Source organism: Prionailurus bengalensis, chromosome B4 (assembly GCF_016509475.1).
Source record: "Prionailurus bengalensis isolate Pbe53 chromosome B4, Fcat_Pben_1.1_paternal_pri, whole genome shotgun sequence".
Classification (NCBI taxonomy): domain Eukaryota; kingdom Metazoa; phylum Chordata; class Mammalia; order Carnivora; family Felidae; genus Prionailurus; species Prionailurus bengalensis.
The window spans coordinates 78,409,216-78,462,565 of NC_057358.1; the positions used below are offsets into that span (position 1 = coordinate 78,409,216).

The following is a 53,350-nucleotide window of genomic DNA, read 5'->3' on the forward strand; positions in this document are numbered from 1 at the left end:
GGAGCTGTGGCTCTGACTCTCCCACTCCACTCCTACTTCTGGTAGGAAGGGGATGGGCTAAGGAAAGAACTCCCCGGGATCATCTTGCTGCTGTGGGTGCAAGGCATCTGGGAGTGAGAGGGGCTGTGTAGGCCTGATGATTTGGGGGACGTGGGCCTGGCCGAGAGGGGTCATGGGGAGTCTTGGAATGCAGCATGAGGGCCTCAGGCTAGACCTGAGGGACAGATCGCAGCTGGCTGTAGCAGCTGCCGCTGCAGAGGCTCAAGGCTCGGAGGCGGCTCGGGGGACAGGCGGAGGAGGGTGCTGAGCTCGCTTGTTTATCCGAGTGGCAGGTCCTGGCTTGCCGGGAATGCAGCCTGGGCCCAGGGGAAGGAGGGGGTGCTGACACCAGCCAGCCCCGCTCCTCCTTCCGCAGATGGCACAGGACGGCCTTGAGCTCAGCCTGCTGGGCCTACGGTCCAGGGGCAGAGGCTGGGGGTGCTGGGAGAGGGGCTGTGGCACTTGGGGGGATGCTGGCACAAGTTCCAGGGGCTGGGTTTGACCCTCTTCCTTGAGGTGCTTGTACCCTGACCCCAACCTCCGTGGGGCAGGGGCGGTGCTGCAGCGGGTTTCTGACCCGGGTAGGCACTGGACTTCTCTCAGTTGCCCCCCAACCCCCTCACTGCCAGGAGGGGAGGAGGGCCAGGGTAGGCCCGGGGTCTGAGTGACCCCCCACAGAGGTCTTAGCACGGGGCCTCCAGGAGCCCCGGCTGCAGGAGCTGGTGCTGTTGGCAGAGGGTCTGATGCTCGTACCTGGGGGGAGGTCCTTCCATCTCGTCTCTCAGCCTGGCCGTGTGGGATCTGACCTGCTGCTCTGGGTCCCTGCCAGGCCTGACGCACGCAGGCAAACCTGATCTGGCAGAGGTCCCTGACTGTCAGATGGGCTGACGTGGCCATGCGCTGGGTGCATGTGGACAGCTGGGGTGGAAGTGGGTCTGTGGGGGGGGGGCTGAGGGTAGGGCTGGGGTGAGGGCAGAGGCCGGTGTGGGGTGCCGCTGGGATGTGGAAGAGGGGTTAGGATCAGGGAGGGCCTGGGAAGGCAGGGTTTGGAGAACTGTTGTGGGGTTAGGGCAGGGGCAGGGCTGATGCGGGAACCGTGGGCAGAAGTGTGGACTGACGGTGGGTGCCGATCAGATCGGGGGGTTGGGACGGGCTAGGGTTTGGGCATAGGGAAACACCGAGGTTGGGATTTAGGGGAGAGCTGGGGTATGGTTCTGATGTGGCGATAGGGTTGGGGTTAGCAAAACGTCAGATCTGGAGATGGGTTCAGGGGCGAGGTGGGGCAGACACAGGTTAGCATGAGGCGCAGTTTGGGGTCAGGTCAGGTTGGGTCAGGGTCAGAGTCAGGGTCAGGCTGACATGTGAAGGTTAGGTGCGCCTGGAACCTGTTGAGGGTCTTGGGGATCTGGTTGTCTGTCCTGTGGTGTCCCCGCCCTTTTTGGTGGGGTGCTCTCAGCCATGGCCTTGGCTGGAGACCAGGTGCTCTGGTCCTCATGGTGGCAGGACCCCCTCCGGCCTCTGAGCCCGGGCTGGGGCCGGAAGAAGCAGCATTCTGCAGCTGAGCCCTGAACTCACTCAGGAGCCTGAATATCAGCTGAAGCAGGGGCCCCATTTCACACGGAACAGAGCCTGGGTTTGGGGCTACACCCTGCCAGTGAATGCAGTCCCCCTGCCCCACCGGCTGGCTACCTGGCCTCCTGCCCGGGCCTCCTCTCATACCCAGGATGCTTGTCTTGGGACCTTGGCTTCTTTGAGCCACTGCTGGCTGAGGGTGGGGGGCTTCATAGGGCGAGTTCTAGCCCCTCTCCTAACAACCCTCACTCCCAGGCCCTGGTGGGGAAACCGGGCCTGCTCTCCACTTGGCCTTCACCACAGTGGTACCCGGAAGGCCTGGCTGTCTCACCTTGTCATGATCCCCCACACATTTCAGGGCCCAACTTGGGGGCCCAGGATTAAGGCTGTGCCCGCAGCATATGCCCCCAACCCAGACTGACCAGGGCCCATGGCCCTCATAGACGGCTTCTCCCCTGTCCTCCATGACCCTCCCTGAGTCTAGCCTCCTAAAGAGCCAGCCTCCTGAACCTCAAGCCTGGGCTTCCACAGGGGCTGTACTCTGCCACCTGGAATGAGCTGGAGTCTGGGGGCCCTAGCGGTGGGCTGGTGGTCCTGGTCTGGGCCAGAGAACTCCGGGCTTCCCTGGGCGTGGCTCCTGTCTCAGCCAGCTGCACCCAGGCGTGGGCCTGGTCGGCAGGGTGAGGGGCTGCCTCTGCTGCACCGCAGATCCCTTGGGGTGGGTCTGGCTCAGGAGGCAAGGGGTACCTGGCTGGGTGTGTCTGAGTGTGACTCAGGCTGGATGCCGGGGACTTGAGCTGGTGGCTTTGTTCTCCCACTAGCCGGGTAGGGTGCATGCTGCAGCCTTGAATCACCAGGGTGTGGCCCAGCCGGCCTGGCGGCACCCCAGACACACACACACACACATACAGCCACATGCACAGCCAGCGCTGAGGCCAGGACTCGGCAACCTGGGGCACAGTGGTGCTGTGAGCACTTTCCAAGGTGTTCCTCGGTGACCAACGGCTCTGTGACCTCCAATTAGAGCCTTAGAGGAGCTGGAACAGGGTTTGGGCCCCACAGACACAACCATACCCTGAGGGGGGCGCTGACCCTTCCCCCAGCTGCCCGATAAAGGCCACTATGCACTCCTCTCCAAAGTGTCAACCCACGGGACCCCGAAAACAACTCTGAGAGGAGGAAACTATCATTCCCACTACAGATGAAGGACCTGGGGCTTAGAGATGCTAGTGAGTGGCCAGCCTGCCTTCAAAGTCCTTGCCACGTGTGCGGGTACTGCAGTAGCGGCCTGCCCCCCCGGCCTCTGCTTCAGTGTAGCTCATCACTGAGACCCCCTCAACAGCCCCTCTCACTCAGAGTCAGGCAGGGGTCCCATAGGGTTAGGGCGAAGAAGCAGCCCCTCCCAGCCACTGGGCCTGGGTCCCAGGCCCTTCTAGACCTCTGAGGATGGAGACAGACACGGACCTGCTGGAGTCCTGGACCGTCCCCATCTGTCTTCTCTGGGGGAAGGGGTAGGAGGGCCAGCTCCCTCTTTGGGGAGCCAGGCTTCACTGTTCCCGGGGAAGGACAGGAAGTGTGGCTTCTACATGACCGCCAGCCTTCCCCACAAGTGTGTGTATGGTCCTGTGTGAATGTGAGGGGGCAGGAGAGCCCACGGGTCCTGTTTCCAGGCCAGACTTGGGGCTCAGAGACCACCTGTAGGTAAGTGGATGTTCTCCAACAGACCAGGGGCTGCCTGGGTAGCTGGTTACCGGGGTGCCATCGGGTAGGCAAACAGGGTGCAGTTCTAAGAGCTGGCCTCACCCCCCCTCCACCCACAACCCCACCTGGTTCTTTGTCAGAAGCTGTTCGAGGGAGAGGAGAAAGCACCTTATAAGGTAACAAATGCTGTCCGCCAGGTGAGAGGAGAGGTACCTCCCTGCCTCCAGGCCTCCCCGCCCTACCCAGGGCAGGACAGCAGCTTAAGCTGGGGTGGTATCCCAGTTCTGGCCCTGTGCCTTACAGTGTCCCCCTGCCTCACCTCTTTACCTCAGGGGGCACCTGCTACCAGCCCAGACTCAGGTGAGGGCCTCTGGCATGGGGAGGCCTAGCCCGCCCCCCGGGGAGGCAGAAGAGGCAGCTAGAGCTCAGAGAGGCTGCTGTATGACCTTTGGCTAAGTGACTGCTCCTTTCTGAGCCTGTTTTCTCTTCCGTGCAGTGAGGGGGTGAGCTAGGGGTGTGAAGTCACATGAGGATCTTAAGCCCTAAGGAGGGTCCCTTCACTTACAGACACTTGATAAGACCAGGCCATGCCAGCCACTTTCCCCAAGCCCAGGATCCTCCTTTCCTGCACTGTTTGGCTCCCTAGGCAAAGGCCTACCCTGTCTGTTCCAAGGAAGCTGGGGTTTCCGGGGCAGTTCTGGTCAGTTCTCCAGGTGACGTGGCCTACCTCAGTTTGCCTGTTTGCCAGCAATGGGGCCCAGTGGAGACAGCCCAAAGAAGCAGGCACTCTCTCTCTCTCTCTCTCCACAGACCTGCCTTCCTGCCTGTAATTCTTGTCTTAGAAGCTGACCTTCCCCAGGAGCCCCCACCCCGCCCCAGCCCTCGGGTGCAATGTGTTTTGTATCCTTCCATGGCGATGGTCATCCTGTGTGTGCCCCGTCTTGGAATTTCGCCCTGGAGATAAAAGCACTGACTCGAAATTTCTACATTTTACAAGCATTGTTGAATTTGACCCTGGTAACAGCCCTCTGCCAGGACACGTGGTGGTGAGTTTATCAGAGAGGTTTGACCTCATGGTAGGGACAGGGCCGGGCCTGGAGTCAGTCCATGCTCTAGCCATGGACCCCCTGCGGGCACAGTGAAGGAAGGGAGCGTGTCTTCCTGTTGGTCCTAGAAATTTCAGAGCTGGGAGTGTCCTTGGATGTTATCTAATCCAACCCCTCACCGTGGACCTTGGGCAACTGAGCCCCAGAGCTGGGACTAGAGCCCAGGGCTTCTGACCCCCAGTCCTGCCTGTTTCCTGGGGGAGCCTTCTCCCTCTTTGTCCGTCTAGCCCTGGGCCTTGTGGGGCGCTAGGTTCTGCTTGGTGAGTATACTGAGATGGCCCTGCTGGGAGAGGACGGGGTGGGGGCCAGGTACCAAGCCTGGCTTGAGGGAGGAGCCCTGCGCCCATCTCTTCCTTTCCTCCCTCTGTTCTGGTATAGGAGCTTCCCAGCACAGTGGTTGCACAGAGCTTTTTCAGGGAGCTGACGAAGCAACTTCTGTGTGAAGGAAACCAGGCCAAACATGTAAGAATGGTTGAGTTGTCCTCTCCCATTCCCAGCCTCCCTGTGTGGAGCAGTCCTTAGAGTCCTGCCCCAACCCCCTGCCATGGTGCAGAAAGGACCCCTCCTGAAGCCCCCAGGGTGGTACCTGTTCCTGAAGGCCCTGGGGGACAGGGAACCCCATAGTATCTTGTCAGTTTGGAATTCAGAGGTTTTCGCGGGAAGTTCTGCCTGTTGTCTGACTCGAGTCTCTCCTGCTGTGTGTTGAACCCCCTCTCTTCTTGCCATGTCCACTGGAGGATGCAGACTGCCCAGTGCTCAGGCCACCTTAATTTGGAGGTCAGGATTGCAAGTACCCTCATTCCCGCTTCCACTAGCAGGGTCTGGGGAAGCCTGAGGCTCCATTCTGAATTCCCACGGGGAATGCCTTTCGCCACGCCCCTTCCCCAGCCTGCTGGCCCTGTCCTGGCTTCCCACACCTTGCACACACGCCCCTCTCCAGGAAGTGCTGCCTCCTGCCCCAGATTTTTCTTTGACTCTGCACCTGAGCTGGTTTCCAGCATCTTCTCTGTGTTCTGAACTAGCCTGTATTCCCAGTGTCTTGGGCAGTTGCTGATGCTGGTTGGTGCTCAATAAATGTTTGTAACGGGCTTATTAAGGGCAGCTGAAACTGTGGTCAGTGGACTCTCCCAGACTTTCCAAATGGGAAGCTCTGGGGTAAGCCCTGTAGGTTCTGCCCACAGGGACCTTTGGTTCAGAGTGCTCTAATGGGGGCATCTGAACATGTGTGAACTTGGGCTATTTTTCTCTCCTGGCCTGTAGGCTGGTGCTAGGCCCTAGCACCTCCCCGTCACTGACTTTTCTGGGCCTGGACCTTGATCCATGAGGAGATTCTAGAAGCCAGGAGGGCCAGGGCATGGAAGGCAGAGAGTATAGCCCCTCCTAGTTCCCCTGGCTCAGAGTGGGGTTGAGAACAGGGTCACAGTCTGTGAACAGCTGTTAGTTCATGCATTTAGTGAGCACTTCCTGTGTACAAAGCACCGTGACCCCAGGAGAGGAAAGCACATTGTGAAGCAAACACCCCCAGGGCCACCCTGAATCCCAGATGGGCATCTCTAACATGGTTTTCGAAATGGCCTCTTCCAACCAGCTCAGAAACCCAGGGCTTAGAGAGACTCATGCATTGCCCTGGGCCACATAGCATCCACTGTGGCTGGGACTAGAGTCCACGTTCCTTCCCCAGCACCTGTTGCCCACAGTGCTGCCTGAGTAGTGGGCACCATGGCAGGGAAGGGGGCTCCGGCTGAGGGACAGACAGGCTGTGCAGTGTTCTGACACACTGTGGCCCCTGGCGGTGGCCCAGACACGAAATCCATGGAAGCCCAGACTCAGGCTTACTGACAGACCCAAGGAGAGAGAAGAGAGAGAGATTGAGAAGTATGGGCCATGCAGACTGTTCTGAGCAGATTTGCTACATGTGAGTACTTATAAAGCAGAAAGAACAGTGGTTGCTGTATAAGCATTTTGCTGTTGACACATTGAGGGGTCTTAGAGTGTCCAGGTAAGGACTGGGCAGACATTCCAGGTGGAGAAGGTGGCTGGTGTGGCCTCATCTTATTGTCTATAAGTGAAGGGATGCTCCACAGGGCTTAAGATCCTTATGTGAATCCACAGCCCCAAGCCCACCCCCTCAGAGCATGGAAGAGGAAACAGGCTCAGAAAGGAGCTGTCACTTAGCCAAGGCCACACAGCAGCCTGTCAGAACCCTGGCTGTCTCTTCTGCCTCCCAGGGGGCAGGCTAGGCAGGCGTCGGAGTGGGCATCGAGGGTAGCATGACAGGTGGGCTTTGGCAGATGTCCGAGCCGCTCAGAGTCAGGGAGAGAAGGAGTCTCCAGCTCTGTCCTCTTCGTAGGTAAGGGGAGTCTGGAAATTGGAGGTCACTTCTGGAGTCGGGCTGTGTGCAGAGTGTGTGGCTAGTGTGATCTCAGGGGTATTATTGGGTGTTGGGGGGGTGGCTCAGCCTAGCAGAGTCAAAGAGGGTAGAGGGCAAGACCTCCACAAGGCTCTGGCTTTGTCACTTTGAAGTGTTTGGTGAGTGATCGGTGGGGTGGTGGGACCATGGGAAGCGCCCCTGAGCTGCCCTCCGCCCCCCCCCCCCCCCCCCAGTGGAGGCCCCTTGTCACGTGTTCAAGGCCACCGGCTCCGGGACCTGCAGTAGCCCGCGGCGGCCGGCAGGAGGCGGTGCCCGACAGGCTTTGGGAAGCTCCTCCTTCCCCGCCCCCGGCGGGGCGCCCCGGAATGCGGCGGGGCTCAGATGTGGCGGCGCCGCCCGCGTCCCGTCCCGTCCGGTCCGGGCGGCCCGGAGCGGCCTCTCTGCCCGGGCACGCCGGCCCGCGGGCGGGCGGACACCAGGTGTCGGCGCTGCGGGAACAGAGGCTTCCGAGCCCCGCCCCGGGACCTGGCGCCACACCCGGCCCAGCCCCCGTCCCGGCGCCGAGGGGGTGGGCACTGGCGCTGGGGCGGCTGCCAGGGCCACGGGCCCGAGGTACTGAGTTTCAGGGTCCGGGGGACCCTCGTCGGACAGCGGCCTGACACACACACCTGCCCCGTTGGTGGGTGGCTCCGGGCCACCTAGGTCCCCGGCACCCTTTTGGCGGCCTTCTACCTGTCCTGCTGGAGGCAGCGGGAGCTGCGCTAGAGTCCTGGGCCTCGTTTTCCTGGTCTGTTAAAAGAGAGCGAGGGCACTATCTTGCAGGACCGTTGTGGGCAATGATGCCAGAAGTTCATGGACGGTGGTCCAGGACAGTGCCAAAGGGTGGTGGTCCCTCTTCACCTCCCCCAGCAGACTGGCAGGTTGGCCAGGCAGCTCCCCAGAATAGAGCCCTATGGTCCTCCCCATAGGGACACGGTACTCCCACCCTGTCCCATAACTGTGGTCCTCAGATTGGGTGTGGATGGTGGGGGTGGGGGGCGGGGGGGCGCAAAGTAGCTGAAAAGAGAAATGCCAGCTTTGGCCTGTTTTGGTTACAGCCTGGGTCTGGCTTCTCCTGTCTGGTGTCACTGAGTGGAAGCCAGACGCATGGAGCCCGGAGGGGACTGGACATTGGCTCAGTCCCTCAAGTCCTGCTGACTCTGCCCTTGGCCTGCAGGGCTGAAACAGAGGAGTGGGAAGGCACATTCCTGGCTTAGAGGGAGAGGCTTAGACCATGGAGGGCAGGCTGTGGCAGTGTTGGGTGGGGGTAGGGGTCAGGGAGAATACAAACCCCATTTCCATTTGACAGATGGGTATACTGAGGCTCTTTTCCCCTTTCCTTATCTTCACATTTTTTTTTTTTTTTTTGGTTGGTTTAAAATTGCACAGCCATAGTAGTGGAGAGGGTGTGGATCTCAAGAGTATCTTCAGAGTCTCCTTTCCCAAACTCAGGTCTGTCTGTGGTCACACCAGTGACCTGCTCATTCTGGCCATAGTCCAGGCCGCAGAAGTTCCAGAAGGGACGCTATGTGGGCAGTGTTAACGCTGTCAGCTCTAAGGCTGGGCCCTGGGAAGAAGCCTCCTGCAGCCTGTTCCTTCTCCCAGCACAATACCCACTGATTTTGGTGTGTGTGTCCCCCATGTACCTTTCTACCCCCCCCCCCCCCCCCAGCTGGACTGTTCCAGCACACAGAGCAAAGCTCAGAGTGAGAGATCCGCTGGAGCCCTGGCTGTCTCCAGAGAGTGTGGGGAGGGATCAGGAGGCCCAGCTCCCTGCCTAAAGTTCACCTCCGTTGTGCGATTCTAGCAAGGCCCCTGTTCTCTCTGGGCCTCTGTTTATCTATATATAAAATGGGGCAGTAGGCTGTATTTACATGCTGGGATATCACTCCTGGGATGCCTGTGCTACTCTCTATGCCCCCACATCTGAGGTGGCCCTGAGCTGTTTTGGAAGGACCCGGCAGGGGAAGGGCCTAAGTGCATTGCACTGCTTACCTTTGGGCCAGTTTAGTTTCCAGAGGACAAAAGAATGTGGCTCTCACTGTCCACTAAATATGGCGGCAGTTCCTGCTGGGTGCTCCCTGACCACCTGGGGGTAAGAATGGGCAAGGGGAAGGATCCTAGATCATTCTTTTGGGTCCTGATGGGCTGGGGGCTTGGGGACTGAATGGGACACTTTTAAGGGGCAGCCTGCCATGTGGCTGTCCCTGATCCCTTGGAAAGTTCTTCAAATTAGCTTGTCAGCCCAGGTTGTTCCCTGCTTGGGACCCAGGACGAGGAGCTCCTCTTCCTCTGGGCCCAGGCACTGGGGTGGCCATGGAGGGGTGGCCTGGTGGGACACAGTTTTGTGAGGGGATTTGGGTCCTAGGGAGAGGAGGTCACAGGGGTATCAGCTGGCTTCCTTTTTTCAGGAGGCCGTGGGGGCAGCTTGTGTGGGGGGCAGGGCACTATGGGCCTGCGGGCCTCCCACCTCCCACCTGCCTGAGGCATGGTCTCAGAAACCTCCTGCTTGTGGAAGTGACGGAGTTGGGGAGGGGGCTGGTAGGCAGACTGCAGAGTCCCCAGGAGGACCCTCAAGTTTTCCAGTCTCGGGGAAGGCCCCCTAAAGCACCCCCAACTTGCTGTGGGCAGGGCAAAGCCTATGGTGGCTTGGAGGACGAGTAGGTCCCGGAGTCTTCCATTTTGTACCCGTGTCTGTGGCCAGGAGGAGGGAAGGCAGCAGGAATGCAGGAATCCTGGCCAGGCCTTGTCCCAACAGGCCAGGGTGGGAGGGCCGGGCTCCGAGTGGGCCCATGTGCCCTTCGACTCGGCTGGTAGCTAAGCAGCCCGTGCAAACAGCGGAGACACACAGAGCAGCCCCTGTGTGCATGCGCATGTGTGTGCCTGTGCCGGGGGGCCTCCAGGCTCAGGGACCCATGGCCTCAAACTGCGGATGGGAGCCCTTCTTGTCGCTTTACAGTTGCAGTCACACGCAGGCCCGAGGCAGGGGTTCCGACTGCTGACACCCGCTGAGCGCTTACCGTGCACCGGCCCCATCCATTCATTAGCTCCTTTGATCCTTACAACCCACAGGTACCCCCACTTACCTGTCTGTAAGACAGGGAAACTGAGGCTCTGAAAGGTAACACACATGCAAGGCCACAGAGCAACTGAGTGGTAAAGGCAAAGCCAGGGTTCAGACTGCGGTCTGACTCCGGAGTGTAGTTCCCCCCCAGATGTGTGTGGACGCGTGTGCACAGGAGCATCAGCGCGTGTGGAGATGTGCGCTTGGATGGCGGCCCCGTACTGGCCTGCGTCTAAGGATGCTTGCTTAGGTGTAGACGCCCGTGCCCATCCGTGGAGGCGTGCCCACGATGCCCGTGCATGAGCGTGTGACACATATTCTATGCTCGCGTGCACAAGCACATATGTGCGCAGAGTGCACCTGCATCCCCGTGTGCACACTTGTGCATGGTGAGTGTGTGTGTGCACATCCACACCTAGCCATGTGCCTGCGCAGACGCGTTCCTCTCCAACTCACCCACCTTCCCTCCCCTTCTTGGCCTCCTGCCTTGGCACAGGTGTCAGTGCCCCAGCAGGACATCTGATGGCCTTGTGGGTAGCCCCGGGACTTGGGAGGATTTGAAAGAAGGTAATTTTGGGGAGAGACAGGATGGGCAGGCACAGAGTTGGATAAGAGGAGGGTGCATAGAATGAGAGGGGTTAAGGCTGGGGCTGGGGTGGCCTGGGTTTTCTTCAGCCCTCGAGCAGAGGACTGGCCCAGGGAACCCTGATCCTGCCTCCCTTCTTCTAGCCGCCTCTCTCAAGGCTCCCCAGGGAGACTGCAGGAGAGTCCTGGGGCCCTGGGGGACTTGGCTGTGTCCTGTCCCCCTTTCTGTTTGTATTAGGTAATCCTCCCTCATCCTCGGAGAGGATGGAGAGGTGAGAGGACCCAAGAAGGGATCCTTTGGGTGTGGGAGAGAAGGGCTAAAGCCAAATTGTAGCCCACCGCACTGCCCTTGGCACAGTTGCTCTCCCGCTCCTGCGGGGCAAGGAGGTGCAGGCGGAGCCGCGGTCAGCAGGGGGCGCTCGGGACCTGCGGATGGCGGGGAGAAGCGTTGCAGGCAGGCAGCGGGACCAGGATGGGCAGGGCAGGGCAGGGCAGGGCTGAACCACGGTAGAGACCCACCTGCAGGTGGGGTGGGGGTAGGAGTGGAAGCACAGACTTCCCACCACTTGGGGCAGACTCCCAGAGGGACAGATATACGCCCCTACCCCGGAGGGACAGACTTAATTCCTCCACCAACAGATTCTCAGACCTTCACAGGGACAGGCACAGGGACAGCCCCCTCCCCCTCTGGAGCATTCTGGGCTGGTGTTAGAGGGCCCTGGGTGAACAGGGTGGAGCTGGGAGTGACCTGGCAAGGGTGCTGGGCCTTTGTGACAGTGTGACAGCTTTGAGACAGCAACGGCCCTGGAGTCAGGCAGGCTTAGGTCAGATTCCAGCTCTGCCCCGGGGTGACCACAGGTCACTCAACCTCTCCTGAAATGGGGGTGATGTGTGCTCGCTCAGTGCCCCACACAGGCCTCGACCCACAACGTGGCCATGGGGGTCATGACAAGTTGCCTGAGCATGCTGTCCCGGGGATGTCCTCACTTTCCTTCAACAAATATTTAATGAGCACCTGCTAAGTGCCAGGCCCTTTAGTGAACCACTGAGGGTCCAGTGATAAGCAAATCACATAGCACCTGCCTCTGGGAGCTAACATTCTGATGGGAGGGGGTGTTCTAGGGCTTGTTGAACTGAAAACTAACCCCCTCGTTTTGATGCTTTAAAACGGAAATTGTGGATTAAAAGAAAGACTGGCAGAGAGGGCCCTTTTATTTCTTGTCAAGTGCAGGGCTGGGAAAATTCCAGATCGTACTGTTCTGCTCTGGCCCTCTACCTCTTGGCACAGAGACAGATCCAGCCACTCCCCACTGCAGATCCTCACGTCACGCAGTCCAAGCTGGAGTCCTGCTTCTGGCCAGTCTCCTCCCGCGCTCCCCTCTCCCTCCGCTGCAGCCACGCTGGCCTCCTTTGCAGGTCCTCAAACGTGCTAGGCGGGGTCCTGCCCCAGGGCTGTTGCCCTTCGCCAGTCCCCTCTGCTGGAATGCTCTTCCAGGGCGTCCACGTGGCTTGCTTCTTCCCCTCCTGGGTTTTGACGAAATGTCCTCTTCTCAGCGAGGCTTTCCCTGCCCTCCCTATTAAGCGATCCTACCTCCAACACTCCCCGTGCTCCTTTCTCCTGTATGTTTCCCCGCAGCGGTTCTCATTGCCATCTGGCCAACGATCTCTTCTCTTTTACAATACATTTCTTTCTTATCTGCCTCCCCCCCCCCCCCCCCCCCCCCGCGCAAGAATGCAAAGTCCGCGTGAGAGCAGACTTCGGGCAGATTTGTTCTCGCTGTATCATCAGAGCCTAACACGTGCCTGGCGCGTCGCAGGCATCAATAAATATTTGTCAAGGGAATGCTCAGTGCTGGTTCTGAGGCATGCGTTGCTCGGTGCTGGGAGCACCGTTCCTTGGAGGGAGGTGCCCGGCTTTGCAGCTGCAGCTGGGCCACCACTGGCACAAACCTGTCAGGGGCTGGAGGACTGGGGGATGGGGAGGAGAAGGCGGGAGCATTCTGGTTCTTTCTTGCTCTTTTGGGGACAGAAGTTGAGTGGCCATGGTAACCTCCCCCAAACTCACATGCCTTAGTTGGGACATAGTTGAGAGGCGGGTTTCTTCCTTTGAAAGAAATCAAAGATGTAAAAAATCTAGCGATCAAAGTAGGGTGGTAGGTGATCCTTCCACCCTCCCTCCCTTTTTCTTCCCTCCCCCAACCTCCTTCTTTATTCCCTCCCCTCTTTCTTTCTTTCTTTCTTTCTTTCTCTTTCTTTTTTTATTTTCCTTTCCTTTCCTTTCCTTCTCTCTCCCTCCTTTTTCTTTCCTTGTTTCTTTTCTTTCTTTTTTTCCTTTCCTTCTCTCTCCCTCCTTTTCTTTCCTTGTTTCCTTCCTTCCTTCCTTCCTTCCTTCTTTTTTTCCTTTCCTTTCCTTTCCTTTCCTTTTGTTTCGTTTCGTTTCGTTTCCTTCTCTCTCCCTCCTTTTCTTTCCTTGTTTCTTTTCTTTTCTTCTTCCTTCCTTTCCTTTTTCTCCTTTCTCATTCCCTCCTTCCCCCTTCCCCCCCCCCCCCTCTGACAACCACCATTCTGTTCTCTGCTTCTATGATTTTGTTTGTTTGGATTCCACATATAAGTGAGATCATACAGTATTTGTCTTTCTGTCTGACATTTCACTTAGCACAATGCTCTCAAGGTCCATCCATGTTCACCAATGGCAGGATTTCCTTCTTTTTATGGCCAAATAGTATTCCATTGTATATGTACAGTATAGCACAATTTCTTTAGCCATCCATCCATAGATGGACACTTAGGTTATTTCCATATCTTGGCTACTGTGAATAATGCTGTGGTGAAAATGAGGGTCCAGATATCTCTTTGAGGTAGTGATTTCATTTCCTTTGCATGTATTCCCAGAAGTGGAATTGCCAGGTCATATGAAAGTTCTAGTCTTGATTTTTGGAGGAACCTCCATACTTTCCATAGTGGCTGCACCAATTTATATTCCCACCAACAGTTCACGAGGGTTCCCTTTCTTCACACCCTCCCCAACACTTGTTATTTCTTCTTTCATATTAGACATTCTGACAGATGTGAGGTGATACCTCACTGTGGTTTTGATTTAAACTTCCCTGATGATCAGTGATATTGGGCACCTTTTCATGTTCCTGTTGACCATCTCTGCCCATTTAAAAAAATTTTTTTTTTCAACGTTTATTTATTTTTGGGACAGAGAGAGACAGAGCATGAACGGGGGAGGGGCAGAGAGAGAGGCAGATACAGAATCGGAAACAGGCTCCAGGCTCTGAGCCATCAGCCCAGAGCCTGACGCGGGGCTCGAACTCACGGACCGCGAGATCGTGACCTGGTTGAAGTCGGACGCTTAACCGACTGCGCCACCCAGGCGCCCCATGCCCATTTTAAAAATTGGCTGTGTGTGTGTGTGTGTGTGTGTGTGTGTGTGTTTTGCTACTGACTTGTATGAATTCTTTATATATTTTGGATTAGCCCCTTATCAGATACGTGATTTGCAAACATCTTCTCCCGTTTTGTGGGTTGCCTTTTCATTTTGTTGATCCTGTCGTGCAGAAACTTTTTAGTTTGATGTGGTCCCACTTGTTGATTTTGGGAGGATGTTGGTCGTTTCTGAACAGAGGGGTTGCAGTAGGGGATTTGCAGGTGTTACACTCTCTCCAGCTGGGGCACACGTGCAGGTTGCCTTCTGGAAGCCCAGGGAACCTTAGCCGTCTTGGTAGAACAGTGGCCCAGGCTTTAAGTCCCAGCCGTTCCCTCAGAAGGAAAACATTTTACTCTGTCCAAAGCCCCTGCCCTGGTGTCCAAGAAGGAGCTCCTTGGGGCCCTCACCTGAGCCCCTGGGTTTGGTTAAGGCGCCTCTTTCCGCCCTAGAAATGGGACTACCTCCTGTGCTTACCCTCCTAGAATTCCTCAGCACCCACCTCCCCTTTGTCCTTGCAGCTTTCAGGACCCACACTATCAGCTACTTGCATGGAATCCCTTCTGTGTGAAATGATGAGGTACCAACTGATAGACCAGAGAAGGAAAAATCAATAAAAGCAGGTTGTGCTAAGTGTTGTGAGAACACCAGATGGGGTGGGGGGGGGGCGCTAACCGAGCCAGAAAGAAAAAGTGGTTTGGAGGTAGTAGGGGCTAGTTCGGGTGGGCGGGTCTCTCTCGGAGGAGGCGACACCGGAAAGGACAAAAAGAGATCGACAAGTGACAGGAGCCAAGGCTGGGGGAAGGGAGCCACATCTCTGGTGGGCACAGGCTCACTGGGGCCCGCGGGCCGTGGCCGCCCTCCCAAAGCAGGGCGCTGCCCCTGCCCCTGACAGGTGGGCAGAGAGTTCGCTCAGCCCTGAGAGCCTCCAACCACTGAGGCCTGAGGTTTGAGCTAAGTGTGTGGGGACTGGAGATCCAGGTTGAACGTTGGGAAGCGCAGCCCCGCCTCCCTTCTTTAAATTTTTTTTTTTTTTTTTTTTTTTTTTTTTTTTAGAGAGAGACAGCGTGAATAGGGGAGGGGCACAGAGATAGGGGTACACAGAATCCGAAGCAGGCTGTAGGCTCCAGGCTCCGAGCTGTCAGCACACAGAGCCTGAGGCGGGGCTCAAACCCACAAACCTTGAGATCGCGACCGGAGCACAAGTCGGATGCTTAACCCGCTGAGCCACCAGGTGCCCCGCCCCGCCTCCTTTCTGCCCCGCCGCCTCCTCCTCCCTCGGTCTGGTCGGGAAGTCCAAGGAGGCCCGGCTCCCGGGAAGTGCTTGTCTCGCCGCGGCCGGCAGGGGGCAGTGGTTATCGGGTGCTCGCCGGCCGGCGCTGACCTTCCCCTAACGCAACGTGGGCTGACGCTCCCGCAGGCAGGCAACCGGAGGGACTGAGGCACGGGCCCCTTCCCTGCCCCCTCCAATCCTCAGCTGCTCCCAAACACAGCTCTGAGCCCTGGTCTCTCCTGGAGGGGGGATGGGGCGGGTGAGGCTGGGCAGATGGTGGGGACCTGGGCCAGGTAGGGGACCGGTTCCAACTCCCCTCGGGATAAGGGGGGAGATTTTCAGAATTCTCACGCTTGCTGTGTTACTGCTATTTTAATTTTTTTTTCAACATTTATTTATTTTTGGGACAGAGAGAGACAGAGCATGAATGGGGGAGGGGCAGAGAGAGAGGGAGACACAGAATCGGAAACAAGCTCCAGGCTCTGAGCTATCAGCCCAGAGCCTGATGCGGGGCTCGAACTCACGGACTGCGAAATCGTGACCTGGCTGAAGTCGGACGCTTAACCGACTGCGCCACCCAGGCGCCCCCATGTTACTGCTATTTTAAAGCACCGAGCATGTGCCAGGCACTGGGCTAAATGTCTTTTATTGTGCGTCCGTCATCTCTCTAAAGCTTCACAACAGACCCAGGGGGCAGGTGCTCTTATCTCCCGGAGGTTGTCCAAGACCACACAGCTAGAACCCGAGTTTTCTCTACAGGCCACGTCTCAGCCGCTCTGATTTCTGCCTCTGTAGGAGGGTGAGGTGCTCATGGAATCAAGGTGGGTAGGGAGGGGATGGGCGGGCGCTGAGGTGTTGACAGCCAAGGGACCTGAAGGAGCACCCAGCTTACTCCTTTATTTTGCAGACAGAGAAAAAATTCCAGAGAGGGGACATGACTTGCCCAAGGTCCCGCAGCGAGCACACGGCCAATCACGACAGAGGGGCCTTCGGCACAACCGGAGACCCTGAGCCCGATCCCGGCCGGCCGGACGCCAGAAGCCCCTTGAGGACAAGGACTCCATTTTACCCTTTATGCCCTCCTCCCTCCCTGCGGGGGCTAGCACTGGGTGCCGCACACAGTAGGGGCTCCGGAAGTCCTCGGGGGGGGGGGGGGGACATCTTCCGTCCTGCAGTAGCTGCAGTCACCTGCCATTCATGCCTCCATTCATTTATCCAGCATTTAGTAAGCACCGCTTGTATGCTTGGCGCCCTGCGAGACAGCGTGATGCACAGCTGAATGACACGGTTCACAGCTGGCTCACCTTCTGGTGGGGATTTCAGGGGTTCCCCCACCTCATGACATGCACTTCTGTGGTTTTCCTCATTCTCAGTGCGGGCTTCCTGTGCTCCTGTCTGGTGACTTTGCCCTTTTGCCCGGGCGGGAGGCTGAGCAAATCTGTTCCACTTCCCTCTTCCCGGCCACTTCTGCTCTTTATTCCTTACCTCCTTCCAAGCTGCTTCCTTCCCCTTCTCCAAGCCCTCTTTAACATCCCCCAGCTGCTCTGCAGACCTCAGTGTGGAGGTCTTGAGCTCTGCCCAGGCATCTCCGGTTCTCTGTTTCTTTGTGGGTACCCCCTACCCCCCATCAGCCTCTGGAGTTTTCCAAGTATAGGGATCACCTGCCTTCTGGCTGTTTTTTCTAAGGCCTAAATAGACCAGCAGAAGGGGCAGGAGGGGAGGTCATGCTGTCAATCCCTAGCACACAGGGCCTCTCTTGGGTTCTGCCCCCAGGACTCCCTTAGAGGAAGGGTGACCCCCTGTTGCCACCAGGGTGCTGATTTGCTAGTCCTGGCCCAAGACCTCTGAGCTCTGATCATCCACGCCGAGCCCCAGGGGCTTAGGCTGGGCACCAGCCATTGGGTAACTGCTCAACCTCACCACCCTTTGTGTTTGAAGGTGGGGGTCTTTAGTCTCCATTTCACCAACTCCTGGGGTTGGTCATTTTTCATGCCCTTATGGCACGCAGTCTGCAGGTAAAAAATGGTTGCATGAAACCACAATGCTTTTTTTTCACCTGCTGGACGACCAAAGTTATAGTGATTGGCCTCTCTGGACCTCAGCTAATGATACCTGTCCTGTCCGTCTCACAGGTAGTTAGGAGGACCAGAGATCAAGGAGAAGAAAGAGCCCAACCCAAGCAGGGGCTTGGTTTTGTTCTACTCAGAGCAGGGGTCCATCCTTGGCCAAGTGTTCAGTGAATCCCTCTAGAGGGTGGGAGTGGGAAGGAGGAGGAAGGAGGGAGCTTGGTCAGGGAGGGGGAGTGAGAAAGGTGCAGCAGATAAGATAATAATTTTCTTTCCTTCCTGCTTGCTTTCTTCCTTTTTCTTTCTTTCTTTCTTTCTTTCTTTCTTTCTTTCTTTCATCTTTCTTTCTTTCTTTCTTTCTCTTTCTTTCCTCCTTCCCTTCCTTCCTTTCTTTCTTTTTTCTTTCTTCTTTTCTTTCTTTCTTTCTTCCTTTCTTTCTTTCTTTCTTTCTTCCTTTCTCTTTCTTTTCTTTTCTTTTCTTTTCTTTTCTTTTCTTTTCTTTCTTCTTTCTTTCTTCTTTCTTTCTTTCTTTCTTTCTTTCTTTTCCTTTCCTTTCCTTTCCTTTCCTTTCCTTTCCTTTCCTTTCCTTTCCTTTTCTTCCTCTTCCCTCCTTGTAATGGCCCCTCAGAACAATGTGATGCTTCAAACATAATACTGGAGGAAAACATTAACTAGAACTATACAATACACAAGATAGCTCTAAGAAAAACATTTATTGAAATGTCTCTCCAGGGAGGCGGTTGATTTATGTTGCTGAAGCCGAGCAGCTGGGAACGCCTGGCCTGCTCAGGGTGGAACACCGCCTGTTTCTTCGTACTTCTCCACTTTCTCAGAGACCATGACCACCTGTTATGGGTCTAATCGGATTCTTTGTGCTTGCTCAACCATAGATTACTCCTGCTACAAGCTTCAACAAGTTCTGTTTTCCTCCCGAGAACACTCTTTAAACAATATAATGAATAGTGATGTCTATTGGTGATTTATATGATTTTCCCAATAAATATGAGAATGAGGAGTTGCTCGCGGTGACCGTCCTTCCAAACTGTCGTCCTCTGCTCCCTTTCTCTTGCAGCTGACTTGTTTGTGTCTCATTCTTCTCCCATGCACCTTTAGGAAAGCGGCACTTAATTCTTTCTTTCTTTCTTTCTTTCTTTCTTTCTTTCTTTCTTCCTCTTCCTTCCTTCCCTCTCTTTCTTTCTTTCTTCCTTTCTTTCTTTTTCTTCCTTTCTTATTTTGTTCTCTTCTTTCCTTTTCTTTCTTTCTTTCTTTCTTTCTTTCTTTCTCTTCTTTCTTTCTTTCCTTCTTTCTCTTCCTTTCTTATTTTGTTCTCTTTCTTCTTTCCTTTTCTTTCTTTCTTTCTTTCTTTCTTTCTTTCTTTCTTTCTTTCTCCCCCCTCCCTCCCTTCCTTCCCTCCCTCCTTCTTTTCCTTCCCTCCCTCCTTCTTTTTCTTCCCTCCCTCCCTGCACTAACTGTGCTCCTTCAATGTGCCAAGCATTGCTTTAGCACTGGAGATACAAAGGTCAAGGAGCCGCACCCTCACTTGCATGGCTCATTTAGGCCAGGAGGCCTCAGTTGGGAAGGTACACTGTTCATTCATTCTGTCATCAGTTTCACTTTTTAGTGAAAACCTCCCATGCCAGGCACCATGCAAGGCCCTGGGGATGTGATAAGATGCCATCCCCACCCCCAAGGAGTTGAGAGTCTTCTGGAGATAAAAGGCACCAAAGCAGGCAAGTGAAACATGGCTAAAGCAGACAGTTAGGGATAAGTGTTGGGTGAATCTAATGTCTCCCTCAGCATCCATGTAGGTCTAGGCACAGACTAAGTATGCACTCAATAAATGTCTGGAGATGAGTGACCCAGGTGTGGGGACATTTCTAGATAACTTATGAGTTAAAGAGTAAAGTTCTTTTAATGAAATGCTGATAAAAATGCTACATGGGAAAATAGGAAGCAGTCAAAATGGTTCTTAAAAGCAAACTTATGGTCTTCAAAGAGTCTTATATTGAAAAAGAAGAAAGGTGGAAAACTAAAGCATTCAACTCAAGAAGTTGAAAATGGTAAAAATAATAAATTCAGGGGCACCTGGCTGGCTCAGTTGGTAGAGCATACGACTCTTGATCTCAGGGTCATGAATTCGAGACCCAAGTTGGGCACAGAGATGGCTTAAAAAAAAAATAAATTCAAAGAAAGCAGAAGGAAGGAAATAACAAGTGTGTGCATAATTTTTGGCTCTGAAATTCATATTCAGATCCAGAAATTCAAATTAGTATTTAGAAATTCATAATCCAGAAAGTAATAGAATAGAGTAAGGAGCAAGTTAGTCTCAGTTCTAGACCTCTCCTAGATGGGAATGTGGATTATCCAGCAGTTTCTGCTGAATTTCGAGAGCAGAGCCCACACCTCAGGGGCCTCAGAAGAATGGATCAACCCTGAGTAGAAGTCTCAGAACTTCCAGTCCGGGGGACTGGCTGTACTGTGCCCCATGAGGGCCAGCCCGAGGCCCATTTTTTGCCTGTTATTTGGTATTCAAACTAGTGGGTTTAATCCACAACACGTGCTATAATAATAGTGACATTTCTCACAATCCTCTTATAGTTCAGAGTGCTGGAAATGAAGGATGTGGTATTCCTGATAGGAAAGAACACAGCTATCTTGCCAGATCCTCAAACACCCTATCTGGTGAGTAGGGGAGGTCTATGCTCCATTTCACAGATGAGGAAAATGAAGCTCTGCTTGTCTGGGGTCTCAGTGAGTGGGTGAGCCAGGACACGAACGCTTCAAAGTCCCTTCTTTGCTCTCAAGCTTCCTGTCATTGAGACACCTGCTCTTCCTTCTATCTAGCTAGCTCCTTAGTGCTCACTTAAAGCCCCTCTTCCTCCAAGAAGCCTGTGCTGATTCTCTGATTCCTTGGACTTCTCACTTGGTTAGGAAGTTCGGGCTGGCTATCTTAGGTAGATAGCTTATCTTTCGACTTGACTGTGAGCTTCCTGAGATGGAGGGGTGGGGAACAATTGTGGGTGCCTTAGTGCAGGGCTGGGCTTGGAGAAGGTCCTTAAATCCTTGTTTGTTGATCTAAAATTTGATTTGACAGGATTAGGCCTGTACCCATCAGAATATATTCTGGGCTGTGCCAACCCCCACAGTCGCGGTGAAGAGCTCGGGGGGAATCCCCCATTGTCTGTGCTTGCTGAGGCGGCCATGTGGTGCCTAGACACCTCAGGAGGTGTCAGGAACGTAGGTCGACACTGGGCAAGTCTCATTATAGGGTGGTGGGGCAGGAGACCTTTTTGTGTCCAAGTTTGCATTGGTCTGAAGGTATAATTAAGTCCCTGGACCCCTTTCCCCATAATTGGAGAATCCCCAAAGTCCTGTGGTCAACCTATGTGATCAGTGAGTGACTGGCCAATCCAGAGAGGACAGATCAAAACAGACACACAGCTTTTTCCACGGACAAATCTCAGCATTTTATTCATCCCCTGGAGGGAGAAGGGGGCACTGCCCCGAGATAGTCTGCCAGCCAGTGGGGTGGCTGGGATATGTGTTGTTTATCCAGATAGTAAATATAGCACTGACTATGCAGAAACAGGAAGGGAAGCAATAAGTTAAAAGCCACATAAGTTATGAAAAATAATATATATACTTTATATACCTTGCATCCCCACTGAAGACTTGCTCCCTTGGAAACCAATAAATAGGCAGAGAAAGAGCAGCAATCGGCACCCTTTGGGGACTTCAGGGATGAGTCTATGTCTGAGTTTCCTCCAGCCTGAGAGTCAGTGGCCCTTCAGCGCCCCCCCACAGGCTGGAGGACCTTGAGGCCTCGCAGGGGCCTTGGGGGACCATGTCCTGGAAATTGAGATGAAGGAAAGGAAGACTGAGGCTAGCAGTGGAGAGAGGCAAGGGCAGGTAGGGAGAAGGGAGGGAAGGACAGAGGGTGGCTCGTGGACCCGGGGGGCTGGAGCTGCCAGGATCCCCCTGTGAGCCCCAGAGGTGAGAGCCAAGATGAGGAAAGAGAAGGCTCCTCCCAGCCCTGGTCTTCTCTTTGGATGCGGAATTCCTTTTGGTTGTCGCTGGGGCTCCCCTCCCCAATATGAAGGGCTCAGAAGCTCCCAGACCTGCCTGGACTGTGCCTTCTTCATGGCCCCACTGTAGGCAGGGGAGTGGGCGTGGTGGGAGGAGGGGGCTCTCACCCCACAGGTGCGGGGGTGTTCCTGGGCCCCACAGTGATACAAAGGAGGGAAGGGTCAATCTGATCGGCCTGATGGAGAGAACAGAGACCCTGAGAGGTGGGACTCATGGGAAATGGCCCAGGGTTACATGATAGGGGTGGGCCTAGGGGTCTCCAGGGCCTGGCACACCAGGGCCAAGTTCCAGGCTTGGAAACACCTAGGCAGGAGATGGGGGTGCAGAGAGCTTGGATCCTGGGCAGGATGGTGAACCGCAGGATGTCAGGGAGGAGAGGGGAGGGCCACATTCTCCTGCTTGGTCCCAGGCTGCCATCGGGCTTCCCTCTCATGGGGGTTTATCATGGCAAGAATAGCTTCTGGAGAAGGAGCCGGGAGCAGGCTGGGCAGCCTGTCCAGTTCTGACTGGACCCATAGGAGGAGGGAAGAGGCACAGGTGTCTGGGCTGACCCCCGGGCGCAGGGCCCACACACCTGGGGAACTTCCTCCTTTCACTCCCTAATACTGTCAGGTTTCTGGGGGGCCCGGGGGTGCTCAGCACCCAGGAACGCCAGATGTGGGGAGGGTGCCCAAACAGTCCTCACCAGCCCCTGATTCATGGCTGGCTGGGGCTGGGTGAGCGAGGGCACCCGCCTCAGTCCTGGGGCAGAGGCAAGGCAAGGCTTGAGATGTGAGTTTAGGGCAAGGGTTGGGCGAAAGGGCCAAAGATTCCTCGGTCAGAGCCCTCTGTTTGGGGAGGAGCCTCAGAAGAGCAAGGAGATGGTGATAAAACTGACCCCTGATTCCAGTTTACCCAGTTGGGAAAACCTCCGGCCAGGAGGTTGGAAGGGTAGGACTGCAATACCGAGATGGAGTGGAGTGATTCCCAAGAGCCGGCGACAGTCCTGTGCCACCCCAGGCAGCCCACAAAAAATCAGGCCCTGCTGTGAACCCTTCTCCATTCCGTTCAGAGTCAGGTTTGCCTCCCCTCCCAACCTAGAGGCTCCAAGCTGCTTTCTTGAGCCTAGCTTAAGTCCCTCCTGCTGCAGGGGGGTGACTTGGGCTCCTGGGGTCCAGCTGCCTTACTCTGAGGCCTCTGACTCCTGCGAGAGGAACTTCTCAGACATTTCAGTGATTTGGATCACAGGGCCTTTTCTGTTCTTCTTTATCCAGGAGGGGGCTCTTGAAAGGCCAGACTTGGAGGCAGCTACAGGGAACATAAGGGGTGGGGCAGGGAAGGGGCTGGAGGTTTGGGAGCCACTTAAAATGATGCCTTTAGGGTCGTGACTCTCCCCCACGTGTCCCCTTCCCCACCAGGGGTTCCTAGGGCAAGTGGACTCACCAGTTCTGGATCTGGACTGCACAACGCTGACCATGGCGGTAGAAGGCAAGTCCATCCTGGGGGAGGAGGGAAATGGTAGGATGTGAAGGGGGCCTGTGGCTTAAGCCCCCCTGGGCCTGGGGCCCTGGGGAGTGGCAGGTGGAGGGCAATTCTTGGGCTGTTATTCGCAGTCCTGGGCTGGCCTGCTGTGTGGCCCTGGCTAGCCAGTTTGTCCTCTCTGGGCCTCTGTTTCCTCTCCCCTGCCTAAGTACCTAACATTTACTGAGCACTTAATTACGACAGACATTTGCATGCAGAATCGTATCAATCCTCCCCACCGCAGGCCGTGTTACGGTCAGTTCCTTTTCCAGATAAGGAAACAGGATTTAACGAACGGGCCAAGGTCCCAGTTTGTAAGTGGCTGAGCCAGGACACGACCCCAGGTCTTCCCGGCTCACGTATCCTGCTGGAAGGGGAGGCTGGCTTTGCGTGGGACCCGTGTCCAGTCCGTCCTGCAGCCCCACCCCGCCAGCCCCAGCCCTCACCTGCACTCCTCGCCCTCCACCAGCTTGCGGTAGGTGGCGATCTCGATGTCCAGGGCCAGCTTGGTGTTCATGAGCTCCTGGTACTCCCGCAGCTGCCGGGCCATGTCCTTCTTGGCCTGGTGCAGGGCGGCCTCCAGCTCGGCCAGTTTGGCTTTGGCGTCCTGGAAGGCCAGCTCCCCCTGCTCCTCGGCCACCTTGATGTTCTCCTCCAGTTTCAGGCACTGCAGCCAGGACGACAGAGGGAAGGGGTTAGCGAGCACTGGGCGGGAGGAGAGAGTGGGCCGGGAGCCCACCTCTGTCCAAGGGGGAGGTATGCAGGGCAGGGAGTGCTATGTGGCGGTTTATTCTTGGGTGTGGGGCCGGGTTGCCTTGAGGCAAGAGGGAGTCCAGTTAGACCTAAGGAGACCCTTTCCGGAGGCCACGAGAGAGGGAAGTTCTGCAGCCTCCCCCCGCCCCCACCCCGGGAGCCGGTCTCAGCTGTCTTGAGAGGGCAGCACTTGCTCTAAGGCTTGTCCTGGCTGGACGCTGGGCTCAGGTGTCCGCTCTCTTCTCTGTATCATTGGCCAGAGGCCTGGGAGGGAGGAGGTGGGTTCTGGGTATTTGTGCTGGTGCTCTGCACCGTTCCCACGGCGCTGGCCAGTTTACAGAGCACCTTTACATGCAATGCTCACGTGATCCTCACAGCCATCTTAGGACAGGTGAGGAAACTGAGGCACAGAGTTGCTAAGTGACCTGCCCAGGGCTTTGCATGCTCTCAGCGTGTGAGTGTGGTCTGCGTGTGTCCGTGCGTGAGGGTGAGAGAGTGTGTGCCCCTGCACTCCTCCCTGCCTCACCCCCAGGAGGGGCCTCAAGATACTCACATGGCTCTTGATGGAGAGGATCTGGGATCGAAGCTTCTGGATGCGCACGTTGAGGTCAGCGATCTCGCTGCGGCTGCTCTGGAGGCTGTTCCCAAACTCAGCTGAGCAGGCGGCTCGCTCCTCCAGCTGGAGGGCGCGGAGGAGGTGGCAGTGAGGGGCAGCTCACTGCATCCCTCCCTGTGCCCTTGCCCTTGCCCCTTGCTGCTCCCTTTCTCTCTTACCAGCGCCCCCCTCCCCAGCTCCACTTCCTCTGCAGCCACCACTCCCAGGCCAGCCTTGCCCTCCTACCCCCTCCATGCCTGACTCTGGCTGGACCCACCCCTGGCCTGGTGTTACTGGGTGGCTTCTGGAGGGCGTCGACCGTGACCTGTCCCCCAGCGCATCGGCTCTCGGCCGGCAGTGCTGGAGTGCTGGGCTCTCACATTGTCCACACCTGCCCGTGAACCGGCTGTGCCGCCCCTGTGCTCCCCACGTCTCTCTCACAGACTGTCAGTGCACAGAGCTGATGGTGACTTCAGCCCCTCCCCGCCCAGCTCAGTCAGCCCCACACCTGTCTCCGGGAGTACGCCTCGGCTTCCTCCAGGCTGCGGGCCGCGATGGCATCATACTGGACCTTCACCTCCTCCACGATGCCGCTCAGGTCAATGTGGCAGCGGCTGTCCATGCCCACGGTCACCGACACGTCCTTCACTTGGGCTGTCAGGTCCTTCAGCTCCTGGCCGGGCACAGACGCAGGGGCTCAGGGCTGGTGGAGGTGGACCACACCCGCAGCCAGCCATAGTCCCCCGTGGTCCCTGCTTCCCCAGGGTGAGTGGAGAGTGATACTCTGTGCCTCCCGGAGGGATGACCCAGTGATGGGCGCCTCTCGGCCACTTGCCCCCAGCTCCAACTCTTGGGAAGCAGCTCGCTGCCCCTGCTCACCCAGTGTCACCTCCCTCTCTGGGTAGAGGGGACAGGGCAGTGAGGGACTCCTGGCTCCAGAGGCTCATCTTGAAAGCCTATTTCTCTTCAGTGTCCCCACCTCTCCCAGGGTGGGACACTTTGCTCCTGGCTGATGGGGCAAAGGCCCGGGATGCCTGGTGGGGGGCTGTGGCCCCTCTACTCTGTCATGGCTCAGTGGTAATGCAGCCTGGCCTCCCCCTCTGGATGGGAGTTCCCCGAGGGCCTGGGGAGCCACTGGCCTCTCTGTTCCCTGCCCCCCACATCTGGAAGTGAACACTGTTTGTTGAATAAGTATTGGAATGGGAGCCCGTGAATGATGAGAGGCGGGAATAGGGCTGGAGGCTGACAAAACTGTCCTCCTTGCTCCCCTGCCAGGGGCAGAGGCTGAGGTGACTTCAGAGTCACCCCAGAGACTTGCCACAACCTGCCCCCCTCCCCCCCCAATCTGGCTGAGGAGCTTGCCCACGACAACACAATTTAGCCTCGATATTTTCATTTTCTCCCCATCTTTTAGGGTCCTTCTTTCCTCCTCCTCTCTGTCCTTTCCTCTGCTTCGAAAACGCCAGCCCAGCGCGGTTGGTTGAGCGTTGGACTCTTGATTTCGGCTCAGGTCAGGTCATGATCTCACGGTTCATGGGACTGAGCCCCACCGTCGGGCTCCACGCTGAACGTGGAGACTGCTTGGGATTCTCTCTCTCCCTCTGCCCTTGCTCCCTCACTTTGTCAGAGAAGAAAAAAAAAAAAAAGGAAACGCCAGCCCACATCTTCAGAGACCCCTGGAAATGGTAACACCTCTCAGGGGGCTTATTACGGGCCAGGCTGTGCGCTAAGTGCTTTCCAGACCTCACATTTCATCCTCGCCAGGCTGGCAGGACCCAGATCACAGACAGGAAAGAGAATGCGGCACAGAGAGGTTATGGAGACAGCTGTGGGTGCAGACCGCCTTCCAAGAGCCCTTGCTGCTCTAGCTAAGCTCCCCTAGAGAGGCAGGGACAGGGGCGGAAGCCAGTCTATCTTTCTAGCCCCAGGCTGCAGCCTGACAGCTTCCGGCCTGAATGCTCAGGGGTACGTAGAGAGAGGCAGGTGGGGACAGGGGTCCTCAGAAGGGGCTGCAAGGTGTCACCTTTCAGGCCCTGGGCCACCTCCCCTGGAGGTGCGGAACAACCCAGGCCTGGGCAGGGCTGGTGCGGGAAGGAGGAGCGAGGGTCCGTGGCCAGCATTGTACAGACAGAGTGAGTCAGGTGGCAGGGAGGGGGGCGGGCCCCCTGGGAGGCAGGGGTGGGGCTCACTTGGGGGGAGGGAGGGCGTGGGGCACAGACGGCACAATTACTCCTACTGGCATTCACAGTTCACCCTTGACCTCTGCCTCAGTCAGCAAATTTTGGTCCCTGTTCCCATTTTTCTGAGATATATATATTCCCTCTCTCTGTCTTGCTTGCTTGTTTGAATCAGGATCCAAAGAAGGTCCCTCTAGCGCAATTGGGCCATATGTCTCTAAGTCTCTCTTATTCTATAGATACCATTCCAACTTTCGCTCTTCCTCTCTCTCTCTCTCTCTCTTTTGCTATTTTTCTTATTTAAATAAAAATTTTTAAGTTTATTTATTTACTTTTATTGAGAGAGAGAGAGAGAGAGAGAGCAAGTGGGGGAGGGGCAGAGAAAGAGAGAATCCCGAGCAGGCTCCGCACTATCAGCATGGAACCTGGTGTGGGGCCCGAACTCACGAACCATGAGATCATGAGCTGAAACCTAGAGTCGGACACTTGGCCGACTGAGCCATCCAGTCGCCTCGCTATTCTTATTGAAAACACTGGGTTGCTTGCCTTGTAGCGAGCCCCGAAGTCTGGATTTTATGGATTGCTCCATGTGCTGGTGTTAAACCCGCCCCCGTGCCCCCTGCATTTCCTGAAAACTGGCAGTTGGTGAGGCCTGCTTGGATCCACGTTCAATTTTTGTCTCGTGACCATATTCTGACCTTCGTTGCTGACTTCGGGCCCCCTCCTGAGCCTCGGTCTGTCTTTATGCACAGAGAGGTTGGAGACCAGAGGAGGAAGGCACCCCCCTGCCCTGTCTGCTGGCTGCCCAACCTCACCCGCCGGCCTCCCAGGGTACAAGGAACGTGCAGAAGGAAGCTTAAGGCAGTGGTGGGTGTACAGAAGGCCCGCTGGGGGCAACCTGTCCCCATCCCGGAGCTGGCAGGACCCTGAGCCTGGTGGCCAGCTGCCCCTTGAAGTCTCCTGATGAAGGATTTTCATTGCTCTTCAAATGCACTTAACAAAGATCTCTGGGCAAAAGCAGGGGGAAGCCCCACCCCTTTGTCAGAATAAGCTTGATGGTCCCTACAGACCCATGTCCCACCTCTGCTGTTCCCAGGTCACCACTGGAGGCTGACATTGCCCACCTGGAACCAGTATCCCAGCCAGGGCTTGGCTGTGGATGGTTTCGGGAATGCAGCTTTGGGGCTTCCTTGGTCAACACGTTGCGGGGGTGGGGGGCGGTCAGCGGGCATAGGAAGTTTCACGTAAAGCCCTCTAGTCCAGGCATGAGCTGGCCCTTGTCACGGGCCAGGAAAAGGCCAGGGCATTGTCAGAACGCACTGTCGGGAGGGAGGGAGAAGGGATCGGCAAAACAGAGCCGATGGCGCAGACTCAGTCCCTTTCTGGAAAGAGGCAGAGTAAGCATGAGCTCGGTAAACAGAAGTAGGAAACAGAGGGTGCAGAACATCTGTAGACCTGTTCCGACACGCTGGGCCCCGCTGGGCTGCAGAGGACCTAACAATGCAGGCTGTGTGCAGGCAGCCGCCACGGGATGGGCCCTACAGAGCATGTGCACCTCCAAGTTGGCAACAAATGAGCCAATGTGCAGTTTAGAGCTTCTCTAAAGACGACCCTCTTTGTGGTTCCCGCGTCAGGGGAGGCGGTGACTCTGCGGGGGTAATTGACTGCCGCTCAGTAAAATAGAGTGCTTAATGGCACTGGGCTCTGAACGCTGCCACCTCTTGCTAGCTGTGCGATCCTGGCCAGGTTTTTTAAAACCTCTCTGAGCCTCCATGTTCTCATCTGTAAAATGGGTGTAATTGTAGAACCGAAACCAGCTAACATTTAATATTTACCATATACCAGATACTGTTCTGACTGCTTTAGCATATATATATATATATATGTGTGTATATATATATATATGCGAGTTTTAAATGTTCATTTATTTTTGATAGAGAGAGAGAGAAAGAGAGAGAGTGTGAGCAGGGGAGGGGCAGAGAGAGAGGGAGACACAGAATCCAAAGTAGGCTCCAGACTCGGAGCTGTCAGCATAGAGCCCGACGCGGGGCTCGAACTCACAAACTGCGAGATCACTACCTGAGCTGAAGTCGGCGCTTAACCGACTGAGACACCCAGGCGCCCCTGCTTTAGCATATAGTAACAAAATAGATCCTCACAACAGTCCAGTAAGCTAGGCTCTATTATTTTCCCATTTTATAGATAGGGAAATTGGGGTCTAGAGAGAGATAAAAGAACATGCTGGAGCTCACATAATTACTGAGCCAGGATTCAAATCCAAGCTGCTCTAAAGTTTGTGCTCTCTTAATCATCATGCCTACCTTTATAGGGTTGCTGTGAGGAGTGAATGAGATTACACCTGGAAAGCACTTAGCACAGTGCCTGGGATATAGTAGGTACTCAATAAACAGTAGCTAACCATACTGTTGTTGTCATAGGTGATGAAACCGGGGTGAAATGTCTGGAGGCAAAGCAGCCTATATTCCTGGAGCAGCCTCCCTGGCACTATGAAGGCAGGCAGGCAGGCAGGCACCAAATCAACTTAGACCCATCAGGTTCTCTTTGTCGGCATTTTAGGAGGGGCGCCTGCCTGTAGGGGGTTGTCAGTAGATCCCCTAGCTAATCTCCCCGGAGGTGAGGGGCAGAGGGCTGCCCAGGCAGCTGCAGTGTATAGATGAGGCCCAGAGCAGCCCCTGGTCATCTGCTTTTGAGGCTTCCTGGCCTGTGTGTGTGTGTGTGTGTGCGTGTGTGTGTGTGTGTGTGTGTGTGTGTGTTGGGAGAGGGAAGGCCTGTTTTCTGAAATGCAGAGGTGGGCTACATAGCCACGCTTTTTTTTTTTTTTTTTTGCATTTATTTATTTTTGAGAGACAGAGAGAGACAGCGTGAGCAGGGGAGGGGCAGAGAGAGAGGGAGACACAGAATCAGAAGCAAGCTCCAGGCTCTGGGCTGTCAGCACAAAGCCCGATGCGGGGCTCGAACCCACGAACCGTGAGATCATGACCTGGGCCGAAGTCAGACCCTTAACCGGCTGAACCACCCAGGCGCCCCTGTAGCCGTGCTTTTCTGATCTGGTGTCTGCTCAAAGTCAAAACTCTCTGGCCCCTGAGCCAGCTGTGGCTGGCACCTCCCTTTGCTTAGACCTGCCTGGCCCCTTGGGGTAGCCACTAGCCACGTGTGGTAGCCCGCCCTTGAAATGTGGCTAGTCAGAACGGAGATGAGCTGTTGCATGAGAAAGAGAATGTAAAACAGCCTCTTACTTTTTTGTATCGATTACATGCTGAATAATCACATTGTGGATATACAGGGCCGAATGAATCGTATTATTAAAATTAATTTTTTCCGCTTCTTTTTTTTTTTTAAATGTGGCTACTGGAAAAACAATCACATACGTGGCTCGCGTTCTATTTCTGTGAGTGCCAGCTTAGAGGCCCACGGGCGTGGGGAGAGTTTGGAGCGCAGGGTCAGTGTTGCCTTCTTAGCCTGCGGCAGTCCGTGGACACGCGGACGTTACGACCCGACGCCCACTAGGCACCTCGCGCTAACAATTGCCGTGCGCACTGAGCACCCCCGCGTGCACAGCGGTCTCGTGACGGCACAGGCCAGACCCCTCCCCTCTCTGTACCACCCCTCCCAGTGCCCCCCCCCCCCGCCCCCCCGGGAGCCGCCCGGCGCTCTTAGAATGAGCTCCAAACTCCGACTCGGGGGCCGAGCCCCCGTGTGAGCCGACCCCTCGTGTCTTCGGTGCTTTACACAGATCTTCTGCACGAAACCCACTGAGCTCTCCCCTGGGCCGGACCTCCCCAGCGGGGGCCTTCACTCACTCACACCTCCGCTGAGACCCCGCTCCCCCCTTCCCATCCTTGACCTTCCCCTCCCTCTCCAGCACTACCACAACTGGCTTTCTGCAACCTGGCACTTTTCACCCTCCCAAACGATCTCGCTCACATGTTCGTTCACTGGCGCGTTACCTGTCCCCTCTTAGCTCTCAGGTAGCCCCTGAGAGCGTGGACTTTGCCCATCGTGCCCACTGCTGTGATATCGGTGCTAGGGGCCCGGCAGGCTTGCCATCGCCATTTGTTACCTGGATGACTGCATTGAATAATCAGCACAACCTTATGGGCCCCGTGTTATGACTCAGCCCATTTTACAGATGAAAAAACTGAGGCAGAGGGAGGAGAAATAATTTGCCCAAAGGCACAGGAATGGGGGGAAAAATGAAGAGTCAGGATTTGGGGTCCAAGAGCTGCTAAATCCAAATGGAGCACCAAGAAGGTGGGTGGGTGTGCCTCTGGCAACACCCAGGTGTATTCCTGGTCATGGGCCAGGCTCATGGGCCGGGCAGGTGGGGAGGAGAACATCTGTCCCAGAGGACGCCCTGGAGGCAGAGTGGCGTGGACGGGCCGGCGTCCCCGGCCAGCAGCAGGGCCCATCTGCTGACCGCACTGGCCGTGCCCTCGGCCTTGGGCCATTTACCCCCCAGGCTCAGCTGAGGACTTCGGGACAAATCAGAAGGGATCTGGAGGCTCCCCTGTCTGCATTTCCTGGGTCATTTTTGTTCCGGCAGAAGCTAGCGTTGTCTGGGAACCAAAGAACCTGACTATAGGTCTTCTCTGCCTCAGCCCAAAACAGGGGAGGGGGAAGTGCGTGCCTCTCAGACCTGGGCCTGGTGGTGCCCGCCATTTAGGCTGCAGCGATGGGAAGAGATCAGTTCCATAAGGACAGCTGGTCAAGGCCCCCTGGTTCTCTGCCCCTAAGGCCACTTCCCAACCCTTGCCTGGATGCACCGGTCCCCCACATGCCCTCCGCACACCAGCACACTCCAAGGAACAGGGTCTCCTTGAGAGAGAGGCCTCTTGGGAACCTGCCTGTGCTCCACGAAATGAGTGATGTGGGGATACGTGGGATTATTGACCGCGGTGCAGGAAGGGGTTGAGGAAATTGTTGCTGGCCGCCCTTCCCTCCCCTGAGCTCTTGGCTCGGTGGGACACCGGCCCCCTTTCCTCACCTGCTCGTAGATGTTTCTCATCAGCTCCACGAAGCTCTGCAAGCTTTTTAATTTGGTCTCCAGTTCGGTCCGCCTGAGACACTCCGCATCCAGGTCCTGAGGGTGGGAGCAGCGGTGAGTGATGCGGGAGGGCGGCGTCCCAGGGCGGGAGAGGGGTGCCCATCCTGAGGGAGCTGGGGGTGGTTCCCAGGGGGGCCCTGGCTCAGTGCCGGGGAGAAGCAGCAGGGTGAGGACAGATATCAGTGTCTGTCTATGGTCCCGGGACTCAAGCCTCTGAGGGCTTTGCTGGGGGATCCTCAGGGGACAAGGGCGGAGGGTCCACGGGGAAGGAGCCCCTGGGACATGCAGCGTAGGCTACCTTCTTCAGCTGGACGAAGGTGAACTCCATGTCTGTGCGCTTGGAGATCTCGTCCTCATACCTGGGATGGGGTTGGGGTGGGGGTGCGAGGCAGCGGCAGAGAGAGAAAGAGAGAGAGAGAGGCCGTTCAGCCGCATGTGGCAGGAACTCGGGGGACGATGAACTCTCCTCAGTGGGGCTCAGGGCCTCTGCTGTCCCATTCGGTGCCTTGTGCCAATTGGAAAAAAAAGCGGCCCTTGCCTCAGGTGGATGTAGCCCCTCATCTTCTGTGACACATCCCTTCTAGGCCCATGACACGTGGTGCGGGCTCCGGGGAGGCAGGCACATCTGCTCCCCATTCTCACGCTCCTTCCAGATGATCAGCCACTCCTCTCCTGGGGGCATCTGTCCCCCTTCCCGGCTCTTCCTCATATCCGCCTCCTTCAGGAAGCCTCTCTGGATTGCACAGCACCCTTTCATCCTTACTTTGTTCTCTCCTCTTTTCCCTATCTCCTCCCCCCAAGAACCACCATTTCCAGCAAGCTGTGCCTTCGGTCAAGTCTGCTCCAAGATGCCCGCTCCCCGCTCACCCTCTCCCTCCACCTCGTCTGCTTTGCTCGCTGGTAGGACACCATTCCATCGTGGTCCCTCTGGAGGGGAGAGTGTGGACATTGCAGCCAGAGGGACCCACAGTGTGCTCTTGGGCAGGTGAAGCCCTCCTTCCTCGGCTCGCCTGTCTATCAGGGGTGGGGTTGCATGTGTGTGCACGTGTGGGGGTTGGACCAAGCCCACCCCTGATGCATGACAGATATTGCAGAGTCAGAACTCAACGCAGGTGGGTTCTCTCTCTTCTTAGATTTGTCTCCTCCTTACTCAGGCCCACCTTGTGTTTGGAATAAGAACGTTGCTGGATGGGAGACGGGATCTCTGGGTCACTGATCTTAACCCCTGCCTCTAATCTTGGCCCCGGGGGCTGAGGGTGATGGGTGGATGTGGGGATTCTGCGCTTCCTGTTTTCATCCCTCCTCCCCAGGGAATGCCTGAATCACTGGCGGCTCTAATTACAGCCGCCCGCCTTCCCAGGTCCCTGACCTCACGGAGGCAGCGTCGCCCATTGCCCACAGCAGCTGGCTGGAAGGGCCCCCTCTTTTCCACCAGCCTCCCTGAGACACCCAGGGGAGTGGACCCAAGCCGACAAGAGCCCGCTGGACACAGGGTCTCTAAAACTCCGTGTGCTGAGCACACACCGGCTCCCCAGACACTGCCCTGGCTTCCGAGAGTCTGTCTGCAGGGCAGGAGGGCTCTTAGGATGCAGGTCGTGGGGGTGGGGAGGAGGGTGGGCCAGGGGGACTGGCCTGCAGTCTGGGGCCCAGCAGAGCCCGGGAAGCCCGGGAAGTTTACTTGTACTCTTTCCTGTGCAAGCGGGCTCCAGAGCCACACTGCTGGGGCTCAGATCCTGGCTCCTCGCTCCCTAGCCACATGACCTTGAAGAAGCTGCTTGCGCGCCTCGGTCATGATAATTGTGATGTCACGAGGGTTATATAAGTTAATACATGGAGTGTTTACAAAGTGCACGGTACCTGCTAAAGCTATTATTATTACCGGAGCTCTGCTCTATCTAACGCCAGGCCCCGGCCTCCAACCCTTCTGCCTTGGCCTCTAGCATTTCTGGAGAGAAACCGTGGGAGGCCTCTTTGCAGAGGGAGTGTGGGTGGTTCTCTGCACTTCCTTCCCAGACTTCCCACTGGAAATTTGGTGACCGCTGAGGAAGTCCCAAGCTGAGAAGCCCCTCATTGACTGGCCCTCTCCACATAAGCCCAGTGCTCAAGGCTCTCTCTCTCTCTCCTCCCATCTGGATAGCAGAGTTCTGCCTGCCTGGGGGGCAGGACCGTGGGGAGAGCTGTCCAGTGGGGGTTCTCTGAGGTGTGAAACCTCCTCCTTACTCCTCACTGCCCTTTCCATCCTTTCGTGTAGGCTTCCCTCCTCCCTCTTCACCAACTCCATTGGATTTCAGCCCTAGTTCACCTCCTCAACCAGATGCTTTTGTGCAGTGGACCTCTTGCACAATTGTACATGGTACCCCTGAGTCACTTGCTGTGTGGCCTTGGGCAAGTGGTTTCCCAAGAGGCTTTGCCCGGCCCCTGCTTCATCCTTAATAAATAAAAGAGTTAGCTAGCTGATCCTTGGGGTCCTGGCTACATAAAGCTTTTGGAAGTCTCCATCCTCATGGAGACTTGGGTAAATGCCATGTCCCCCGCTGCACTCCCAATCCCCTACCAGTCTGCCAGCCACCAATTCCCAAACCCCTTCTCAGCCCTTTTCAGCTTGTCACACCCACCCCGGCACCCGCCCCCCCCCCCCCCCAACTTGTTTATTTCCAGAAGTGAAGCTGATCTCATCGGCCTTATAGAGGCAGGGCACACCCCTCCTTGTTAGGGCTTGGCCTGGCATCTCCTGGCTCCTGGGGGCCCCCGGGCTCTGCACAGCCAAGCTGGAGCTTCCCTGGCTCTGGCCTGTGGATCCGGAGAAGCCCTCCAAACTCATCTTCCTCAACCCTGGTGGGTTCCCTACCCAGAGAGGGGAAGAGAGGCCCTGAGCCCAAACAGCAAGCTCAGGTAGCAGATGGAAGGCAGGCAGCGGGCCAAACGAGGAGGCTGAGCCAGATTAAAACAACAAGTAGTGTTTGTACAGAACTTCCACTTACAAAGCGCCTCCATGGATGTGATCTGGCTGGGCTCACAGGAGCAGGCCCTGTACCGCGGATGGCTGGGGTTAGACATGGGACTTAGCATGCATGGCTGTGTGACTGAGGACAACTCCCTGCCCTCTCTGGGCCTGTGTTTCCTCCCCCATGAAGGGAAGATCCAAGGCCCCCATCCGGCCATTCTCTGATTCTCTGGGGGCCAAAGACTGGCTAGATATCAGTGAATAGAGTCTTGGGTTCTGGTATGCTGACCCTGTTCTCCTCATCATGGTCAGACATTGAAGCCAGGCAGCCCAGAATGGGCAGTGAGGGTTTCTATGGGTTTCCATAGGAACTGGTAGGGCAGGGCTGGGGATAGGTGGCCCCTAGGCCACAAAGGGGCTCAACCATGAGGATGAGCCCTGGCCAGGCCTGCAGATCATGCCCGTTGGCCAGAAAGTTCCATCTAGATTGATAGATGAGGAAATTGAGGCCTCTAGAATGGGGAGAGCTTCCCATGTGAGCATCTCCTCTGAATATGGCTTGAGCAGGGGAGGTCACATGGAGAGGTGGTGGGAGAGCTGAGCCACAGTCCAGACCCCTGGACTCCCGATAGGGCGCTCTATGCTCCAGCCCCACCTGGCTGGCTTCTCCCAAGACTGCAGGCCTCGCCTTGGGTTGGCAAGGCTTTGGGGCTGGGCCAAGTGCTGGAGGAGGTGAGGGGAAGGGTTCAGGAGCCTCCCGCCCCACCCCCCCTCCTCCAGAGGAGACCAGACCACAGGAAGGGGCGCCTCTCTGCTCTGTCTCAGCCTCCCTCGTCCTGGAATCCCTGCCCACTATCTGGTCAAAGATGTCACCTCCCCTCTGAGTTACCCAAGCGCCTGGTCTGCCTTTCCAGACTGCCCAGTTCGGTTCAGCAAACCTGTGTCAAGGTCACTACTGTGTGACGGCCACTTCAGCCTTCTAGGGGACAGAAGACTTGGCATGTCTGGCTGCCGGGCACCATGATGAGCCCCCTGCCTTCTCACACCAGGCTCAGGCTGGTTCAGCATCATCATCACCCCTCCAGACAGGGGGAAATGAGGTGTGGATGTTAAGCAACTTGCCCGCGGTCGCGGACCTAGTGAGGGGATGGAGGCAAAGACGGAGCCCCTTTCGGTCCATAAGCGGCTCGCAGGCTGGGGCTGGGGCTCCCTCGTCTCTTGAGATCGCAAGGTGACCACTGAGGTCAGGCACGTGTCACCTACAGGGGATTGTTTCTTTTTTTTTTTTAATTTTTTTTAACGTTTTATTTATTTTTGAGACAGGGAGAGACAGAGCATGAACAGGGGAGGGTCAGAGAGAGGGAGACACAGAATCCGAAACAGGCTCCAGGCTCTGAGCTGTCAGCACAGAGCCCGCCGCGGGGCTCGAACTCACGGACCGTGAGATCATGACCTGAGCTGAAGTTGGCTGCTTAACCGTGAGATCATGACCTGAGCTGAAGTCGGCTGCTTAACCGACTGAGCCACCCAGGCGCCCCGGGGATTGTTTCTTTATTCCACCAAACCCCGCCGTGTCTGCCTCCTGCCTGCACCTGCTTCCCTTTCCAGTCCCCACCGAGATCGAATTTCCAAACTGTATCCCAGGCAGGAGCCCATCTGTCGCTCTAGCTGGTGACCACTTCCCATTGCCAGTGGGATGTGTGGGCGAGAGCGAGCGTGTTTATGGGCAGAAGAGGAGGGGATAGGGGACGGGGGCTGCGATGGTGCCCGGGTGCTTAGCTGTCAGCCAGTGCAAGACTGACTCTGTTGCATGGCCACCGTTTGGAAAGGTTGCTGTAGGTTTACTGTCATATCCTCCCAATATTTAGAATGCTGGCTGCCATATAGTACGTCCTCAGTCAGTCAGTCTTAGGAAGGGAATGTTCTTCAAGGAAGTCTTCTCTTTTCGTGGCTTGGTGCCCTGGCCTTTGCGTCTGAGTGCAGGTTGCCCCCCACCCCCCCACCCCATCAGTCCCTGCCCCCGGCCCCTGTAAGGCGCGCCCTACCTGATTCGAAACTCCTCGACTTTCTCCAGCACCTGCAGCAGGTTGGCCTCCAGCTGGGCCCGCTCCTGGCTCACTTTGCGCACTTCGTCTTGCAGCCGGCCCTGGTACTCCTCGTAGAGGTGCCCGAAGTCGAAGGTGGCAGAGTCCTGGCCCTGCAGGAAGTGCCAGCGGGTCTCCAGCAGCTGGTTGCGCCGCTCCAGGGCCTGCACCTGGAAGAACAGGGGAGCAGCAGTGTGAGGGTCGGGTGCAGACAGGCTGTGCGCGGGCGCCCAGGGCCAGCTCGCCTGCCCGCATGGGGGCCTCCCTGCACAGTGGTGGCTCATCTGCTCTGTGCTCGCCCCAGTCGGCACATTCAGATCACATCTCCACTTACTGATGGTTCCAACAGAAGATGGAGAGATAAGGTGAGGCATCAGAGAGAGGCGGGGCCAATTAGCAAAGATTTCCTAGGGGAGGAGCGGGGTCGGAGAGAGGAGGGAAGGGGCTGAATGTGCCAATGATGTGAGAGGCCCTCCACGCCCGCCTGGGGCTTGGGTGGGAGACCCAGGGAACGTAGGGTGTCAGAGGCCCGTCTGCCGTCCCCCTCCACCCCCCACCTGACAAGCCTAGTCTCATCTTGCCTTGGAAACTCAGCAGGGGAGGGCCTGGTTAGTACTGAAATGCTAATCCTCTCGACAACTTTGGACTTGTAGCCTCTCCAAGCCTCAGTTTCCCCAGCTAGAAGTTGGGGATGCGATGGCCTGCCCTGGCCGTCTCTCAGGGCTATTTGGGAGAGGAAGCCGGGGAGGCGCTTTGGAACAGTCTTACTAGCTAATGTTTCTGTGGCCCCTACTGTGTGCTGGAACCTTGTTCTATGTGCTTGGCATCTTTGCTTCATTAGCAACCTGAAGCGCTGGGTACGGTTATCTTCTGCCACACTTCACAGAGAGGTTAAGGTCACAAAATTGGCAAGCGGCAGAGCCGGGTGTGGAATCCAGGCGGTTGGGGTTTAGGATCTTTTACCCCCTACAACATGCGGCCCCCTGTCTGCTGCTGGAGTCGCCGCGGGCCCTGGGACCCACCTGCCTTTCCCGGACTGGTTTCTGCCTCTAGTTGGGGCCAGTTTTGCCAAGAGGGTGACGACTGGGCAGGCTCTGGGCACAGCAGCCTCTCTCAAACCGCCTCCATCCCGCCTCCTTCATACACTGATGCAGGGCTTCCCGCGGCTCCCACCCCAGCCACCACGCCCTGTTGGGATCCCTCTTGACTCCTGTCCTTCCCTCCACCCAGTCCAGCCCAGCGCAGCCTGAGGGGGCCCCCGGCTTTCCCCCAGGCTGCCTGTCCTCTCGGGGCTCCAGCTTTTCTCTGCCCCTCCTCTTCCGCCATCCCTGCCCCTCCTGTATGCGCTCCCGGCACCCCTCCTGCAGGAAGCCTCACAGCTCAAAAGACGCCCCCCTTCCTTTCCTTACGGGGTTCTCAGGTCATCTGCTCCTTACTTGTCCAGACCTACCACCCTCCCCGTCAGACTGGGAGCCGCCTGGTCCCTTCGTGGGATCCCTACCACTTGGTGCCCGCGACAGGGGCAGCAGGGAGAGATGGCAGGGGCCTGGCTCCTGGACAGGCAGGCTGTTGTCACGGGGATGCTGTGATAGATAACCAGCCCGGTGACGTTCCCTCTAGCTGCAAGCAGGTAGCTGGCCGCTCCCCTGACCACTGCTGGCACCAGCTCTCAGAATCATAGCTGAAAGAGCCAGAATCATAGCCAGGAGCCTTTTGATCAGCTGGTTTGTGCTCGTCACCTATAAAGAAGGAGGTGAGGGCCCAGGGTGGTCAAGCGACTTGTCCAGGATCACGTGGCGACTTGGTGGTCAAGCTTCCCAGACGGGCCCGTCTGATGCCCCCACCCCTCTGGACCTTCATGGACTCCCTGTTTCTTTTGAATTTGGGTGCTGGGTGGGTCCTCCTCTTTCTTTCTGCCCTGCCCACCTTCTTGGGTTTCCTGAGAGACCGTAATACCCTTGAGAAGTCCCCTGTGACATTTGTGTTAGATAACACCAGCTGGGCTACTGGGCCATGGGGCCCGGTAGGCCGTGCTGCCATTTTCTTTCTTAGCTCCCATTTGTTCTGGCAAGTTCTGCCTACAGCCAACCTGAGCCTGCCGTCCGCTGTTGTCACAGCCAAACAGGTGCAGGAGGGACAGAGGCGCAGAAGGTTTCGGTCCTACTCGTGTGTGTGTGTGTGTGTGTGTGTGTGTGTGTAAGGGATCTCTGGTGGGGGCGCTATTTGCTCACTCCACCTTCCGTCTGTTTTGACAAGCCAGAGCCCTGTGTTTACACTGAGGGTGAGGTGAGAGCAGAGATGTGAGGCTCCTTCCTCCACCCATAAGCAGCAAACCCCCTTTACACCAGGAAGTCCTTCCCTTAGCCTAACCTCCATTTCCTATGCTTCGCTATGAGCCTGCTGGGAGACGCTTGCTGTACATGTGACCAGGCAGGCCAGCCAGAGGCCACTTTTGGTTGTGACAAATGGAGCAGGCTGCCTCCGGAGGGGGGTGGTTTCTCATTGTCTCAGTGGGAGGGGATGGAAACTCATCCCCCATCCAGAATCTCCCCTGCCCAAAGGCTCCTCCCTTTCTGCCACAAAGACCTAGGGAGGGCCAGGTAGCCAGTTAATTACCCCTAACCTGTCAAGGCTGCTGAACAGTCACCTCTTACTCCCCTTCCTCCCTTTCTGGATGACCCCCCCCCCCCCCCCGCCCTTAGATCGCAGGTGACAGCTCTAGGAGAGGCCTCGGAGAGCAAAGCCCTGGTCTGCCTGCGTCCCATTTTACAGATGAAGACACTGAAGCCCGGCAGCACAGAACTCATTGTGACCCAACTCCACTGCCCGGCTGAGCAGTAGGCCCAGCCAGGGTGGGGAGACACGTCCTGTTGGTAGAGGAACCTGAACAGGCCAGGCTGGAGCTCCCGGCTAGGGGCCTCTGGGGAGGGAGGATTCGGATCCCCAGCTCATGGCTCCAGTGGGTGAGCTTACAGAGGTGACTCTGGGGCTGGCAGGTCCTTCTCCCCACATGGGTGGTGGTGGTGGAGAGGTGGGGCTGTCACATCCCCTGCCTTCCAGGCAGCACTGGCTCGTGCCCTTCTGTGTGCAGGCAGGTTGATGGCTCCAGGGGCTTCCAGAGGCCCCACAGGTCTGGGGAAGACATTGTGCCCATGGCTCTGTCTCCAGGCACTTCACCACCCCTCTTAGGTTCCCTCAGGGGTACTACTGGCTGTCCTTTCTCTTGTCCTGTCTCCATCCCCTCTGCTGCCTGCATGTGAGGGTGAGAGTGCCTGGCCGGCTGCCTCTGCTGACGGTCAGCATGCCTCTCCCTGCCTGCCTCAGCCTCCTCTCCCCCCTGCTGCCTCTGCTCACTCCCCCTCCTCTCTGGGCTGTATCTGTCCCCGTCCTGCTGGGCACAGCTCAGGACACAGAGCACAGAGCAGGAGCAGACACAGAGCAGGAGCAGAGCAGGCAGGGGAATCTGAAGCTCAGAGAGGGCGAGTAGCTTGCTCAAGGAAACAGAGCCTGCAAATGGGAGAAATAACACTGCTCCAGGGACCCCCGGCCGACTCCTGGAGGTCACCCTCCCATCCTCTTCCTCCTTCTCTTCCTTGGTGCTCTCTGATTTCTCTTGGTGCCTCAGAGGGCCCAGAGGGGATGTAAAGCTGGAGGGTCTCTGCCCGTTCCTGCTCCTTGCCTAGAGCCCCCATCCCTGCATTGGTTATTGGCATCTCGCCGCTGGGCCCATACGTTTCCTTCTAGCCCTGTGCTGTGCTGCTACCCACGAAGCTCTCCTCGCTCCCTCCCTCAGGCTCCTGCCTAGAAGGCACCACCTGGGTTCAAGAGCTCCCTGGGCTGGGCCCATTTATGTGATTTTTTCATTTAACGCACAGAACCCACCTGGCACATGGTAAGTGCTTTATAAATGCTCTTCAAAAATTATCCCAGTTGATCCTGACAAGACGACCGCACAGATGTGTACTGAGAAACAGAGAGGTTAAATAATTTGCCTGAGATTGAACAGCTGGTCAGAGGTGGAACCAGGACTCAAATCCAGAAATGGAGCTTTCCCTTGGGCCCCGGAGGCCTTTACAAGGAGATGGGAGGGGACACGAGCTAACCGACTGAGCTCACAGACCTTCTCTGGGGAGCCGGTGGACCAGCTGGGGCTTTTTGGCCCCAATGATCAGGGCCCCCAAGAAGCTAGCACCCATGGCTCCTTGCGTCCTACCCTGAAGAACATCCATCTCAAGGCCAAGGCTCTCGGGTTGGGAGGTTCCAGTTCTGCTGAAGACCTTAGGGGGTGTCGCCCTGGCCCCGGGCACAGGACCCCAACCCTTTGGGCCCCTTCCCTGTGCCTATGTACCTTTCCTGTCCCCATGGCAGAGGCATAAGGTGATATCAGCCCTGGCGTTCAGAGAGAAGAGCCACCCATCTGAGCCAAATTACATAGCTCGTGAAGCATTCCTTTTAAGGGATTAGAGCGGGTTTCGAGAGGAGGTGGCTGTGCAGGGACCTGCCTCCCCAGGGTAGCAGGCTGTTTTCCTAGGGCACACGGCCCAGCAGCACGGGACTCTGCACAACCGGCCGGGCGGGGGCTGGGGGAGGGAATGTGCCACCTCAGTGGATGGTTGTCCTTCTCCAGCTGTCGTTTCCCTCCTCATCCCCCCCCCCCCCCCCACCACCACAGCCACCCCGGCTGTGGGCACGGGAATGCTGGTCTGGGCACATGAGTTGTTGGGGGAGGGGCGGGGGGCGGGAAACAAACCCGAGTCCAGACTGTACACTAGGTGGTCATGTGACCTTGGGCACAGGGCTTAACCTCTGGGCGGCTGTCTCCTCATCTTTACAGCAGGGGACATAGCTGCGGGGGGAGTGTGGCTGTGTGGGCTAAAGGACACATATTTGCAAAGGTCCTGCAGAGAGCTGGGCACAAGCAGGCGTTCCATGCCCCTTACTTTCTTCCCTCTGCCCCTCTCCGCGAACGCCCACCTGATGGGGTACAGTAGCCACGTGCAGAGGAGCACCGAAGCAGGGAGGCCAAGTGCAGAGAAAGATGGAGGCAGGGGCAGAAGGATGGGGCTCTGGTTTACTGAGCAGGAGGGAGACGTTGAGTTTTCCTCATCTGTAAAATGGGCCTAAAATTAAGACTGCGTTCATAAGGTTGTCGAGGGAAGTTGAGATAAATCTGTGAAGCCTCCAGCACAGCGGCTGGCTTGTAGTAAGCGGTGAATGCAGCTGTTACTTTTGTGATCATCGTTTCTGGGCATGGCAGGGGGTGCAGAGCCCAGGGAGGGCTGATCGGGAGAGGTCTCCTGGAGGAGGTGAATGAGGAGTGGGCTTGGGAGGTGGACGGGACTTTCTCAGAGCTCTTGAAGCCCTTGCCCTGGGGCAGAGATGGACAGGAGTGCCCCCGGACCAGCACACCAGCCGTGGCAGTGGGGTCTAGGAAGTCTGGGTGCTGGGGACTCACTCCCTCTCTCACGTGGGTGCTCGGGAGGCTTGGCTGCCTGTCTGCTTCTGACTCGCAACACCCAATCTCTGCATTCTTATCTCCTGACATGGTACCTCGGCATCCCTACCCTGCAGCCTCCTTCTGGAGGCCGCACATGCCCCTTTGGCCCTGCTGGCACGTCTCCAGGAGCTGAGCAGGGCCAAGGCCCGGTGTGAAGCATGGACTTGGGGACTTATCTCCTCTGTCCACCTGCCTTGGTGTAGGACGGCCAAGCATGCCTCCATCAGCTGTTCCTATGAGAGGGTATCCTTCTGACCGCACTTAGAGCTCCTCCCTGGTGTCAGTGACCCCAGGCCATGAAGCACATCATTATCCAGACATCCCTTAGAGCCATCCTGGGGCCTCTTTTTCCCCCAGTGCTAGGATAGCTCAGGGACTTCCCTCACCATCTCTCTGCTCAGACCTAGCTTGCTGGCTCCTCATTGGCTGGGGTCAGGGGTGGGGCAGGATGCTCCAGAAATACAGAGCTCAGCCACCTGCCGAGGTCTGAAGGTCCTTAGTTTTTGGGACCCCCCCCTCCACATCTGCTCACCTTGCCAATCAGGGAGGCAAATTTATCGTTGAGGACCTTCATCTCCTCCTTCTCCTGGTTCTTCTGCTGCTGGATGGCTGGGTCCACTTTGAGGTCCAGGGGCACCAGCAGGTTGGAGTTCACGGTTACCTTGGGGATGGTGCCGGCCGGCCCACAGCCCGTGAGGCTGCGGGAGCTGAAGGCTGGCCCGGGGGTTCCGCAGCTGCCCCATCCCGAGGTCCCAGGCCGGGGGCCGCCCGCAGGGGTCACCTCACAGCTGCTAAGGCTGCTGAAGCCAACGACGCAGGAGCGGCAGGCCATCGCGGCCCCCGGGCCCGGGACTCGGGAGGGCACGGGGGTGTGAGTGAGCCTTTGAGGGGTGGCGGGCAGCTGGCTCTGGTCGCAGGCAGGGCAGGCTGGGGACTGAGGAGCAAACACCTGTCCTACAGTGCTCATTAGCTCCGGGAGGGCGGGACGCCTCCCAGCCCGACCAACCTGTTAGATGATGCGATGCTTCCGCCCCTCCCCCGGCACCACGCACCCAGCTCGTCCCAGGGCCTGAGACCTGCCTGCCTGAGGGGGCTGTTCACAGCCGCCCACCTCCCCTCCATGGAGCTGGGGCTGGCTGGGCTGGCTGGCGGGCTGGGTGGGATGGGGTGGCTGCAGGGGAAGGGCAGATTTGAGGAGGAAGGAGAGCGAGGAGAGAGAGAGAGAGAGAGCGCGCCTCTCGCCACAGACCTCACTGCATACCTGAAGGCTGACGTATCTGGGCTCACATACTTCTGGAAAAGATGAGGCAAGCGCAGGCCCTGCGCTCCCTGAGTGTAGGGCAGCCGTTCCGGGCAGCGTGCCATCCTGACACTGGGAAACAGCTCCTTCTTATTTGTTTTCTAGCTGCCTGAGAGTCGACCTGGCTTATTGCCTCTTCCTGTCATCCTCTCTCTCTCCCTCCTTCCCTCCTTTGATCTATCATTTATTGAGCACCTACTGGGACAACTTACTCTTCAGGGGCTGGGGAGGAAACAGATGGCCAAGGCCAAGTGAGGCCTGGGCTCCAGACTCAGCTTGGCTGCCCGCCGCCCCTGTGAGCTCAGGCAGGTCATTTGACTTCTGTGTCGAGGATGAAAATACCACCACCACGGGAGTCGGTGTATGCACGGAACTCAGCGGAGGGCAGGGCACGAAGCCCTCAGTAAATGGTGGCTAAGACCCAGGGCCTGCCTTCGGGGGGTTGCGTCTAATGGAGGAGATGGCAGGGGTCACATGCAGCTCTTCCTCAAGGGCTGTGGGAATGTGGCCCTGCCTCCCGCCCTTTCTCTCCTCTCCTTTCCTCCGTCCTCCCTTCTTCTTCCCCTGTTTCATCTTCAGAATGAAGTATCTGTAGAAAAGATGCCCCATGGTTCCCAGAGAACCTCTGGTGGGGCGGCAGAAAGTTCAGTCAGCCCAGAGTGCTCCCTCCGTGCCACCCTGCTGCAGTTCTAGAGCCCCTGCTCTTTCCCTTCCCGGGTTGCTGGCTCTCTGGGGCCTGCTTTTCCTTCCTGCCTGGCCTGATGGTCCTGGGCACTCTTGCCCTGGCTGGCTGGTCCTGTGTGCCCTCCCTGGCTGGGCCTGGTGTACCACTCTGGGGCCGTGGGACCCCAGCAGAGAGAGTGTCTAGGAGAGGCTCAGGGGGTCAGGGGTAGGAGAGCTCTTGGCCCCTCCGGGACTGAAGGAAGAGACGGGCTGGAGATGAGAGCCAGTGCCCGGATGACACGGCCCCGTCCAGGCCTCCTGCCTCCCAGGCCAGACCTCTTTCCCACAGAGTGGGCATTTCTGGCTCACTATCCCGAGGCTGAGTTCCCAGCTCTGATGTTGGGGGTGGGCCGACAAGGTACTTCTGGGTGACCAGGTCACTGTGATGGTGTCTGTGTCCCCACTTCTGACACGTGCTGTCCATTCCCCACTTGGCACCCACTGCCTGGCCCACCCCGGCCTCCCCGACCTCGTATCCATATGGCATGTGGTCCACCTCAGCAGCCTGCCCTCCCCCACGCTGGCCACCCCTGTGTGCTCTGTGGGGACGGGGGACGCAGGTAGTGGCATGGGGGCTCTGCCAAAATGACAGCCGACACGCCAGGTATGTCCCGAATGCTTCACGCGGATTAGCTCCCTGAATCCTCGTGACATTTGAGGTAGAGGAGTTCGTTCTCATCAGCCCCAATTTACAGAGGACGAAACTGAGGCTCAGAGGGGTTCAGCGCCTGTCTAAGGTCACACAACTTGGCAGGGATGGATTTGGGCCCAGACAGGTGGAGTTATGAGCCCTCCCTCTTCTCTTGGCCTCTGGGCCTGGTGACCCCCGGAAAGGGCAGCGTGATAATGAGAGGAAGGGCCTTCTTACTGTGCCTCCTAATTTTCTTTGAGCTGGGTGCTCCAATTCTCAAAAATGCCTCTGCCTGACTTAAGTCTGCTGTTTCTTGCTGACTTGTGCTGACCTCTGTCAGCCTCAGAGCTTTAACAAGGCACAGTTAATGGCCTAGTCCCCGGCTTCCAGGCTGGCCTGGCCGGCCCGTCTCTGGGGCCTGAGCGTTGCATGGCTTTCCTTGGGGGCGGCTGGGCCTCTTGGAGGCATGGAGGGCATGTTGGCCTGGGGCCCTGGCCGGAGGTGGGTGTGGGTCCCGGTGGCCATTGGCCGTCACAGCTCTGGCTGCCAAACAGGAAGAGCAGCGGAAAAAGCTCCAAACAAAACTCCTCCAAACACCCAGCCCCTCCTCCTCCCCTGCCCCTCCCACTTCCAGCTCTAAGCTCCACCCACATCATCCTCTACCTCCACGATGGCATCCTTGGGGTCAACTACACAGTCCCCTGCTTCTCCACCCTTACAGAGGACCTAATGTGACCCTCTCCCGGCCTCCATTCAGAGCCAAACCACCTAGGGGCTCAGGCCTCCCAGGAATCAGGACGCCTGGCAGGGGTTGGGAGAGGGAGGACGGAAGGTGGGCGGAATTTTCATTCTCTCTGGGGATGTTCGGGTACCTGGGCAGTCTCCAAACCCCTCCTGGAGGTACTGACAACAAACTCGCTTCGGGTTTCAGGTGGGGCGCGAGCGTGGGTGATCCCCAGCTGGAGACAGCATCAGGACACTGTGCCTCTGGGGTTCTGGAGGCCGGTCCTGGTTGGTCCTTACATGGTCCAGGGACGGAGATCTCAGTGCCCCTCCCTCCACCCTTGTCTCCCTCCTTCGCCCCGATCTCCTGTAACTGGTGACAGGATGCCATCCTGATCCCCCCCCCCCCCCCCCCCCCAGGCAGAGAAGTGGGAGGCACGGTCTGGCCAGAGGTGGGGCTTCGGGGGAAGGGGTGGGGGAGGTGTGGGCGGGACTGTCTGAATGTCCAAAAGGCCCCTGAAATCGGTCCCCCAAGAAGCAAAGGGGAGTTTCTCGTTTTCTCTGCTTCTTCCTTTCCTTCTGTTTCTCTATGTCCCTCCCTCCCAACCTCTGATCTGTCTCCTTCTTTCTCATCCACCTCTTCTCTCTTGCCTCCCTGTCTACCCATTGCACTCAGAGCGTCCTGCCCACTCAGGGCCCGGGCCCAGGGCTCCTTCGCCTCTCGGAGCCCCCGCAGCCTGCCTAGGTGGCCTTGTGGGAATGGCATCCATGTGTCACAGTTTCAGTGTCTCCTCCACGTGCTCTGCTCCGCACTTGCCCTGAGGCTTGGCCCGTCGAGCAGGCGGGCCTGGGATCACTCAGAACAGCAACGAATAGTTCCTGGATGAATGTTCCAGTGAACTTATCTCAGCCCGGCTGGGGCTCTGGGGTGGGATGTGGCTCTTGGGGAGACAGGCAGGGACTCTCCATGTGGGGAAGAATCTTAGTCTCACTCCAGGGCATGATGGGAGGCCCGGCGACCCCTCTAGGAAGACTTCCCAGATGATCCTGTTCAGGTTCCTGCTATCTCTCTTCCTCTCTCCTAAAAGCACATCCACATCAAGGCTCCCTGGGTCAGGACCCTCTGGCCCGATGAGGTGAGAAACTCCCACCTAATTCCTCTGGGCTGTCCCTTTGAGCAGGCCTGCTCTGAGGCTGCAGGAGGGAGGCTCTGCCCAGTGGTCACGTCTCAGGAATGGGGCGACCATGTAAGCCTCCTCCACATGCCAAGCAGGCCATGGGGACCTGGGAGAGGCACTGAGCTGGCTGAGGGCGTCTGGGATACAGGGACACATCCCCAGAGGGGGCAGGTATCAATGTCGCTGAGGAGTTCAGAGGAGCAGTGACCGCCTCGGGGGCCCAGGGAAGCTGCATTCAAGGCGTTTCATTACTTTGCATAAAGTGTTTCAGTGGCTCCCCGTGTGTTATGGGATAAAGTCTGGAAGATTCCTTGGGATCCTTTGCTCCTATTCTCCTTCTTCTCGGGGTCTCATCACTTCCATACCTTCCTTCTCTCCACAGCCCCTGCTGATTTCCACCCCACCACTCTGGCCCTATTTCCCTGAACCTGCTGAGTGATGTCATGAGTCCGTGTTGGAGAGCACAGGCTTGGAACACTTCCTTCATCGCGTGTGAGGCCACCGGACCCTGCTGCCCTGCCAAGTAGGCATCGGAGACGGGCCAGGAGGCTGTGACGCTCCCGCAGGCTGTGAGGTGGTTCGGGATATGCCAGCAGGGCCGCATGGTGGTGGCAGAGCTGTGGACCCGGGGATGGCAACCCTGGTTTCCGGTCTGGGCTCTACCACGCACCAGCTGTGTGGTTCCGGGGCCAAATGTTCGGCCTCTCTGGGCTTCAGTGGCTGTAAACTTCGATCGTACAATCCACCTGCATGATTGCTGGTTTTTTTTTTTTTAATTTTATTTTTTATTTTTTAAAATTTACATCCAAATTAGTTAGCATATAGTTTGCTGTTTTTTTAATTAAAAAAAATTTGGGGGGCGCCTGGGTGGCTCAGGCGGTTAAGCGTCTGGCTCAGGTCATGATCTCACGGTGCGTGGGTTCGAGCCCCGCGTCGGGCTCGGTGCTGACAGCTCGGAGCCTGGAGCCTTGCTTCTGCGGATTCTGTGTCTCCCTCGCTCTCTGCCCCTCCCCCACTCATGCTCTGTCTCTCTCTCTCTCTCTCTCTTTCTCAAAAATAAATAGATACAGGTTAAAAAAAATTAAAAAAAATTGCTTTTGTCTCCAATTGGGCTCAGCAAATGTTCCTCAAACTGTTGTCACATCCTTTGCTATGCCAGGTGTAAGCGAGGTCCTCGGCCGAGCAGTGTGCTGGAGAGGTCAGGCAGTTGTGGGTATTCCATAATGAGGGCAGGCCTCGGGGGCCAGAGAGAGGTGAGCACAGGCTAATTACACTTTCCTGTCTTCATAGCACTTAACCCAATTTGTAATTATTTGTTGTTGGTTGTTTACCTGTGCCTCTCCTGGGAAGCTCTGTGAACACGGGGACGGTGTGGTGGTTTAGTCCCTCGGTGTCCCAGTGCCCGGCACAGTGCCTCGCATGTAGTGGGTGCTTGATGGCCATTTATTTCTGGAATGAGTAAAAGGCCACCCTTCTGCACAGGGCACTTGTTGTACTGAATTGCAACCCAGGGCACGATGTAAAGAGCTTTGGGTGGTGTAGAGTGGCAGACCCCAGGTGGGTTGTGGAGGAAAGTCAGGATGGGGAGACACCCCCAATTCTGGAAGCTGGCTCTGGGGCCCCTGCTCTCCAGGACCTGGCTGCCTCCTTGCCAGGCTGAGCTGGGCCGATGGGGATGGGCCCATGGCTCACGTTGGGTTCTCTGCCCGGGGTTTCACACATACCACCACGGGTGACCCGCAAAGGCCTGGCATCCTGTTCCTTTGGGTCCCACTCAGCATCGGGTAGGAACTCTGAGGCCCTCCTGCCGCAGCCAAATGCCTTAGGTGGGTGAGAAGATTGATGGTCCTCCCTGCAAAAGAAAGAGGAAGGAAGAGGCCTCTCTGAGCTGGTCAGGCATGCATTTGGGGCAGGGCTGGGACCAAGCCATAAGCTCCCCAGTCCCTCCCTCGCTGTAGGACCTGAGGGTAGGACATATGGGGGAAGTTCCCCTGGTCCAGAGGTAGGATAGGCCCGGCCTACCTGGGGAACCCCAGCCCATGCCTGGCTGTGTGGGTGCTGGGTTTCTGCCAGTGGTGTTTCAGCCTGGTTGCCAGGCCTGCTTCTGGGTGGAGAGGAGCAGGAAAAAGAATTGCACAAAGGGAAGCTGGTGGGAGGGCCCTGCTTCCTCCATGGTTCACTGCCTCCCAAGGAGGGTCAAGGGGCCCCTGGGTTCCCTGGGAAAGACCACGCCCTCTCATCTGCTGTCTGCATCTGCTGTCTGCTGGCCCCAGCAGGGGTCTTGGTGGCCTCCCCTCACTCTCCATGCCTCCCACTGTGCCTGGCCTTGGGCCTTCCAACAACCCTGTCTGCTCTGAGCCTCGCTCAGCCACCCAGCCAGCTCTAGGTCCGCCTGCTCCCTCCCTGTAGGAAGTCTCCCCAGATGGCTCCCTCACTTGCCCTCTGAGCCAGGAGCTCTCAAAAGCAGCCTTCATGATGGCAGGACTTTGCTTTGTTCATTGCTCTAGCATCAGCGGCACATAGTAGGTGTGCAAGAAACAGTTGTTGAATTAACGCACAGTGTGCCCTCTTATTCTTTAGCACTTGTTTCTACGGCCCACTTAGGTAAAGGTTTCTTCCCTCCCCCAGGCCCCCACCGCCACTAGACAGGGTCTGGAACCCTGTCTCTTCTCTATTCTGTCCCCGTGCTGCCCACCCCCCCAACTCCCACCAAGTCTTGGCCACTGAAGAAACCAGCCAATTCTATCCACCCCTCCTGCTGTGCCTTCACTCAGGGAATGCATTCTGTGTCTCTCCTGGGTGCCTGGGTCTCTGCTGAGCAGTGGGGCGAATACAGGCAGGGTGATGACTTGGGTGTTCTCCCCACATTCCGGGTCCCTGCAGCCTCCCCGTCTAGTGCTTTCTGAACTCTGGAATCTCTTTCCGTTTAGCCCCTGCCTCCGGGCCTGCTGCCCGGCTGTTTCCAGCCTCCTCACCCTTTCATTCCTGGCACCGTGCAGGCAGTATTTAGGAGGTGTCCCCCTCCCTGGGGCTGCTTTCAGAGAGGAACAAAGAGGGACTGGAAGGCTGGGGTGGCTGACAAAGGCAGGGTGGGGGGGGGAGGGTATCTGGAGCTGCCTATTTGTGAGCCCAAACTACTCCCTGAGCTTCGGTGGCTGCTTTATCTGCCCTGATAATAGACCGAAACTGTGTCCGGCTCTCTGTTGAGCGATCAGTGCCCGGCCTCTGTGAGCCTGCCAGGATGGTGGCAGCTCACGGTGGTGCTGGGCACTGTGCCCGCTGACACAGGCCAGCCAGTCCTGGAAAGGCACAGCCGGGCCAGCCAGCCACCAGCTTGCACACCACCCCACATGTGGGGCTGTCCCCTCATCCAGGGGTCCTCAGGGCCTTTCAGGGCACACAGGAGGAGGGATCTTGAGAACGGAAGCCTGAACTATGGTGGTTGGTTCATTCATCTCTGTATCCCCCGTACTGAGCACAGTGGGAGCTCGGCGGTTGACCTTGACGCACTCAGCATCCACGTGCCCCCAGTTGTGTCTTCATGCTGACTGGAGTCTTAGTCTCTGGGTTAGACCCCGAGGTTGTGGCGGAAGCTGGGAGGAGGTGGGGCTGGGATGGTGCGAGAAGAGCTGGGGTTGTATGGTTAGCTGGGGGAGGAGGGGGGGTGGGTGGAGGAGCAGAGGGAGCGGGGTGCAGGGCTGGGCCAGTGAGGTGACTGCGGTGGGTGGCAGGGGGCCTCCGGACAGGGCGTCCAGCCAGGGCCACTGGCTGGAGCAGGGCGGCCAGTGGGAATCCGATGACCTCAGCTCCTCTCTGAGATGCCACAGCTGCGTCCTGAGCGGGCAAACAGCACAGGGCAGACGTGGCGACTAATGAGTGTTTTCGAGCGGGCGATTCCACTATGTGGGGTTTATCTTCCTGGGTCATCATTCTTCCGTCTGCACTTAGCAGAGTAATAGCAGCCTGGGCTGGGGCTCCTGCCCACCCGCTGGCCCCGGGGCCCTGCAAACAGATGGCAGCAGATGAGGGGCAGGAAGGCAGGAGCGGCAGGCCCAGCCCCACCCTGCTTCCTAGCTCAGGTCACTGCACGTGAGGGGGGGTCCCTAGCCTCGCGGGGTGGCTCCCCTCACGTCAGGGGCTCGCGGCTGCCCAGATCCAGGGACCCTCACGGATACCCACAGCCCCGCCCAGTTCTTGCCCCTGCCCAAGCCCACAGAGACCCCCTTGCTAGTCTCTGCGGCCCCTCAGCCACCCTTCTCCTGCACCATGCTGAATCCTTTATGCTCAGGAAGCTGCAAAGGGAGAGGCTGGTACCGTGGACCCAGTCCCCCTGCCCTCCCTCCCCGCGCCCCCCCCCCCCCCCAGGGAGGCACAGTGCTTCATCCACGTGGCTTTTCTAAATCCCCATGACCACCCGTGTGGTAGGAGTGATTTCCAGATTGCGTTGACGACGCTGAGGCTCTGGGAGGTGAAGTGACTTGTCCAAGATCACCTGGTGTGGCAGGCAGCAAGATGCTCCGCCCCAAATATGTCTGTGCCAACCTCCGGACTTTGCTGTCATGATTAAGTCAAGGGGCTTGAGATGGGGAGATTATCCTGAACTATCTGGGTGGGCTCAGGGTCATCACAAGGGTCTTTCTAATGTGAAGAAGGGGGGCAGAAGGATGGGGCAGTGAGACCGCCTCGTCTGGCCATTGCCTTCGAGAGGAAGGGCCAAGGAAGTGGGTGGCCTGTGGAGGCTAGAAAAGAACGAGGAAATGTTCTTCCTCTAGCACTTTCTGCAGGGGCACGGCCCTCTTGGCGCCTTGATTTTAGCCCATTTCTTTCCATTTTGGAACTCTGACCTTCAAACTGTGAGCTAATGAAATTCTGTTGTTTGAAGCCATCAAATTCATGGTGATTTATTTGTTATAGCAGCAACAGGAAACCAACACGCCCAACTCGTGGCCGAGCTAGGATCTGCACCCAGGACTCAGCCTCCACTGCCTTCCACATTCCGCGTCTGATGAGTAAGCTCCAGGCCGCCTCTCTTCCCTCCCGCCCCCGCCCTCATGCTCTGAACGGGAAGCTGGGCCCACGACTTGCCACGTGAAAACCACTGATGGGGGGTGGGTGGGTGGGAGGGAAGTGTCAAAACTGGGACCGAGGCTGGATTTCAGGAGCTCTCCTCCTCCTCGGATCCCAGCCTCCTCTTCCTGTCTCTCCCCGACTGCGGGGCTCAGGAGTTCTTAGAAACATGCCTACGGTGGCCCATTTTGTGTGTGTGTGGGGAGTCGAGTAAGGCAGGGCACGGCTAGCCGTGAGGATGGGGGTGTGCAGGGGCTACGGTGTTAAAACAGACCTGGTCTCTGCCCTTAGGGCACAGCCAGCCTCTCTGCTTCTGCTTCGTGTGCCTTCTCCATCCTGGGTGCTGGTCCTTTGAAGCGAGGGGTGGGTGGCATGGGAGGGGGTGTGTGAGAGGGGGTGTTTGTGAGTCCATCTCAAGTCAGTGGGGAGATAGCTGTGTGTCTGGGTACCCGGCTGTAGGAGGATCTATGGCCCTCCCCTCTGGTGCGTGTGGGGCATCTCTTGGATCCTGTGGGCCCTTCTGGGCAGTATGTCTGTTCAGCCCCTGAGTGTGTGAATGTGGGAATGGGCAAGTACTCGTGCCCCTGGTGGGAGGGCGTGTCTCCTCACACCTCACGTGTGTGAGCGATTGTGTGACTGTGCAAGTGTGTGAACATGTGTCTCTGGCGCCCCCGTGGGAGGGTGTGAACGTATGAGTGTATCTATCACACTGATGTGAGGCGTGGGAACAGGTGTGAGCATGTAAGTGTGCAAGTGTGTGAGCGTGCCTATTCGCGTTCCGCACGTGAGCATGGACTTGTGAGAGTGTGAGCGCATCTGCTCGCACCCGCACACGAACAAGTGAACACGTAAGTGTGCGACAGCACCCAGCTGTCCCCGTGTGGACGTGTACGTGTGCGAGCGCATACCCGCTCATGTCCCTTGTAAATGGGTGAGTGTGCAATCATGCAAGTGTGTCTCTCTATGAGTGTGAGTGTGTGGCCATGCAAGTGTGTGGATGTGTGTCTACTCACATGCCCACGTGAGGGCGTGAGTGGATCTACTCCCACTTCCGTTTGTGAGTGAACGTGGGTGTGTGGGTGCGCGCACGTGGGTGTGCATGAGCGTGTGAGTGTGCGAGTGTGGGCTCCCCCAGCCCAGCTCCCTGCACCCCGCCAACGTTGCCTCACCCCTGTGACACAGCCACTAATGACTGTTTGCCATTGTCTGTGTGGTGGTGGCATCGCCCGCACTAATGACAGTCTCCCCTGTCTAATGACCTGGCTTCTGCCCCACCATTTAGGAGCCACAGGAGCCCTCAGCCTGTGGCCAGAGAGATGTTGACGAGCTCAACACATTCCCCACCGGGTGTCCACGGGGGGTGGGGAGGAGCTCACATCCCACCCTCCCCCGCAGCCCTCTGGGTGCCCAGTGTGGGCTGGGACCTGTGGCTGGCGGATGGCATTCCCTGGGCGGGCGGGAAGCTCCAGGTCTGGGCCCCGCCCTCTGTCGCTGGCGGGGCTGGGCGGCTCCCCGCGGCCCCTCTCCCACCCGCCAGGTGCCCTGGAACTCTGGCAGCCTGACCTGCATCAGCTCCCACAGACGGGAGCCTGCCTCCCCACACACAACCCCCACGCCCTCCGCGCTTCCCCCAATGCGAATGGTGTCTCTGAGCGGGCTCGGCTGTGCCCAAGAGGCTCCGGTCCGGGGCCGCCCCTGGAGGGTGAGGGGAGCTGGGCGGCCCAGGAGTTCACAGGGTCCAGGGCAAGCCACCCTGGTGGCTGAAGCCTCCTTTGCTGACC

The 53,350-nt window shown here is 57.3% G+C and overlaps 1 protein-coding gene and 1 long non-coding RNA gene across 3 annotated transcripts; one reads left to right on the forward strand and one right to left on the reverse strand.

Annotated features, from left to right (window-relative positions):
- Positions 1–20,688: 20,688 nt before the first annotated feature.
- On the reverse strand, positions 20,689–43,024 carry KRT80 (keratin 80). Of its 2 annotated transcripts, none has more exons than XM_043563986.1 (9): positions 42,480–43,024; positions 36,412–36,620; positions 31,721–31,781; positions 31,363–31,458; positions 24,689–24,853; positions 24,139–24,264; positions 23,279–23,499; positions 22,755–22,810; positions 20,689–22,619 (listed from the first exon to the last, which is right to left on the reverse strand). In XM_043563986.1, exons 1-9 carry the CDS (start codon positions 42,912–42,914, stop codon positions 22,495–22,497), a joined length of 1,494 nt encoding a protein of 497 aa, XP_043419921.1. In that variant the 5' UTR covers positions 42,915–43,024; the 3' UTR covers positions 20,689–22,494. The 2 variants fall into 2 exon arrangements, with proteins under 2 accessions (XP_043419921.1, XP_043419920.1); XM_043563985.1 differs by having other exon boundaries at positions 20,689–22,654; positions 42,480–42,974.
- On the forward strand, positions 31,365–33,271 carry LOC122473423. Its single transcript, XR_006294668.1, has 2 exons — positions 31,365–31,476; positions 32,224–33,271. It is a non-coding gene; the product is annotated as an uncharacterized LOC122473423 (long non-coding RNA).
- Positions 43,025–53,350: the final 10,326 nt, after the last annotated feature.

What these genes read in the sequence shown, in the direction of transcription:
- KRT80 (XM_043563986.1), bottom strand. Translation starts at nt 42,914, where the DNA reads ATGAGCACTGTAGGACAGGTGTTTGCTCCTCAGTCCCCAGCCTGCCCT. An exon ending in CCTTCGTCCAGCTGAAGAAG is followed by an intron (nt 31,459 to 31,720) that starts GTAGCCTACGCT and finishes TCCCACCCTCAG; the next exon opens with GACCTGGATGCGGAGTGTCT. An exon ending in TCCTCTCCATCAAGAGCCAT is followed by an intron (nt 23,500 to 24,138) that starts GTGAGTATCTTG and finishes TCCTGGCTGCAG; the next exon opens with TGCCTGAAACTGGAGGAGAA.